The following is a 72,089-nucleotide window of genomic DNA, read 5'->3' as shown; positions in this document are numbered from 1 at the left end:
TTATAATCCGTGGTCGAAGACGGGACTATTTCTTACAAGGCGTAATAATATGTGCAAGGGGAGTGGTGTGGTTCTGGTCACGTGGACCAATCGCGTAGCCGCTTTATTCCCTTGAGTATGCGCGTGACGTCATCGTATGCGGAAGAACTTTTTGTTGTCCATAGCAACCTAGCAACTCACTGTTGCGACGCTGTTTTCATTGACTCTAAACTGGGAAAATGGGAAAGAGCTGTTGTGCGATTGACTGTACAAACAGATTAAAAAATAACTCTGAGCTATCCTTTTACAGACTGCCGAAATAAAAAAAAGTAAAAAAGAAGTCAATGGATCGCTGCACTTCGCCGATGTAGTCATGTTTCAGGGCTACTGGAATCCATGGATGTGCGGGTGCCACTTTCACTTTGTGTCAGGTATGTTGCTTTTTTGTAAAACCATACGTTCAATGTAAAAGGGCCTTTTCACACAATGTCCCGTTTTAAACGAACCTAACGGAGTTCACTTCTTGTGGACCAAGTCACCAAGACATAGTCCGTTCCCCTGAAAGAGATCTTGTCAGGAGTAATTACTCATCAACATGTTACGTGAGTCCGTGGAAAGACTTGATGTTAATGTTCTTATTGATCAACACACCCAGTTACTGAATGTTAAGTCTCCATGGTTTTCCTCAGAATATCATATGACACTGATTTATATGACACATTAAGAGTCCACTGATAACCACTACCGTGGTTTAATATCAAACTTTTTTTTTTCTTTTTCAAGGACCCACATAACTTTTGATTGTTATTGCACAAATGGATCCTTAAGGTCTGCAACTTACTCTGAGAGTGTACAAATGGAACCAAATGGACCCATAGTGTCAGAGTTACAGACCTGCATGTGTCCATTTGTACACTCAGGCTGTAAGGGTCCATTTGGTTCCATCTCTCAGAGTTACAGACCTGTAAGGTCCATTTGGTTCCACTCTCACAGACCTGTAGGCTTAAGGCCTAAGAAGGGTCCATTTGGGGTCCAATGGGGTCCATTGGTTCCATCTGTACACTCAGTTACAGACATGCAGGCTAATCCTCTCTCAATGCCAGACTGGCATTAGAGTGAGACACTGGCATTGCCAGCAGTGACGTAGAGTCTGTGGGGGCCGGAGGGCCAGGGCCCCCATGAGGATTTTCGGGGAATTGCACCCAACCGCACTGAAGACAGTCAAGACACTGTCCAACACCGCCCTCCCCTGGCTAAACCAGGCATGGGCCCCCATGAGGATTATGAAAACTATTAGTTTCTGATTGCCAGTGGTCACCCTTGGCCCCGTGGTTAAAGCTGCCTACCCCTGCTCTACAATAAAACGTATTTGCCAAAATAGCCGGTCTACAAGAATGTTGTGAGCTTGTAGATCTGCTATTTTCTGCAAATGTTCCCTCCAGAATAGGGATGCTATTGTTCCAGTGGTTATTGTAAAAAAATAATCTCACAATGATTTGGCAGCCCCGTCCCGGATGAGTTTGTTTTGAGGCTGATGTCTGAAACAGGACATATGTGAAAACACCCCATATATGTAAACAAATTAATATCATATTTCTAGTAAATGTTTTTGTTGTTTTTGTTTAAGGGAAAAAGAGTGATGATCCTCTACATCCTGACTACGTGTCAAGGTTATTTGGTTTCACCTCCATCACTGATCGAAGTACAGCAGAGGTACAGACTGTTGTTGAAGTCCCAGGCATTGGGGTCCAGACAGAGGAAACACAAAATGACATTGCCTCATTACATTAAATCTTTAAATGCTGAATGTCAATCACTTAGGGATAAAGTCAACAAATTAGAAAGTGAGTTGAAACATCGTACTCTTGATCCTTCAGAATTCGATGACAGCAAAATGAAATTCTTCACAGGACTACAAAATGTAGAGACTTTCATGTTGTTGTTCAATTTTGTGTCACCAAGTTTACCACCTCCTGCAAAACAGTCACTTAGTGATACTCAGAGACTTCTCCGAACTGGTTTTTGTTGAAACATTATTAGCAGATACACTGTTAGACAGGCTACCTCATCCATCAGACATGACAACAACTGAGTCAACCAAGGTAAGCCAAGCAGGTTCATCTTGGCAGCAGTTTTAACCTTGACCAGTCAACTTTCAACGCAAATATGTGTGCCACCTGTATGGCCAATCATCTGCCAAAAACGTGAATGATGCAAGGTACAACTCATTCTGTACGGCATCATCAGCTTTGCCAGAACTGTCCATTCCCCCAACAAGTGATGCTCTCCACCAACATTGCAAAAGGGCAAACTACCAAGCAGCAGTGATGAGACGTTCTCTGACTAGTAGGATGTGTGCTCCTTCACCCATTGGCAGTGGATGGGGCATGGAGGATGGGGAGTTAACAGTAACATGGATGACTAGAAATCCTGCCCCTGATGTGTTGCAGGTAGTCCACTCTAATTGTAAAAAAAAAAAAAAAAATGTGAGACTGAAAGATGTTCATGTATGTCTGCAGAACTGTCTTGCACTGATTTATGTCACTTCCAGGACTGTGAAAATGTGTCAAAGGAAACAGAAGAAAGAGGTACATTGGATGATGACTCTGATGAAAGTGATAGGGATGAGTAACCCAACATGTTACCATGTAGGCCTACTACTTGTTTTGTTCAAGAATTAGTAAGATGCTAAAGAATTGCCACACTGCCTACATCCATTTAAATGCAAACAGCACAGACTACTTACACAGCCAACAGAAGGTTTTATTGTGATGCATTTGTATACTATTTTGTATTTTCATATATTTCCTTGGGGGGGGGGGGGGGGGGGGGGGGGTTGGATGTACAAATGACAGATGCTGTGACACTTTGCGGAACTTGTAAATAAATAAATGTTTCATACCATATGTTGTAATAATTCTGAGTACTTTAATTTTTAGTTTTCTTTGCATTATTCCAAATTAGGGGGCGTGGTAACATTTGGATAGATTTTCTGCCATTTTGGTCCAAGGTGCCCTGATTTTCTTTTCTACCTTTCATTACACAGTAGGTTGATACATTTTCTATGTATGAAACATAAGCTTTACTACTGTGTAGGATTCATTGTACTGTGTGGCAAACACTTAAGTTGAAGCATATTCTTTAACAAATATGCTACATTTCATAATCTAAATTCACATATGAGTAAACTAAAGGCACCAATACTTGTTTCAGATGTTAATTATATCCATTTGACATTTGAGAAAGACTTTGTGTTGTGCCAAAAACACATTTTACAAGCAAAAACAGCAGCCCAAGATTTTCATTTTTTGGTTATACACTGTTTTTACATTTATGGCTTGTGACAAAAAACTGCAGGATATTATGAGTAACTTTTAACCCAAAGTCTAGAAGGGTATTATCTATGAAAAATGCATTGAATGAGTAGTTCGCATGACATGGGAACGAAACTCATTTTCTAAGCACTTTTTCATGGGTCCCAACACGGCCTATACTGGGTTTGGTAATTACTGGGAATAGATTATTGCTGTACATAGTATCAATGAAATCATTTGTTTTACTGTGTCCATACCACACATACCATACCTGTCACCACAGGTTATGTGTACCTTGGTGGACCTAATGCTGCCAAACATACTGTCGAGTGTGACATTGAAAGTGTTAATGAGTGTTTCCAGGATTTAGAGATAGGTCTGTCTTGCTTGTCAACTCCCTTGTGTAATGGGGTTATATGTGCGCTTTTCCAAATATGAGGGAAACAAAATGTGAGTGATCTGCTCTAATTTTAAGAAATAGGCTATGGGTCTAATACCGCTACGGTCTTTTTACCGCTTTCCTCGCAACAACAAAGCTGCGCTGCTCTCCCAAATCTGACCATTTTATTTTATTGTGTCAAATAAATCCTCATAATGCAAACTAGATTCAACATACTCAAGCCTGCACACATTCTAAATATACCCCAGAAATATTTTACCGATCAAATGGACTGTTGCCACCTTCAATAATAATGATAATAATAGTCTTTATTGTCTCCACATCATATATTTTTGTTGTCATGGACACTTGTACAAAACATTAATAATTCCACTCGAGTTGGAAGCATTAAGACCCATTTTAACCCTCAATGGCTTCCTTTCTGAAAAATAACGTCACTGTAAAAAGATTCACGCGTTTAGATATTCAATTTACAATGAGATACGGGAGCTGGTGCCACTTGGACCCGGACGTAACGTAGCACTACAAAATGACGTCGGACTTATATACTGAATAGATACATCCTGTCTTGACTCACCCATACTGTGTCTCGTTAACACTGTTCACCCACCTGTTCTGTTTGTGATTCAGCCAGTCCTGTGTGTGCTGTTGGCGATTCAGCCAATCCTGTGTGTGCTGTATTGGTGCTTCAGCCAATCCTGTGCTAATTATCCATGGTGTTCAGCTGTGTGCTGTTAGCCCTGAGTCTATATATACAGCACAGTTCTTCTCATTCACTTTTGTTTGTTCTACTTTTTCTCTTCTGGGTCCTGATTGCTGGTGACATTTCTGACAGAAATCTCTCCTGTCCATATTATTTTAACTTTCTGTGGTTTTGTGTCACACTGAAGTAGCAGATGCACAAGCTCAAAACGCATTATGTGATGTGGTTTGAAGAACTTGTAAATCTGCTAGGGTCACACTAGTAGTCAAAACTAGGCAGATCCACAAGCTCAAAATGTGTGATGTGTTTTGAGCTTGTTTGAAAAGTACCATGTTAATGACGTTTAGAAGCTTTAGAACACTTTCCTGGGGGTCTTTGTGTGTGTAATATGTGGTTTTTTTAGATATTTTAGGTCATGGACACTGCAGGGCTCACTTCCTCCCTGGACTACACTTCCCACAATTCTTTGTGCACTGCTCCTCCTTGTGGATAGGGGGAGGGCTCTCTAAGGGCCGATTCATACTCCTATTTTACAGCTGTTTCGGCGCTGTAGTGCCGAAATTATTTTGGCTCGTCATAACGTTTCAGTAGCACCGAAGAGCCGACTTTAGGACGGTACCCGCCCCCCCCCCCCGAACCTCAAATGACGACACATTGTAGGCTCTACAGCGCCGAACCGACTTTTGTAGAGTTTTTATTTGATTATATTTTTGGTTAAAGAATAGTTTTGTTCAGTAACAAGAGGTCTCCCCATCTCTGTGGCGCTTTAATAATCAGAAAATACATCTTCAATTTGATTCAATCAAATTTTTGTAAAGTCAAAAATATATCAGCTTGTAGCGGTTTGTCGGGGCGAGCTCGCGTCGGGGTGCCAGTCAGAGACCCAGTCTGACAAAAGAGGTAAAATAATAACAGCCCCAACCACCGTACAAGGGATAGATAAATAAATATATCAACCCCTGGAACAAACAGTAGACACACAATAATACCATACAGAATCAAAAAGGAAACACACACAGAGCAGAGGACTTCATTTAAGTGTGCAGTGTATTGTATATTCAACAGTGAACCCAAACCCCAAATAAAATAATAAATGTTCAATGTTCAGTTCCCACGTCACGTCACGTGTGAATCAATATGACGCACAAACAATGTTCAGGCACGCAGCACCAGTATCCGACAGTTTATTCATTGAGTGTTCCCCCAAACAAATAAAATAACTAAACAAAGTCAGTCCGAACGTCAGAGAGTCCTGGTCAGAGCGCTGTGTATTAAATCCCTTACTGACAGTTGATGACGCGGTTAGTGTTTCCTCATCTTACAATCCGGGGTGATCCACACAGTGTTATTATGCTGCTGGCATAGTGACAGAGGAACTCAAACTCAGAGTTCAAAGGTGGAGTTCTTGGTGAAATAGGGCAAACCAAAGAGCCAGTGCAACAAGAACAAGCTTGCAAGCTAGGACAACAAATAAAAAAGGCCTAGGGAAGATGGTGCTCACCCAAAGATTTGAGAGAGGAACAACTAATTAAAACAGCAAGCAAACAAATATATGCATGTCATACATTTCTGAATCTACGCCACAGAAAGCTATCTGCCTAAAAATGACAACTAGCTGTTGCAGGTATAAAAATACAGATTCCGTCACATTCGTCGGCTGCTGGATTGATCAGTTCAATCAGTCCAGACGAGCCTCTTCAAGCTTGAGGTGGTCAACTAGGACTTGATACTTGAACCGTTGATGGCAGCAGGTTTGAGTGATAATTTGAGGCGGGAAAACTCACTCGGGTCTCTGTTGGTGAAGTCGGGGATGGTAGGTCGTGGCCCCCTGCTGCTCCACTGTGTTATCTGGTGGGGGGTACAAGGGCTGGTGTTCTGACCATGGCAGATACTGGTAGTTCAGGGGCAGAGCTGGTTGCCGAGCTGGAATGGGGTCTGGGTAAGAGTACAGACTGGTGTTCTGACCTCACTGGGGTACTGGTGACTCAGGGGCAGAGCTGGTTTGCGAGCTGGAAGGGGATCTTATGGGGAGTACATGGAGTACACCAGCTGATGTCCTGGGCTCACTGACTCCAGGGCCGGCTGCAGGATGAAATGACTTAAGGGCGCAGATGGAAATTGTTAGGGTGCACAGGAAATAGTGTTATTTCATTTCAACATACAGCTATAGCGTTGTTAAATCAAACGGGGTGATTGTTGGGGAATAATTGAAATATAAGAGACCCCCTGGTGTGATCTATGGGTATTAGCCTATATCATGATGGGCCCTATACACTGTAATACCCAATGTATATCTAATGTTCTATACTGTATACCTAATGTTCCATGGACTTACAGTAGTACTGCTGTACTGTTAGGCCTTTATGCACAAGCTAAATCAAGGCCTCTCTCTTCATCTAAAGGCCTCTCTCTTCATCTGACCTCTCTCCCGGGGAGAGAGCTGCTGTCGTGGCAGAGAGCACCTCTGTCAACCAGATGTTGTTGTGCAGAAAAAGGAATGTATTATTGCGGGAAGCGGAGGGGTGAGGTAGCGATCAAAAAGTCCATCACCCGGGGAAATTGGCTAAGAGCACCCGCAGTTTAGGCCGGCCAAGGGAAACTTCTACGTATGGTGGTCATCAGGATCGGTTGATTAATGGTTGTTATTGAACGGTTGACGACGGTTATGACGACTGTTATTGAACAGAGTGTAACCGTGGTCAAATCAGAACGGGGTGTTGGCGACTCTTCCCGTGCGGTCATCCGGAGATGTTTGGCCCAATACTGCCTAATAAGGAATCGAACCAGAGAGAGGAGGTCCTTGATTTGTGCATAAATACGGTGGATCTTACCATTACCAGTCAGTTCTGCCTGGCTGGCTGCAGAGCTCACGGCGCGCCGAACTTGCTATGAGACCTTTGAACTTTGTGAGATGACATCTCTCGTCTAACAACTACTTCTATGGATTAATAAACCTTTCTTTGATTGCACCGTCGACTCCGGTCTGTCCATTTCGTCTACACTTGGAATTCTTCCACAATAACTGTACAAGTGCTTCTGCCTCCAGAGGGCGCTGTGGACTGTAGGGGTTTGGAGAAGTGGTTGCAGCTCCTCTGTATCAGTTTGTAACCTTTCCATGTTGATGGAGCAGGTGACATTGGTTGGCAGTGTAGAAATTCACCATAATATTTAGGCATGATTAAGCTTTAACTTATCCAGAGTGACTAACAAGTTACAATAAGCAGGTAAACATGCATCAAATGCAGAGAGACAAATGTTGCCTCAGTAAACCAGGATTACAAATAATTTACACATTGAAACTATAGGATAGTATATACATAATGAACCTAGTATCTAAATAGCATTCCATCTCAATTGAATTGGAATCTTTGCAGAAGTATGTATGGTCATCCAGACTAGGCCAAGAGCAACAAGACAGGTCATCTTTTCTTTTCTCCCACGATTTTGTAACACATTTTACACCCAGTGCCAATTTCTTAAAATGTAATCCTGGGAGCTACTCACCCTCTGCCAACCTGGAGAGAGCCCCAAACTGAACTCATCCTTCAATGCATGAGGAGTGAGCAGTGTTTTTAAACAATAAATAAATAAATAAAATAAAAATGATGGCTGGCCAACAGAACAGTGGATCGAGGGAGATGCAGTGATTAATGTGCAGGGAACGCAGGCTGGGCAAAAGATACTGCTCATCCTCATGGTTGATAATGCCTACGCACAATTGATGGTACCATAAGGAACAAGATGAGCATTGGATCTGAAAGAACATGAATACATTGTTATTCATGTATTTAGATAAAGTTCACTCAGTTAGGTTTTTGTATTGAGTTGTGCTTGAAATGTACTGTAATTCTGCAAACTGTTAACGAATACTTCAATCAATCAAATTAAAGAAAGCATGTGCTCTCCATGTAAAGAACTTTAAAGGTTTCCTACCCAGTCATCCACAGCAGCTGACTTTCCTGCCTTCCCTGTGGTGACCTCCCCACAAAAGGTCATCTATGAAAATATATTATTCAGTTAAGTGAAGTCAAATGTTTTGCAAATATATGAAGCCTGCCAGAGTCCTCCATTAACTCAATGCCAATGTTGGCCCTTGTGATATTTATGTCAGACTCGTTGTACAGTCCCTTGGTCCCCATGAGCAGCTGCTCTGCAATCTTAAAATACAGGTTAGTTTTAGCTGTGTTCTTTTAGAATGTATGAAATTGTTACTAGGATATAAATGATAGTCTATATAATTACTTTACTTACAAGCACCCCACGTTGCATCCCTTTGGCGAGGATGAGAGACTGTCTCACACTGCCACCGTGAAATGGTGCCACCGCCTCTCATCCTTCGCATATAAGCTCTGACGAATAAACAAAACTGTTTGTTACGTGCACGTCAGAAACCATTGAACATATTTACAATGAAGCACAATAAATGTTGGATTTACTTGCCTTGTTGCATTTTCACATTGCTTCACCTTTTGGGGTGTAGCCTAGCTACCATTGGGTCCACAAAAATACATTTGTTCTCCCTGGGATAAATTACCTTCAGCAGATAGGATACATTATTAAATAAATAGACGCGGAAGGAAACTTTTGTTGTTAAACAAGATTCTGTACTTTTTTTAAAATGTTTAAACACTTTACACACACACACAAATCAAAAATACAGATATACAATACAAATTAGAATACTAGCTCGTAGCCTCGTAATTGAATTAAAAAAAAACAACTTGAGAAACTTCGAAAATGTCACTGCGGGCCCGGACAATTGGCCGCTCTGTGGCCAGGTTTGGCGCAGTACAGACACAGTCCATTTGTCATGCGTCTGTTCCTCTCCAGGTTTGGCGCAGTACAGACACAGTCCATTTGTCATGCGTCTGTTCCTCTCCAGGTTTGGCGCAGTACAGACACAGTCCATTTGTCATGCGTCTGTTCCTCTCCAGGTTTGGCGCAGTACAGACACAGTCCATTTGTCATGCGTCTGTTCCTCTCCAGGTTTGGCGCAGTACAGACACAGTCCATTTGTCATGCGTCTGTTCCTCTCCAGCTGCCCCAGGGCAGGCTGCCATGGCAGGTTGGCCGTGCAGGCGACGTCGTCGACGCCCGTGGCCGGCTGCCTGGTCGGTCTGTGTAGCCTGGCCCTGCACAACATCCGTGGCTTTCGGCTCCAGCTCCAGCTTAAGACTCGCGAGCATTTTGCTGCATTTCAGCCATCTGCTGGGCCGACTTCAGCGCAATGCTGAGAAGGAAGTCCATGTCCACTCTTAAACTCTGCAGTTCTTTGTCCCTCTTCTCACGTCTGTTCTCCATGTTGCGTAGTGCGTACGTATCGAATGATTTGAGATGAATGAAGCAAGCGCAACAATGATCTTGCCTATATAGGCTTAATTATAATTAGTTGCAGCTGGTTCCACAGGTGAAGCAATTTACGTGTGTGTGTGTGTGTGTGTGTGTGTGTGTGTGTTAGCTTACGCATGTTTCATGATAAATGCTTTTATGTGATGTATTCCCATGCTTTTGTTCTTGCTTAAATGTAAGTCGCTCTGAATTAAGAGCGTCTACTAAATGCCTAAATTGTAAATTGTAAATTGTGTGTGTGTGACTGGACTTTTTTTTCCCCCTTTTTCCTTTTAAAAGAACGACACCGTTCACAAACAAAACAACGATAGTTTATTTAGGAGATTAATTAATTATTATTATTATCATATATTTCCTCAAAATATTAGTTGTAAATATAGCTGCATAATTTGCATACATTAAAGTTCACTTACTACTAGTGTGTGTAGTGGCCGTCTTTGCACACTGCCCCCATGATGATATCCCATGCCAGGGGATCAATCTGCAATCGATCATTTAATTTGTGAACATGGTGTGATTGTAACACTGTAACACTTTTTACCCATAATGACCGGGCACCCATTTTGGTGTCAGCATCATGTTATGCTTTAGCTATTGAAAAATAGCAGTTCTACAAGCTCATATCGCGCCACCGAGTGGCGCGATACGAGCTTGTAGGTCTGCTATTTTTGAAAAATCGAAGAGCGACTGACATTTTTAGAATCTGATCTCAGGTGAGAATGGGTTCGTTAGACCAGTGTGTGTCCAGTGGAAACCTCGTATGAATCTGATCTCAGGTCAGAATGGGTTAAAAGCAAACCTTCTCCTTACTTTTTTCACGCCCCTGGATTTCAATTCCCATATAGGGTCATCTCCAACACTGGGATGACTTTGATGGCCCTTTTGGGCCACCAATGCCAGGTATGCATTTATTTATTTATTTTTTATTTATTTTTGCAATATCATAGACCTTTTTTTGTGAAAAAGTACAATACCCCATCCTTAAAATTAAGCCTAAGAAAAAACTTTAACTGAGAAGGAGCATTGTAAGATCAAGAGAATGCTTTGTTGAAAAAGTGATCTATACAGTTAGAATGTTTACGCACCATATATCAGTGGTCTTCATCTGGTTTCATATTAACATATTCCATGTGATCTAACACCAACGATTCAGACAAAGCCAAAATGTTGAGATACATCAACAAAATAATGAGGTGAAAACCTTGTGTACACCTTTTAAGCTTTTAAGCTGCCTTCTTGGGTGTGGGCTCACTGGGTTCTGCAGCCAACAGCTCCTTCTCTGCACCACAAGCTGTAAATAAATAAATAAATGGGTATACATTAGCATTTACAACACACACACTATTAAGCATATTAATTAAGCATCAAAGGAACAAGCATAAAAAGAACAAAGAATAATAGAATAGTGGGATTACATTTGAACTGGAACACAACAGAATGTTGATATCCCTCAACAGGTTTACAATTTTTTTTTTTTTAACATGCCTGATTTAGCCTCTTTGTGGTGAGGATGGGAAAAGGTCAGAGGTCTTAAGCATTGGCATCCTCCACGACGTCTTCGATCACGCCGATGTGACGCACCTTGTTTCTGACACACAGACGCGCGCGCGCACACACACACACACACACACACACAGATCAGCTATTTTAGAAAGGAATCTTACTAGGCTTTTTAGCTGCCTTCTCCGTGGATGAAGAGGCTGTGGGCTCACTGGGTTCTGCTGCCTTCTCCTTGGATGAAGAGGCACTGGGTTCTGCTGCATTTAGAAACGGCTCCTTAATACAGCATATTAACTCACCCAAACAAGACCGCCCCTTCTCCCGGGTTTCGGCACCACTTATGACGTCTCCGATCTGAAGAATAACCAGCCGTGAGCGTACAGGAACAAAGAGGAGACGCACCAGGAAGATGGAATAGCTTCAAATTATCTCCGTCTTTATTTTCATTAAAAGTCAGAGTCCACACGATCGTTACAGCAAGAACAAAGGAACCAAAAAAAGACCTTTGCAATGATCTGGTTTAAAAACACTGCGCTCGAAAGCCAATCGTGACCACCGGAACCAGAACCCCCTTCTCCTCTGCAACTTGATTTTAAATACCCTAACTGAGTCCCTCCTCTCACCGGGCAGTGACCTTCTCTCTGAGCTCCCGGACCTTCTCCTCCAGGTCAAGGTTCCTCTTCTCTGAGCACCTGAGCTGACTCTGCAGGTTTTTGATGAGGGCCTTCTCCTCGATCTCTGCAGTGATCACTTTACACCAGGTCCCATTAGCATTTCTGGCTTGTTGTAAGGCTTTTTGCTTCCTTCGGGCCGACGGCATGGAACAAGCTCCCACTGTACTGTCAGGCAGCGTGTGTCCATTTTGGTGTGTAATGGCGTTACCGATGCACGCCGTTTACGCGTACCACAACTTTTTAGTGACATATCCCTTTAAAATAAGTCAAGCCCCCCCCCCCCCCCCCCCCCCAAAAAAAAACTCCCTAACATTTGGATCTATATGGATCTGCTCCAGGTTTTTGCCCTGGTAATCTCCAACCCGCCCCTGCTCCATCTCAGTGTCCTTCAGTTTCAATACAGTGGACAATGTTGCCAACTGCTTCCTGAGTTTTGTACCGGTCATTGACTTTGGATTCTTGAGATCACTACACGCTATGACCATCTCTGAGAGCATCTGACCCTCGATAATACGTGGGTTTGTAGGGTATAGCAAACATAGATGGATTATCTTCGAGGATGCCACATTTTGATCTGCCTGCACAGAGCTGCTCCAGTGATGCTACCATTGGTGGGCTTAGGAGGATGGGCACCTTCTGGGTATTCTATCCTCTCACTTCGACTCTGGAGAAGTGTCGGCACAGATTCTTCTCAATGTCAGAGAGAGCATAGTTTATGTCTTCGTGACTTTCCGTTTGAACTCGGTCCTGGAATGCAGATAGGGGCATTTTTGATAACTCCCCTTGTCTGCGCCTGTTGAACAGGAGAATCTGAGTTAGAGTTACCTTTCACAGCTTCCTCCAGTTCGTCGTTGTCTGTGCACACTTCAGGTCCTCAACATCCTGCTGCTGCTGCTCATTCAGGAAATCATGCAGTCGTTTGACATATTTTGTCAGGAGCAGGAGCAAAGGGGTATTATAGTTTGCCTCATCCAGTTCCCTCCTACATTTCCCTGCCATTTCCCTGCCATTCCACCTCATTCCACTTTGCTTCATATATTCTTCCGAAGGTCCTTGCCTCTTCTGCTGCTGCTTTGTCCCCACTGATGAGTGCACTACTCTCCAGGATTATAGAGATTCTCTGCAGGTATTGTCCAAGCCGTACTGGAAGTGATAGAGCTTCTGTTTTTCTTGTTTTGGTTACTGCTGTCTGTAACACTGCCTTGACTGTGTCTTCAAAGTTCTGTGGCATGATATATTCCTTGATAGTTTTTAAATGAGTTACCTCACTGCCATAAAAAACAAGTCGACCCAGCGTCCTCATGCTTTGGCGGATGTATTCATGTTTTGTAGTATCGGATCCGTTGTACTGATACTCTCCATACCTCAAAATGCACAAGTCTGATCTCACTGTATTTGCAATCTCATCCTGGTTCATCTTAGATAACACTTTCCAGAGTCCTTCGGGCACCGTGCTGGGGTGGGGTAAGGCATAGGCACCCAGGGATTGAACACAACCTCTACCTGGTTGGGCTTTCTCATCGGCTGGTTTTGCAATGCATTTACGCATGTGTCTCCACAGTGCATGTCTGCGGTGCAGTCCTTGGCAGTGCACACAGGGCAGGTAGCCATTCCCTTATACTTATTTTTGTGGCTGCTTCCGCACGACCAATGTACCAGCACCCACTTCAAAAACTTGGACATTATGTGCGTAATTTCCTTTGTTACGAAGTAATTCTAAATGATTTTGCCTTTCTCTAGCAATTCATTGCTAATGCTACTTCTCTCTCCTTTTTGTGAACATTCTTCAAATGCCTTGCAATTTTGATGACAGGTACCTCACAAAACAAACAGTACTGTTTCTTGGTGTACGTACGAGATCCGTCACATTTCTTCTCTACGGCAGGAATGGACACGGAGGCTCTTTGATGGGAACCAAGAGTACTTCTGTTGCTTCTTCACTACCGTGACGTTCCTGCCTCTTTGCCGTGTCTTCCGAGAGGTGTTTGTTGCCGTCTCTGACCACATTGTCCTCCTATAACTCTAACTCTATGTAATCTGACATTTCCTCACCCAGGTCAGACTCCTCTGAATCAACCTCTTCGTTGTGTGGTGGAGAATATGTTTTGTCATCTAGGTCATCAGACACTGAAGACACGTCATGCTCGCATGATGCATCACCCAGGTCAGACACATATGAATCGAGATATTCATCGTGTGATCGAACATATGGTTTGTCATTCAGGTAAGACACGTCATCCAGGCATGTTTGGAGACTCTGGTCAGGAGCACCTGAATAACAGCAAGAACAAAGGAACCAAAAAAAGACCTTTGCAATGATCTGGTTTAAAAACACAGCGCTCGAAAGCCAATCGTGACCACCGGAACCAGAACCCCCTTCTCCTCTGCAACTTGATCTTAAATAGTCCCTCCTCTCACCGGACATGGGCGCTTGAGATCTAGCTGCTTCCGGTTAGAGAGAGGCGGGACTCGGCTGGATCAGCTGCGCCGCTGGCGGCCGGAACCGAGTTTTTTTGACAGATCTACCTAAGTACTGTTAGTTAGATCTGCCATTTTTTTAAAGATTAGTACTTGAGAATAGTATTTCAATCATAGATGTTTTTTTGTTTTTTTTTATAATGTTTTATTGGGTTTTTTCAAAAAAAATTAAATACAAGACATACAAGGAACATAGTGCACAAAAACAAAACAGAACAAAACAAAACAAAAACAACAAAAACAACACCATCCAAGACAAAACAAAACTGACAATAACACATACCCACCCACCCACCCGCTAGCCCTGAGGGGAGAATAGACTTATAGATAAATGTACGATACTAAACAATACTTACAAAAAAAAAGAAAAAGATTGGGAAAGAAACTTGTAGGCAAGAGATGACCATAATAGAAGCTAAGGAAGAGAGGGAAATTAATCAATTGCAGTTAAAGAATTAATATGTACAAGAAAAGGGTCCCAGGTTCTAGATAAGTTATTCAATGAGCCTCTAGTTGAGAATTTAATTTTTTCTAGGTGAATAAAGGATGCCAGGTCTTTTAGCCAGGATGTCGTGGCAGGGGGGTTAGGATTTTTCCAGTGAAGCAGAATGCGGCGCCTCGCTATAAGGGAGGTGAAGGCAACTGAATCTGCCTGAAACCTACTGAATCTGCCCTCCACAGGAGACACACCGAAAATAGCAACTAGAGGACACGGAGGAACAGGAAAGCCAAAGATTGCGGAGAGAGTATAAAAAAAGTGTTTCCAAAAATGAACAAGTTTTGGGCAGAGGTAAAAAGTGTGTGTATAGGGTTAGGGTTAGTATAGGGTTAGGGTTATAGGGTAGTATAGTGTGTATAGGGTTAGGGTCTGCAGGTGAGTGAAGACACCTGGTGCAGGAGTCATTGGTGTTTGGAAACATTCTGTTCAACCTGGCTTTAGTGTAGTGTGTCCTATGAACCACTTTGAATTGGATAAGACACATACGGGCGCATAGACAAGACGAGTTTATTTTAGATAGCACTACCTTCCAAAAATCCTCTGGTAGCTCCGTCGCAAGTTCCCTCTCCCAGAGAGTGTGGTTAATTTAGAAGAGATAAGAGCGTGGTAGATGGAGGAGATGTTATTCAGGGAGTCTGAGGGTGACATTATAGATTCCAATATAGTTTTTTCAGGTAACCTGGGGAAGGGTATAAAATGAGTGGATGCAAAGTTGCGTAATTGAAAGACTCTAAAAAAGCTAAGATTTTGTAGATTATACGTGGAGGCGATGTCTCCTAAAGATCTGAACAGTCCATCAGTAGACCTATATAAGTTGCTGAAGGACACTAGGCCCTTCTCCATCCATTTAGTGTAGGTCCTGTCAGATGCGGAGGGTAGAAACAGATGATTATTACAAATAGGGGTGAGGACTGATGGTGATTTCAACTGGAAATGTTGTCTAAACTGGTTCCAAATTTTAAGAGAAGATAAGACTACAGGGTTATTGGTATACTGAGAGTAGCGTGTTGGTAGAGGAGCAAACAGTAAGGCAGGAAGAGAGGATAAAGTGCAAGAGTTTGCCTCCATACTGCGCCAAATAATGTTGGGGGAGTGGCACCACTTTTTGACCATTTGGAGGTTTGCAGCCCAATAGTAAAATAGCATATTGGGTGATGCAAAGCCGCCGTCTTGCTTAGGTCTCTGAAGAGTTGATATTGGGATCCTAGGTGACTTACCAGCCCAGATGAAGGATAATAAAATAGTATCTAGGGACTTAAAAAAATATTTGGGCAAAAAAAGAGGGAGGGTCTGAAAAAGAAAAAGAAAACGTGGTAGAATGTTCATTTTGACTGTTTCGATGCGACCCACCAGTGAAAGGGGCAGCTTATTCCATTTCTGAACATCAGTTTTAATTTTATCCAGAAGATTCCCGTAGTTATCCTTGTGGATAGAGCCAAAGGAGGAGGAAATAACAACGCCTAGATATCTAAAACTCTGGGAGAGTTGGAACGGTAGTGCACCAGGGGGGATGGATTTGGCCAGACTATTGACAGGGAAACATACACTTTTTGGAATGTTCAATTTGTAACCGGAAAGTCCAAGAAATAAATTTCTGACCGAAGCCGAATCTCTGTAGGACTGAAAATAGGTACTGCCATTCGACATGGTCAAACGCTTTTTCGGCGTCGAGTGATATAATTATCTCTGGTACTTGGTACGACTGAGGGAGACAGGACAACATTCAGGAGCCTGCGAACACTAGATGACAGCTGTCAGCCTGAGACAAATCCTGTTTGGTCCTGAGAAATAATACCAGGAAGACATGAGTCGAGTCGGCTTGACAGCACCTTTGCTAATAAGTTGGTGGTAAGGCACCCAGTTCTAATGAATGGTTAAAGACATCTAAAAGTAAAGGGGCAAGTTGTGAAATAAACTTTTTATAGAAAGCAGCAGGGAAGCCATCGGGGCCTGGAGCCTTGTTGCTCTGCATCTGAAGAATGCAAGAAGTGATTTCAGGTAGGGACAATGGCATATCTAGCCGCTGGGCTAAGGCTACAGTTATAGTTGGTATGTTCAGATTGTTTAAAAATGAGTTCATAGCCTCAGAATCAGGAGGGGGTTGTGACTTGTAGAGATCAGAGTAATACGAGGAGAATTCAGAATTAATTTTAGCAGGGTCAGTAGTCAGCGTATTGGATGAGTCACAGATTTGTGAAATTAACTGCGAGGCTTGTTGATGTTTAAGCTGGGAGGATAAAAGACGGCTCGACCTGTCCCCGTGTTCATAGTAAGTAGCTCTGGACTGCTGTATCTGATGTTCTGCTTTGCTTGTAGTTAATAGATCAAATTCGGTTTGTAACTGTAAACGTTTAACTGCAAGGACTGGGGTTGGTGAGACAGCCAGCTGTCTATCAACATCTAGAATAGCATCGAGAAGCTGTTGCTGTCTTTCTCTGCTGCTTTTGGCCAAGTGTGCATTAAAAGAGATAATACGTCCACGGATGAATGCTTTAAATGTTTCCCAAAGAAGGGAAGGTGATATCTGGTCACATCTGTTAGTTTCCAAAAAAAAGTTAATGTTTTCAGAGACATAGTCATAGATGTTTACATGGTGGCATTTTACTCAAGTTCAAAAATAATAATCTGACTACTTCTTCCATCACTGACCTGCAGAGATCTTCGTCCTTGGTGCTGCCAAGTTTACAGACTTGGCTGCCACCCTCTTTGGGACTTCCTTCCTCCCCAACATGTCCCTCTTTGCCTCGATGTTTTCAAAGGCGGTATTTCGCATAGGCGTGTAGGAGGTTTTGGACCTACCATTGGTCGAGGAGGGTGTCCTGCTCTCTGGTCTAGCTGATGCCATTGGTTCAGTGATCCACTTGAGTGGAGCTGCATTCAATGGCAGCATTATATTAAGCACATAGGCTACTCCAGCTCTTGACTAGAAGATGAATAAAAAAATTAAAAAAGGACTAGTGGGAGGGAAGGAGTCATCCTAATCCTCCATTCTAGTTTAGCTCATGCTAAAACTAGCCACTGCCCATTATTTTTCTTTTGTTAGTATATTAAGTTATTGTTTGAAGCATTACCATTTTTTAGGCCCCTCTCTATTTGTGTTTCTTTCCTTATTTAAGTTTACAGTTTTGGCGGATATCCTTCAGTAAACGCTCCAAGGGACCATACTTGTGCCTCCTGCCTAGCCAATGTGTCCATTCTATGAAGGCCAAATGCTCCTTTAACAGAGGCACATTTCTGTTTCCTCTCTGTCGCCACAGTTGACTTTTGTAGACACCCCATGCTCTTTCGATATTTTGTGTATTGTATGTGCTCCACTGTCCGGGTCAACAAAGCTCCTACTGTGGTAAACAGTGTAATGGTTGTACCCTGCAGCAGAAAGTGCACCTACATAAGCTCTCCATTGATCGCTGAGTATTGATGATCCTGGACGTACATGCCTGGTGATGATTGGTAGTAGATGCCACCTTGATGATTGGTAGTAGATGCCACCTTGAACGTTTCTTCACCAGTCTAAGAACTGGCAGACGTCTCTCCCTTTTCATGCCCAGCATACCAAACACCCATTTGCGTCTCCTCCATGTACTGCCAAATCGCCCTCGTCCGTGTCCGTACTGTTTACAATTTAAACAATAAGAGTATGTCAAAACATAGTACAGGCACTAATTCTGTACATTGTCACCAGTCATTTACTGCTCATCAATAAAAATAATGGGTATTGCCGTAATTTGAAGAGAGCTGTGCCTGTCGGCCACTTGGGAATGATGCAAATTGGGAACCCAATATCTGATCTGTGTCCCTTTTGGAGATCTCTGTATTTGTCTGTCTGCTAGCCTGACTGTGTCCAAAGAGTGCAAAATCACTGAAAAGTGGACTGGTTAAGCAGGGACAAATTAGCCATTGGGCCAGTGGGGCCGTGGCCCAGGGGCCCTTGGCTCTCAGGGGCCCTTCTGGGAAATTGGACCGCGCAGTACTAGGTTTGACACCCTGAAAAGGGCTCCTGGGGCCCTTCATTGTTACTATTGTTTAATTGCTTGTCATTCTTTTTTTATCCCTTAAACCGGGAATTGTACCTTAAATGTTCAGACTACTTTAATAATGAAACATGGTTCTATATCAACACCATGAGTTTTTAATTATAACCTAATGCCTTGATGCTTGTACTACAAGCATCAAGTTATAATTAGGTTATAATTAAAAACAGTTTTTGTCCTTTCCATTTTTATTCACCACCTTTCTCTCTATGCTGCACTGTTTCTCTCCATCTCCTTGCTATGTCTTCTCTCTCCCTCTTTTTCTCTTACCTTCCCCAGTTATTCTACTATCTCGGTCTAATAATGGCATGTAGCTTTGAAAGTCAGTTTGCTGTTTCCTTATCTTGGCACTGGGATATCTGTGCGTGGACTAGCTGCCTTCTTTGCACATGAAGTGTATTATCTGCATGTACCCATCCTAACTACAAACCTTGTTTCTCAGACGGCATATTTACTCATTCAGTTATGGCCCCATTACACATTTATATATATATATTTACTATTTAATTTTGATCATTCCAAATGGAGGCACATTGGTCACTGTGTCAATTATATTCGACCCTAATACTGGCACTACTTCTAATATGACAGCACAGTGATCGCTTGTACCTTAGATCTTACATTAATATTATATGAATTATGCTGGGATATTAATGTGAATAAATTAACTACGACCCCAAAACTTTTGTTTTATATTTAATGATAGTGAAACATTTTTTTTTAAACTATATACAATATGTGACCCAGGCCAACAGAATGTGCCTCATGTCGGCAGAATGAAATGGTCGAAATGGTCGAAATAAAACCTTTTATTTTTATTTATGTGATTTTCGTTAATTTCATATTAACACAGTTTGAATGTTGAAGAAGGTTTTCGTTCCAACAGATTATTCATTTGGGCAAATGAAATGTATACATTTATCAGTCAAACTGTGCTTGTTTTATTTGTGAAAACTAACGCAGTTTGGGGGGCGGAGAAGTGCTCTCCCAAGATTTGCATGTCTGTTCCGATTGGTCTCAGGAATGTCTTTGTCTCAGGTTTCACGGTCTGGGCGTCGCCCATAAGTACAGCTGTGACAGTAACTGTCAATGTGTTTGTATTGTAAACAGTGTCAGTTATTATTCAACTCGAGATGGCTAGTAACTCTTCTGCAGCGCGTCTGGTCCTGGCATTGAATGGAGGAGCAGATGATGGCGTTTTGAATGATTTCATTATGGCTTTTATACACGGCCCTGAGTGTCGGTCAGACTCAGAGGATGAATCTGATGGAGATGACGACGACGATGACACAGTTTTTGATCGAGTCAACACCAGCGTGTGTTCTGACAACAACGAGGATGACCAGGACAAGGAGACGGGTGGAAACGCTGCTCCAGGAGGGGTGCATGTAGGCATTGCATCGCTGTTACAGTTACCAGAAGTTGAGAATGTTGCAGTGGACACCGATCGACCAGTAGAACTTGAGAAAATACGAAACTTTAATTGCCGATGCCAAGAAAGAAGAAAGGAGAATTCAGAGCATGAGCCTTTGTCTTGCAGTCAAAAACTTGACCCAGAAATGATTTGCGATACACGGATGGAAATGGCAGCCTTGTCGAAGGATCAGAAAGACATGTTTCTCATGGGAATTATAAAGACGTGCACGAATGACTCCGAATTGACACAACGCACAAAGCAATGCAACGGGAAGCGAATGATCACCCGATCCACGTACATGGTTAACACCGTCGTGGTTTGCCGTGCTACATTTCTCTTTCTCTATGGGTGAGTTACAGTCTAATCTATGCTATTGATACTTATGTATTGTTACTGTAACATTGTGTGTGTGTGTGTGTGTGTGTGTGTGTGTGTGAATAACGCCAGTATGTATGTATGGATCACTATGTGGCAGTAGGCGCTGCTCAACTCTGTGCGGACGGAGGATCACTATTTTGCCCTGTTAAATAATACTGATGTTAGCCCGTAGTAGTAAAACATCCGGTATGGAGAGGATACGGAAGCAGTTTGTGTGCCTGTATGTATGCGTGGAAATTATTAGCGGATACAATGGGCGGGCTTTAGAACGGATGTAGCCTTGCACAGTAAATAGAAACCAGGCTTTACACTGTACTATAGGCATTTGCGTATTGCCTACAATTATTTTGTTGGGTTAGTTTGTAACAAAGTGTTTATGTCGTTTTGTCCAGGATCAGCAAAACCCTTCTCCAAGCCCTTGTGAAACACTACAAGGAGAATGGTATATCTTCACGCCAGAAGAAGAAAGGTCCCAGGACACACAAGAAGTTTCTGTCTAGTGATGACATAAAACGGATCTTGACATTCATCACAAACTATGCAGAAATCCATGCCATCTCTCTGCCTGGACGACACCCTGGACACAAAGACTACAGTTTGAAGTTGCTTTCAAGTGATGTAACCAAAGCCTCAGTGTGGCGTCTCTACAAGGCTGCCATGGAAGATGGTATGTAATTGTTTTATTTGTTTTATTCGCATTACAACACTTACAACAAATGCTTGTTACATTTTGTCATTGTAGCTTGTAGTTCAGCTATTTTTTTAATCATGATTTGTAAATGTATGCTAAAAAATCACACCCGTGTGAAGTGAGTACCGTACCAAATGCCACCCTACAATCTTGTAGATCTGCTATTTTTGAAAAATCATTAAAAATGTTTGTGTCTTTACTCTTGTCTTTGCAGGGCAACGTGTTGTTGGTTTGAGCTGCTTCAGGAGGCTGTGGAAAGCGGTCCTCCCTCAGATAACAAGCATCAAACCCAGGACAGATTTGTGTTGGCAATGCCACAAAAACAACTTCCAGCTGCGACGTGTAAACCTCGACGACGCACAGACAGCAGAAAAACATCAAGAGCAACTCGACCACCTGGCACTTGTTTGGAAAGAGCGTGCGTTGTACCAGGAGATGACAGCTGCCTGTAAGAAAGTCTGTGAGGAAGAAGAGCTGTCTCTGGGCCCCGCCATACCTGCAAGCAAGGAGATCACGATACACTACAGCTTTGACTTTGCACAACAGGTTAGCATAATTCTATCCCATTTTCACATGCGATTTGTTTTTACATTGTTGATTTCCTACTGTGTTAAGCAAAAGTTAAGATGTCAATATTAATGTCATTTCTTTTTTTCTTCTTTTTCAGGTGCACTACCCATCTTCGGCTCTTCAGGTCAGCCAACTGTTTTTTCTCACTGCACGGAAGTGTGGTCTTTTCGGTGTCCACTGTGAAGGGTTGATAAAGCAAGTGAACTACCTGATTGATGAAGGGATGGCATCGTCGAAAGGGAGCAACGCAGTCATCAGCTACCTGCATCATTTTTTCAACAACTATGGAGTTGGAGAACAGATCGTTGACCTTCATTGTGACAATTGTTCTGGACAAAACAAAAACAACTTCATGCTCTGGTATTGTGCATGGCGGACGATTCACAAGCAGCACTTGAAGCTGGGCCTTCATCTTCTGATTGCTGGCCACACGAAGTTCGGTCCTGACTGGTGTTTTGGACGTTTCAAGCAAGTCTTCAGGAAGAGCAGAGTGGACACTTTGGCAGACATTGTGAAGGTTATGGATAAAAGCTCTGAGGAGAAGGCGGTGAACCTCTCCCAGCTTGTCGGACATGAAGATGGCACAGTGCTTGTTGAAGGCTTCGACTGGCAGACCCACCTGACTCCCTACTTCCGGAGGCCAAAGAAGAAGAAATTCCGGTGTTAGTTGACACATGCAAAGACAAAGACACTTTATTTTTTTGTGTTGCGCTGTGACTGAACAAAGACACTTTATTTTTTGTTGTTGAAAATAGTGCTGCTTGTGAATAGTTTCCACACTTGACACATGCAAAGACAATATGAGACACTTTATTTTTTTGTGTTGCACTGTGACTGAACAAAGACACTTTATTTTTTGTTGTTGAAAATATTCAACAAAATACCAGCCACTTTATTTTATATAGGCCTATTATTATGTTATTGAAAATAGTGCAACTTTATTGTGCATACTTTTACTGTACCTTTTATTACCATTATTATGGCCACTTTATTGTGCATGTTGTATTTTCAAAGTTTGGACAAATAAAAGTTTTTGTTTATGAAAGCCTAAGGTGTAATATCTCATTCTTCTGCCCTTTGTTTCATGTAACAGCATTGGTGTAAAACTACATAGCCTATATCCATTGAAAACTCTGTTAGCCTACTAGTTACTTTTTAGATTGTATTATTACAAAACATACACTAAACAACTTCAGTCCTATATTTCTTTACTTTAACTCAAGTACTCATGTACTTGAGTGTCCACTCAACTGTCATTGACAGCTAACCTAGTGGGGGAGTGGTTAGTGGATGGGGGAGTGATTATGCAAGACATTAGGGGTGTAGCCAAGGATCTATTGTTCCCCCATTTCCAGAGGTGCAAAATGTCAGGATACTTTGAAAGGCTTATTCTCTGCTTTGGGGTATTTGTTTAAACAAGTTTTAGATGGTCATATCTCCTTCAATTATTATCCAATTTCATTGAATGATACATCATATGAAAGCTTACATTCTGTACTTTAATAATCTGTAAAAATCTGTAATCTGTAAAAATCGACTTGAGGCATTTTTTGCTGGAGTTGGTCACATATATACAAATGATTACACAATGATTCACATAACCTTTGAAATAAATAATTGAGAATTGAAATACATTGATACATACATACAATTCATGGTTGTGAGCGTGCGTGAACTGGATGCAATCCCGTCTTCGACTTGTCGCAGCCTCAGCCCCTGGGCAAACCTGCACGTCTCTCACACACACACACACACACACACACACACACACACACACACAGCAATATGCATTACTTCATTATTAGCCAACATAAATAATTCAAACTTTAAAGTTATTTATCAGCCCATTATTTTACTTAGAGCATGGCAAATGCCAAATGCATTCAACTGTACATACCAAATGTACATGAACTTCAACCAGGACTTTAAGGGTTGTCCTGATCCCTGAAAAGATCTGATGGACTTGTGTGTGTTATGTCCTCTGCGTCTGCAAACCCTAAAAAAGAGACTCACATTTAGTAATTTGTTTGGGTTACATTATTGGTTGCATAAATTAAGTCATTAATTCATTTAATTAATTATGCATTCACAATGACTTAACCACGTTAACATTTCATTACATAATAACTATTGGAACTAAACTCATTACTTTGCCAATAGCACGGAATACACGGAATGACATTTTACAGAATGCAAATGCACAAAACTATGGTAGATTTATTTTGTGGGTGTGGTGTGGAGGATGACTTTGGTGCTGCACTGCTGTGAGGTGGTGAGGCGTGAGACCACGGCGTGTGGCGCGCTGTGCAAGCCCGGCAGTTCATTATAGAGATAATTGATTGAGCCACATGCACAAAGAATAAGAACAGTCTGTTGAATGTAATCCACTAAATTATCCGTTCAGTGATGTCCCGTGTCGGAATGGCGGGATGTCCCGTGTCGGAATGGCGGGACCCTTGACAAAATTAAAAGTACCGCCTTTCCGACAATTAGAAATCAATGTCGGAGTGGCGGGATGTCGAAATGGAAGGCTGATCCCCCACTCATGTTGGCCACTCTACCCCACACCATCTCCATGCTGAGCCGTTCGGGCAAAGAACCCTCAATTCCTAATAATGGACAACATAAACCAAGGCTTAACAAATCTAAAAGACACAAACCACTATAGATGTAAATTGCATCATTCTGTAATCAAATTGTTACCACCATACTATGTACCAACCAGTTACAGTAGGTAGCCATTCATTCTGTCTGAAATCCTCTTTAAACCCTTTTACTTTTGCGAATATTGGAAAATGTAGTACTGAAATCAACCAGCAGGTGGAGCGGTTGAGTATGTTTTTTATAATTGGCCTGAACCCTGCACTAATGGATTGCATGTGCTAATAAAAAGTATTTATGCTCACATTTTTAAATGATATAGTTATATAAGTTGTATAGCCTATAAAAGCATTGTGTAGCATTTTGTTGCCAAGTATGAAGTACTTGTGGTGGTTGCCTTGCCAAAAGGACACAAGGTCATGTTTCCAGAACTGCAGTAACCCTGGGCCATCACCCTCTCTGACACAGTCCTGCCTATAGCCATGTGACAAAGGCCTCTCCACATGAGTGCCTTGGTGTAGTTCAGGACCCTGTCCTGACTCTTATCCTGACGGCACTCTGGTGAGCAGTACCATTCACCTTTTAGTGGAAATGCAAAAGATTACTCTTTAGTAAGACACATGACATGATGCGATCATAATGTCATTAAATGAGACACATGACATGATGCGATCATAATGTCATTAAATGTGGTCTAATTGATTATTAACTTCTATAGAGGTCAAGCAATAGACGCGCAGTAAATTATACCTCGAGTTTTCTTTACGCTCCACAGGCCTCAAACATTGGATGTGGTACCACTCATTGTGGAGGCATCGAGCTTTAAGATGACACTGCACCATTTTGCCTCCTTTTTTTGTGCAATAAATGTAGCTACAACTGTCCTCACAGATGGGACTACAGTACCAATCCCCTTTTAGCGCAGATGGAAGCTCGGTACAGGCCAAGTGGGTCCAAATCTGAGGACATTCGTAGTTGGAGCACAGTAGCATTTCTCCACCTTTTTCTGTTGAGGAAACATAACAGGCTTGGTGAATCACAAACAACTTCTGTTGCAGTCTTTAGTATACTATTTATTATTAGCCTTTATCTTCACCATGTGTGAGCTATGTCCATGTAGTGCAACTACTACTTCAACAACAATGTAAAAGAGCCTCCAAATGGTACACTGTGCAGTTTATTGAACAATGACCCACAATTACACTTTCTTTACCTTCCTTGCAATGACAGGGATATTTACTTTGGCTGCCATCATCATGTTGGGCAATTGTGGCCACCATGTCGATCTCCTCCTGTTTAGGAGCCAACCAAGAGAATTCAACGACTCTCTCTGCCAGGTCATAGAGCCACTGCAGTTTGTCAGCAGCCAGGTTAAATCCTGGGACATCATCATCTGCCCGTGCAATGCCCAGGAAGTCTGCAGCATGTTGGAAGTTCTCTTCACCTCCTTTTCCAGGGACCTGTGGCCAAACGCAATCTTAATCTGGCCAAGAGTGCCACGTGCTGCCATGCTTTTCTCATGGTAGAGAAGATTAAAGTCATCCTGTAGTGTAGAACATAGAAGCATAGTATACATGTGAATGTGATGAAGATTAAAGTCATCCTGTAGTGTAGAACATAGAAGCATAGTATACATGTGATGCAAACCAGATGCGATAACAAGGATTGTATACAAATTGTATGCCAAATTGCATTTGGTATACCTGCAGAAGGATCATCTCTTTATGAAAGTCTTGAGGAGCTTCGACAAGCCCCTCAAGTCTCTCTTCTGGGGTGTCATGGGTGACCCTTGTGTGGTGGGCGTCTGTCATTCTCTCAATACTCAAGCCATCCCCACAACACAGGACAGGGAATGGCTTGCCATCCACAATGCTTGTGCAAGGCATCCATGATTTCAATGACACCAGAAAGAGAACTGGGGTTTGTTTCAATGACACCCAAGTTCACCTAGGTGGAATTTATGGAACAACATTTCAACAAATATTATTCAAAGAATGGTCTTTTACCTTCCAAATTATAGTGAATAATGTGAGTTACGTTGCTTACTATTTCACTTTTTTGGGACATCTCATCATGATACAGATGGTCAATATGACGGATAACTGTTTTTGACAGGTTGCAAGGCTGTCAAGTTGTCTGCCAGGCACCTGCATGACAAAAATAGTCATCCGATGCTTGATGGCACTGTAAAGGCTCATTCATAGTCTGGATTTTCGGTGGGGTGACCACCGAACTACAACATGACGTCACTGAGGTGACCACCAAACTACAACATGACGTCACTGAGGTGACCACCGAACTACAACATGACGTCCACCGCTCCAGCCCTTCTCTGTTTTTACTCACCACCGCTCAACGTTATTTCAGCTCCGTTGGTCAGCTCACCACCGGAGCGGTGGTCACCTCACCACCGAAAGTCCAGACTATGAATAGGCCTTAATCCTACAAGAAACAGAATATCAGCAGACTCAAATTCACATGAGATAGTAACAATGGAATGGTTTAGATTTGTATTCAACATATGTTCCTGTTAAAATATATTACTTATTCCTAGAACTGTAACAGGCTATCTACCTCTGTGGATGGTAAGATGTTGTAAGATGTGCCTTCATTCCAGATCCAGTGAGGTGGCTTAAGGACACCTTATTGAGGTGGGCGAAGGAAAGTGCCCATAGCATGACTTTATTGCCTGGGCTGTTCCTTGCATGATGCTTTTCTTGCACATATATCTGAAATGAATTCTATTATTATAGTAATTTCTTGGTGGATATTAACCCATTGACGCCTGGTGCAACGTATACGTTGTTCTACCCTTGATGCCGGCGCGCTATCTGTGTCTCATCAGCTATTGCTATACATGTAGCAACATAACTATTTAAAAAAAAATCATCAGAATTTGAAGGTTTTCAGAAACCTTAGGTCAGGCCCTAGAAGGCGTTCCCAGGTTCGGCCTCAGGCATCAATGGGTTAATATTGTCTTATGATACAGCACTATTATACCTAATGAAGAATAATGCTTTTCATGAGAACAGGATGAAATCGTTGGTAGTCATAGTGTAACTCTGTATATTGGGGCAGGAAGTTTGACACCAACCATCAAACTCATAATTTAATTTACAATCTCATATGACCGAGAAAACTATAATTCACCTGAACATTGTCCCAAGTCAAAGAAAATGTCATCTCCTTTCCAGGCGATGGTCTGAAAGTGGAAATATAGTTCCAAACCTGAACATGGTGCAATCAACTCTCTCGCCCCAGTTTAGAAACTAATATACTGTATTGTTCTGCTATTGATCTTCATAATGTAGAAGCACTATGGAATAACTTAATAATATAACTACAGTTTGCTATTAATACTATGGTTACTACCCCATTATCAGTGCCATATTCAACTTTAGAGTACCGTAAGCCTCTCACCTCTATTTTGTCCTTCCAGATATTCAATGTTTTTTCCAGTCCCTTTCTCATCTCAATGAGGTGCCTGGATGTTACTTTGGACTGACAGACACCCAGGGAGTTGAGCGTTTGGAAAATGTTGCCTGGGCAGTGTGGGCACCCTTGTTTCCACATGGAGATGGCTATGCAACCCTGAATAAAATGCACTTTGGCTGTGGATGCTGTGTTTTGCATGATTGCAATTGTCATGCCTTTTCTTTTGTTCATATGTTCCTCAGCTTCTTCCTCTGTTTGAATCATAGACTGTACAAAATATGGACAAAGCGTTCTCCGGGTCTAACATGAACGTAAAATTAAGCCTGTCAGTCCTTGTATTGTAAGTCGCCATCTTTCTAGATCCGTTTTAGCAGAGCTGGCCATTGGCTGGCCCAGACAACGAGGCGGGACTTCCCCCCTTCTTTGTTGGTTTTTATTTTGACTCGAGTGGGTGGGGAATCCCGATCATAGACTGTAACGGTAGCCACGCCCCTCAGAACATACGCGACTTTATGGGCATTCTTTTAATTAATGGGACCATAATTTTCCAAAAAGAATATTATGAAATTATAAATGAGACTTTAAACTAGTGACTGGAAGCAGAAAGTATTCATGACCATGTTTATTAAGGTAATACAGTCTAGGTGAAGTTGTGCCCAAATACATGGACTTCTATGGGGCTATGGGTTTTTCTGGGTCCAATGACAGCGCCACAACAGGCCATTATATGAACTTTCAGGAAATCCCGATTTCCTCAGTGGCTTCACAAAATATGTCTGACTGCCCCCCTGGTTTGAATACTGAAAGAATTGAAATGTCTGAAATTAAAGGGATGCTTCAGATTTTGTTTCAACCTAAGCACATTCTCAACATCAGTGGAAAAGTCGGAAATAGCACAGGGGTTCTACATTTTGGAAATTTTGATTAAAATTATTATGTGGCTACATGTATAATATGTTGTATACCGTCTACATCTAAGACGTCCAACAGATCTGTGGGTTCTGATGCTTTCCGGGGAAGGAAACAGACTTTAGGCAACAGTCTGTGACAGGTGCCTTAGGCAACAGTCTGTGACAGGTGCCTTTATGGCAAGCCATTCCATAGTCTCTCCCCAGGAAAACATTTGAATGTTCTCCAGTGTTTTTCTTTTTTAGCAGGGGACTATTCTTGTGTGTGTGTACACTTGTGTATATATATGTGTGTGTGTATATATATATATATATATATATATATATATATATATATATATATATATATATATATATATAGGGTTAGTTACCTCTTGGGTGAGTGCCTTGCAAACAACCTCCAACATGGGCTTCCTGCAGGCCTTGTCTGTGCTAAAAAGAACCCTCACAGCTTTCATATACTGACCATTCTTTAAATGTCTTATTGCTTCGTCAATGGGAGATGGTTTTATTGTCCTCAACTTTGCCGCTCTCCGCTGCTTAAGGGCACTGGCAGAGGTCTCAGAGGATGGAAAAGTTATTTTTAACCCTTGGAACCGTTTTGCTCCTCAGCACACACACACACACACACACACACACACACACACACAAGAATACCAAATAAAGGTGTGGCTCTCTGGTTCCAGGTCTGGGAATGTGAGCCCTACAGTCCAGGTCTGGGAATGTGAGCCCTACAGTCCAGGTCTGGGAATGTGAGCCCTACAGTCCAGGTCTGGGAATGTGAGCCCTACAGTCCTTGGACTGGCAAGCAATTCTAAATCAGTCCTTTTGTAAGCCTTGCTTTTCTTTTGAAATGGTTGGTTGCAATTGCAACAGGCAGGTGCATTCCGATTCATTTTAAATAAAGCTACTGTAGTCTATACACCTTGTGTATAACACAGGTGTACACGCACCTCCATTACTGGAGGTGAAAAGTAGCCTAATTGGCCTAAAGCACACAGAAAATATAATACTAATAATAAGGGTAATAATAATAATATATTGTTCGTTCTTTCAATCTAATATAGTAAGTTTCAAATCTAATCTGTAAACTCGATCAAACCTTCTCGTTTTCAAAGATGCCAAAGTCAGTTTGGGGTGTGGGAAGAGGCTGTAATTTAGAGGCTAATACAATGAATACATTTGAACAATTTTTTTAACCCATTCTGACCTGAGATCAGATTCTAAAAATGTATTCTACATCCTGACAGTTTTCATTCTGACCTGAGATCAGATTCTAAAAATGTCAGTCACTCTTCGATTTTTCAAAAATAGCAGACCTACAAGCTCGTAGCGCGCCACTCGGTGGCACGCTATGAGCTTGTAGATCTGCCTCGTCCTGCAGTCATAACAGAACCATCTAAACACTACAGCATGCAGAGGAGAAGTCATAACAGAACCATCTAAACACTACAGCATGCAGAGGAGAAGTCATAACAGAACCATCTAAACACTACAGCATGCAGAGGAGAAGTCATAACAGAACCATCTAAACACTACAGCATGCAGAGGAGAAGTCATAACAGAACCATCTAAATACTACAGCATGCAGAGGAGAAGTCATAACAGAACCATCTAAACACTACAGCATGCAGAGGAGAAGTAATAACAGAACCATCTAAACACTACAACATGCAGTCATAACAGAACCATCTAAAGTTTAGATGGTTCTGTTATGACTGCATGTTGTAGTGTTTAGATGGTTCTGTTATTACTTCTCCTCTGCATGCTGTAGTGTTTAGATTCTAAACACTACAGCATGCAGAGGAGAAGTCATAACAGAACCATCTAAACACTACAACATGCAGAGGAGAAGTCATAACAGAACCATCTAAACACTACAACATGCAGAGGAGAAGTCATAACAGAACCATCTAAACACTACAGCATGCAGAGGAGAAGTCATAACAGAACCATCTAAACACTACAGCATGCAGAGGAGAAGTCATTACAGAACCATCTAAACACTACAGCATGCAGAGGAGAAGTCATAACAGAACCATCTAAACACTACAACATGCAGAGGAGAAGTCATAACAGAACCATCTAAACACTACAACATGCAGAGGAGAAGTCATAACAGAACCATCTAAACACTACAACATGCAGAGGAGAAGTCATAACAGAACCATATGTCCCAAACCGCCCCCTAAGGTCTTCCACCGCCGGCCTGCTCGCTTTGCCCAAAAAAATGGCAACTAAAAAATACGGGGAAGCAGCTTTTTGCTTCTACGGGCCGTCGGCATGGAACAAGCTCCCACTGTACCTTCGTCAGGCAGCCTCTGTAGACATTTTTAAAACTCAGCTCAAGACCCACTTCTACAACATTGCCTTTAATTGATCTTTTATTTTTTATGTTTCATGTCCTCACTGTACTGCATTACTGCTTGTTTTTTAATGTCGTTGCCTTGCTTTTCTTTTATTCTCCATTGTTCTGTAAAGCACTTTGAGCTGCATTTCATGTCATGAAAGGTGCTATACAAATAAAGTTTTATTAGTATTATTATTATCTAAATACTACAGCATGCAGAGGAGAAGTCATAACAGAACCATCTAAACACTACAACATGCAGTCATAACAGAACCATCTAAACACTACAACATGCAGTCATAACAGAACCATCTAAACACTACAACATGCAGTCATAACAGAACCATCTAAATACTACAGCATGCAGAGGAGAAGTCATAACAGAACCATCTAAACACTACAACATGCAGAGGAGAAGTCATAACAGAACCATCTAAACACTACAGCATGCAGAGGAGAAGTCATAACAGAACCATCTAAACACTACAACATGCAGAGGAGAAGTCATAACAGAACCATCTAAACACTACAACATGCAGAGGAGAAGTCATAACAGAACCATCTAAACACTACAACATGCAGAGGAGAAGTCATAACAGAACCATATGTCCCAAACCGCCCCCTAAGGTCTTCCACCGCCGGCCTGCTCGCTTTGCCCAAAAAAATGGCAACTAAAAACTACGGGGAAGCAGCTTTTTGCTTCTACGGGCCGTCGGCATGGAACAAGCTCCCACTGTACCTTCGTCAGGCAGCCTCTGTAGACATTTTTAAAGCTCAGCTCAAGACCCACTTCTACAACATTGCCTTTAATTGATCTTTTATTTTTTATGTTTCATGTCCTCACTGTACTGCATTACTGCTTGTTTTTTAATGTCGTTGCCTTGCTTTTCTTTTATTCTCCATTGTTCTGTAAAGCACTTTGAGCTGCATTTCATGTCATGAAAGGTGCTATACAAATAAAGTTTTATTAGTATTATTATTCAGACAATTGGACTCGAGTCATAGTGACTCGACTCGAGTCTGACTCGAGTCGCATATTTGATGACTTGCGACTTGACTCGGACTTTGAATGTAAAGACTTGCGACTCGACTCGGACTTGGAAGGTAAAAGACCAACGAGACTTGAGACTCGACTCCGACTTGCTAGCCAATGACTCCCGACTCGACTCGACTCGAGACAAGATGACTCGTGACTTGTTTTTGTTTTTTTCACTGTGAATGATCTGTGCAAATGCAACCGCCACCCCCAGCAGGGTCATTTTGATTCTACGACGGCTGCCGTCCAGTTATCATGAGTGCCAGTGTTGCCAGATTTTCTGTGAGGAAAAACAAGCAACCAGGTCTAGGAAAACCAGCCCAAAAGAAGCGAGTCAAGCAAGCGACTATAGGCCACATGAGCACTCCAACATATACATCAGCTATTTGAAAATAGCAGTTCTACAAGCTCACAACGCGTCGCGATGCGACGCCTTGTGAGCAGCTTGTAGATCGGCTATTTTCAAATAAAATCTTTCAGTAAAATCTTTCGGCGAAATTATAATAAGCAGATCTGGCATGCCCGATCACTGCAATCAGTGCATGCAGAACAGCTGGGGCACTGCGCCTGGTGCGCCAAAGCAGCAGAAAAACAACGATGGCAACAGCAACAGAAGTCCCCAATCTGCCCAAAGTAATCAAATTTGCTTTTAAAAACTACAGTAGTGACAGTACGAGAAGAACGGCACAATGCACGACATGCAAGGCTACTATAAAGGACAAACCGGGCACCACATCAAACTTTGTCCGGCACTTGAAGAGCCATGAAGTCAAGTAAGTGAAACCAACGTAAATGCCCGAACTGTGGCCAAAGTAGCTAAAAAGCTAACATTAGTAGAAGACTAGAAGTGTGTGTGCATGTGTGTTGGAAATGAATAATACTACTAGTAGACGTAGTCGTTGGTGTTTTGTTTATGACCCCAGATAGCTAACGCCAAGCTATAATCAACAACAACAGTAGCACCAGCCAGCGAGATATACGTACTTGTAAACATGAAAGTCACTCACCACTGTCGAATTAGGATCACACCGATCATGATGTACTGTAGTGAAGTGACAGGATACTTTATCCATGGTAACAGCAATAAAGTCTCTGCGTAATCCATCACTTTCTCACGTTGCCACTTTTCCATTCATCCGCAGGTTTAATAACTTTTAACTTCACTAAATCACTCCCACCAAACTTGAATTCCTTCCTTCCTTATTCCTTCCTTTTTTTCCACCATTAGTTTCTCTCTGCTATATATAAGCTTAAAGAGATGCCTTTATTTCACTGTTTTGTAGCCTCTTCTCTTTTTCTTTTTTTTTACCAAGGACCCCTTTGCAAAAACAACACTGCATGTGTACTGTAGTAGATGGCTAAACTGTGCCTGATGGAAAATGACGTAATATTAAAATACTACAAAACAAACAGACACGTCAAGATTATAGGCCTATAGATAAATGCCATTAATGTATTTCCTTATCCAATATTCATTAATAATTAATATAATTATAGGCTTTGTCTTTGATTGACCCAACTGCACCCAAACAAAAAAATGTACTGTCAGTAAATTATAATTAATGGGGTGTGTGTGTGTGCGCATGCAGTTTTATGTCTGCTACACAGAAATGTCACACCAATAACCTTTCTTGTTTTCTTCTGTTTCACAGATATGAAGAGTACAAGAGGTGGAGGAATCAGCCAGTGCCTGGTCCCAGGCAGTCAGGGATTGGACAATTCTCTCTTCCTCTTGGTCAGCCCCTAGAGGTATATAGCCAGACACACCCCAAACAGAGGGCCATCACCAACGCCATCGTTGAAGACCTAATAGTGCGGTGTAACCTTCCCCTAACTATAATGGAAAACGAAAACTTCCGTCACTTTCTCTCCGTAGTAGACCCCAAGTACACGGCCACCACTTATCGCTCTGTAATGAAGCAAGTACAAGGCTCTGTAGCAGAGACCCGCACAAAGCTCAAAGGGATCATCGCAGAAGCAGAAGATCTTTCAGTGACTGTAGACATATGGTCAGATCGTAGGATGCGGGGCTTTTTGGGTATCACTGCCCATGTCCTCACTACAGACAAAGGGCTGCGACTGAATTCCCACTTGCTGGCCTGCAGTAGGTTCCGAGGATCACATACAGGAGAGAGGATCTCTGAAGCGTTTGAAGCCATCTGTGATGAATATGACATCAAACACAAATTAAACTTCATAATCTGTGACAACGCAGCTAACATGAAAAAGGCCTTCTCGATCTGCTTCCCACCCCAAGAGGAAGAAGACCAAGATGATGATGATGAGAGCCTAGACGACTCAGAGATATGGGAAGATCTATATGCGACTGATAAAGACATTGTTGAACAGGTGAATAGACACAGTTAAACATATTTGCCTATGATGGTTATTGTAGTAGTTATTACATTTTCTGTTTTGTAATTTACAGGTCAGCCTTGTTTTGTTTACTCATTGTACTATTTATTTTCTGTCTTGTGCTCTCTGACAATACTGTTTATGTGAAGAAAACCAACTGAATGTAATTGTTTGAATTCAACAGGCACTAACCAAAGGAAGCCCCACACGCCTACAGTGCTTTGCTCATACGCTACAGTTGGTTGTAGGTGATGGCCTTAAGGAATCAAAGGCCGTAAGAGGTGCCACGGCAAAGTGCTCCAAACTCAGCTCTGTTCTGCACACATCTAGCTCCTTCCATGACAAGTTTGAAGAAGCGTTTGGCGATCGAGGGATTCCTGCTGCTGTGACCACACGATGGAGTTCAACCTACCGCCAACTGAAAGCACTGCTCTCGTTTGACCAGCAGGAACTGAGTGATGTTGTACAGGATGCAGGTTAGTGCTCCTGCTGCTCTGTCTGCTGTGTACTGTAGGTGGCCAGATCATGGCTTTAGCTCAGGAGAATGGGTTTTCTAATCAAAGGGTCCCATCCCGACTTTAGAATACCAATACCGTGACTTATCTCTCTCCTCTCTCTCTCTCTCTCTAGGTAAACAGGAGCTGGACCTCTCAATGAGAGAGTGGAATCAACTCAAAGAACTGCGAGATATCCTCAAGCCCTTCGCCGAGGCCACTGATCTCACACAGGGCGAGATGTGCGTGACTGTCAGCGCCGTTCTCCCCTGTGTGTTGTCCCTAAACAACCACCTAGAGAAACAAAAGCAGGTTGGTTATAGTTTCATTTTAAAACATTTGAACTACAGCTTCTTTCTCTCACACACACACACACACCCCCCTAATTCATTCATTTGTTCAGGCTCGCTTCCTGGGAAGTATGGTCAGGTCCCTTCAGACCTCCCTCAAAAGAAGATTCCGTGGCATCCTGGTCAATGTGAAAATGGAAACGGCAGCACCAGACGATCCACAGCCTCTGCCTTTTGCGGACCCCCTGTATATCCGAGCAGCTGTCCTGGACCCAGCATACGCAATGATGTGGCTGGAACATGATGTCCTTGTCAACGATGACGTCAAGAGGGAGGTGTCTGACATGGTGGCAGGTCAGTGAATGTACATTCTTTGTACATCTAATATAATGTGCTCGAATGCACTCAGGAAGACACCACAAGTGTAGTGTATGATGAAACTCTCACACACACACCACTCATTCACTTTGCATACTTACTTAGTTCCCTTTATTATAGTTGTCTGTGTCATGGTGATCAAATTATGATGATCACAAAACTACCAATATATCAATTAACTGTTCACAATATTTCATGCTATATTAAGTGATAATAATTTGTTTTCCATTAGATCTGATCCTACGGGAAGTGCCAGCTGACCAGACACCCCAGAATCCAGAGAGAGAGGAGGAGGAGGAGGAGCTGTTGGAGGAGGATGGCTCTGAGTCTGGACTCTTCGCAGGATATCGGAAGCGCCGCAAGCAGCAAGACAGAACAAGGCCAGAAACTCAGCTGACCAATTACCTTGCCCTTGAGACTAATCAGAGTTGTCTCACATTTTGGGAGGCAAATAGAACGTCCCTCCCTGCACTTTATCCAATTGCCATTAGAGCACTTGCAGTGCCCGCAACTAGTGCGCCAGTCGAGAGAGTGTTCAGCCACGGTGGCATTATTTTGAGACCACACCGTTCGCGGATGAAGGGTGACACCCTCTCAAATCTTGTGTTTCTCAAGTGCAACAACAAGCTCTGAATGTACTGTATTTAATACAGGTATACTTGCACTACTTGTTACATATAGTGTTAGATAGAACTTAGGTTTAACCCTACAGTATGTAAAGGTTATCTTGGAAAAGTTGAATTTCCCAAGGTCTTATTTTCTTTTAGAACTCTTATCTTTAAAATATTTTGCTCTCTTTAAAATTTATTTATTTTAAGTTAAATGTTGTTTTTATATAAGCACTTGCTTATAGTTCAGTTGTATCAGCTTCAGGTCTAAATGAATGCGTTTAATGTATATTTCTCTTCGTTCTACTCAAACCAAACGCCTCAAGAGGCCATACACTGGCAGCCTATTTGGCAACAGGCCTTTGGTTTCTCTACTGTTTGAATATTGAATATTCACTTGCATTTAGTGCATTAATAGTTATAGCAAAAGTAATGTCCTTGAAGTTTGTTGTTTGTTACCTTTGACTTGGCTTTGTTTAATGTTTACATGAGCACTTTGTTCACTTGCTCTAACTTTGTTTACAAAAAATACACTTGAAAACTACTCAGAAAGTCAGTGCCAGTTTCAGTTTGAGGCTGCCAGCCTGGTGCAAAAATAAAAAAATTGTATCAAACATGCCATTTCTTTAGTGTAATTTAGCCTTTCCCTAGTTCTAACTAAATGATCAGACATGTAATGTTGTAATGGATTAATGAACAGCTTTATGCTGGTTTAATTCTTGACTTTAAGATACGGTTTCTCTCTTCAAGATATAAACCTGAGTGCTTTGTAGGTGGGCTGGGGAACAATAGTAGTGAGGGACTTGACACAACCTTGTGACTCGACTTGTGACTCGGCTTGACTTGCCCACAACAGAAAGACTTGTGACTCGACTTGGACTTGGGACCAAACGACTTGGGACTCGACTTGGACTTGGGACCAAATGACTTGGGACTCGACTTGGGACTCGGACCTAAGGGTTGGATTGACTTGGGACTCGACTTGGACTTGGGACCAAATGACTTGGGACTCGACTTGGGACTCGGACCTGAGGGTTGGATTGACTTGGGGACTCGACTTGGACTTGGGAACAGATGACTTGGGACTCGACTTGGACTCGGACCGGAGCGACTTGAACAATTGTCTGTTATTATTATCTAAATACTACAGCATGCAGAGGAGAAGTCATAACAGAACCATCTAAACACTACAGCATGCAGAGGAGAAGTCATAACAGAACCATCTAAACACTACAGCATGCAGAGGAGAAGTCATAACAGAACCATCTAAACACTACAGCATGCAGAGGAGAAGTCATAACAGAACCATCTAAACACTACAGCATGCAGAGGAGAAGTCATAACAGAACCATCTAAACACTACAGCATGCAGAGGAGAAGTCATAACAGAACCATCTAAACACTACAGCATGCAGAGGAGAAGTCATAACAGAACCATCTAAACACTACAACATGCAGAGGAGAAGTCATAACAGAACCATCTAAACACTACAGCATGCAGAGGAGAAGTCATAACAGAACCATCTAAATACTACAACATGCAGAGGAGAAGTCATAACAGAACCATCTAAACACTACAGCATGCAGAGGAGAAGTCATAACAGAACCATCTAAACACTACAGCATGCAGAGGAGAAGTCATAACAGAACCATCTAAACACTACAGCATGCAGAGGAGAAGTCATAACAGAACCATCTAAATACTACAACATAAAGAGGAGAAGTCATAACAGAACCATCTAAACACTAGAGGAGAAGTCATAACAGAACCATCTAAATACTACAACATACAGAGGAGAAGTCATAACAGTCCTTTAAGTAAATATATCAATACTGCAAATTGTTATGGTCAGCCATAATTAGGATTTTGTACTTTTTATTTGGTATTATCTGTTGTTTCCTGTGTTCTGAGGTGGAGAGTTGATGAGAGGAGGAGGAGGAGACCTGTGCCATCATGAGGAGTGCCTGTTGGCTGCTGTGGGGAATTGCTCCTCTCCACGGATTGGCCGGCTCTGACGAGCCCCTATATGACACCAGCAGTTGATTGGTTGGTGGCCACACCCGTTCTACTATAAAGCTCAGTCACAAACACAACTCTGTTCAGAACTTCAGACAGAGGACTGTGAGCTCCATGATGAGCAGCAGGGAGTCTGTCCCCCTGTCCTCCTGTCCTCTCACTACAACATGTGACCAGCCTGTCCACTTCAGGGCAGCAGGGAATCTGTCCCCCTGTCCTCTCACTACAACCTGTGACCAGCCTGTATACAGTTCTTTATTTGGGACACGTTTTTGAGTTCTTGGGCTGTAAATAAATAAACATTCAGTTTTATTGTGAAAGAAATACCTCAATGTTTGGTAACTACTGTACTACTGCTTATCACCACTGGTGTGTCGTAAACGCATTCTCAGTCCTTTACAGCTTGATCACTTAATTAAACCCTATTGACCCATTCTGACCTGAGATCAGATTCATACGAGGTTTCCACTGGGGACATACTGGTCTGATGAACCCATTCTGACCTGAGATCAGATTCTAAAAATGTCAGTCGTTCTTAGATTTTCTTCAAAAATAGCAGACCTACAAGCTCGTAGCGCGCCACTCGGTGGCGCGCTATGAGCTTGTAGATCTGCTATTTTTCAATAGCTAAAGCATAACATGATGCTAACACCAAAATGGGTGCCCGGTCAGAATGGGTTAAAGTAGATGTATAAAAATGTATATATATAACAAAAAAAACAACTAATTTTCTTGCATTTTAATTTAAATAAAAATGTGGGGTGGGGGGGGGGGGGGGGATATTTTTTTGGGAAAACAATTTGACAAAAATGTAGGAAATAAATAAAGCAAAATAAAAACTGTGTTTACTCGCGTTTACTTTTTGCAACTTCAGTGACTGTGACAACGCTTGTGTACTGGTGTGCCAATTAATAATCATGATAGTCTTGTGTAATATTTCTATCCCCCCCCCCCCCCCCCTCTGCCACCCAGGTGGAAGAGCGCATCACTGCATGCCTGGCTGACATCTCTCACAGTGGAGACTACACTACACTACCCAGAATGCACCACTTCTCTTCACCGCATGCCTGGCTGACATCTCTCACAGTGGAGACTACACTACACTACCCAGAATGCACCACTTCTCTTCACCGCATGCCTGGCTGACATCTCTCACAGTGGAGACTACACTACACTACCCAGAATGCACCACTTCTCTTCACCGCATGCCTGGCTGGCATCTCACAGTGGAGACTACACTACACTACCCAGAATGCACCACTTCTCTTCACTGCATGCCTGGCTGACTGTCATCTCACAGCAGACGTTCTCCAACCACCTCAAGCTGAACCCAGACAAGACTGAGCTTTTCCTCTTCCCAGCTAAGTCCTGCCCTATGTTATGTATAGACTGAGCTTCTGGTTCTTCCCAGCTAAGTCCTGCCCTATGTTATGTATAGACTGAGCTTCTCCTCTTCCCAGCTAAGTCCTGCCCTATGGTATGTATAGACTGAGCTTCTCCTCTTCCCAGCTAAGTCCTGCCCTATGTTTATGTATTGAGGGAAAAGGAAGGAACCTTCCTTTTCCCTCAATAAAGTTGCCGCCTGTTGTTCCTGCCTGTCGACTATACAAAACAATAACTACAACATGACGTAACGATATCATCCGCTCCCGACAGGATCATAATTATACCCTAAATGAAATGGTGCCCAGGCTACTGTTTTACTAGTTGAATCGCTGCACCTGTTAAACACTTGAGCTATATAGACACGTCAATATGATTGGTTGTGTTTGCACGCCCACACGGTGATAGACAGACGGTCCCATCCAATCATCTACCAAGTATCTTGAAAAAAAGGAACAGCCCCGTCATCGAATTTGCTTCCGCGATCCCAGATCCCAATAAGCTGTGAAAGAAAATTGTGTAGCAAACTTCTTGGATCTGGCAGCATCAGGTTACACTTCCATGGGGGTCTTTATGTGTGTAATATGTGGTTTGAGATATTTTAGATTTTAGCAGTGTGTGTCTCTGATGTCATGGACACTGGGCTCACTTCCTTCCTGGACTACATGTTGTCTCAGTAAGACAGCTCTCCCCCCTATCCACAATGAGGAGCAGTGCACCAAAGAATTATGGGAATAGTAGTCCAGGAAGGTAGTGAGACCAGTGTCCATGACATCAGAGACACTGTGCTCACTGCTACAATCTAAAATAGCTAAAACCACATATTACACACATAAAGACCCCCAGGAATGTGTTCTAAAGCTTCTAAATGTCATTAACATATATTTTTTTGCAAAAAGGGTGGAGTGTCCCTTTAAAGAATGACGTATATTTCCGCTCCCCACTAATAGTTCTCAGGTCTGGTGTTTGGCTAGGCGGTCGTTTGGCCTCGCCTTATTGTAGATACATACGCAATGTATCATTTATAATTATACTAAAATATTGAATTGTTCGATTTGAGCAATAGTAATTTGTAATAGTAATATTAATATATTACTCTTTCTCGGACAGTAAAGTGTAATACAATATATTACTTGATAAATTAAGGTAATAAGTAATAAGAAATGTATTCCAAATATAAAGTAATATACCCAACACTGGTGACATCATCCTGTGGTCCGGCCGGGGTCCTTCGTTTGAGATGTTCTCATTGCACCGTCCTTAACCCATTCTGACCTGAGATCAGATTATATAAATGTCTTCTACATCCTGACAGTTTTCCATTCTGACCTGAGATCAGATTCTAAAAAGGTCTTCTACATCCTGACAGTTTTCCATTCTGACCTGAGATCAGATTCTAAAAAGGTCTTCTACATCCTGACAGTTTTCCATTCTGACCTGAGATCAGATTCTAAAAATGTCTTCTACATCCTGACAGTTTTCCATTCTGACCTGAGATCAGATTCTAAAAAGGTCTTCTACATCCTGACAGTTTTCCATTCTGACCTGAGATCAGATTCTAAAAAGGTCTTCTACATCCTGACAGTTTTCCATTCTGGCCTGAGATCAGATTCCAAAAAGGTCTTCTACATCCTGACAGTTTTCCATTCTGACCTGAGATCAGATTCTAAAAAGGTCTTCTACATCCTGACAGTTTTCCATTCTGACCTGAGATCAGATTCTAAAAAGGTCTTCTACATCCTGACAGTTTTCCATTCTGACCTGAGATCAGATTCTAAAAAGGTCTTCTACATCCTGACAGTTTTCTGATAAAGCTATGTTTCTATGTCAGTCGTTCTTCGATTTTTCAAAAAAATAGCAGACCTACAAGCTCATAGCGCGCCACTCTGTGGCGCGCTATGAGCTTGTAGATCTGCTATTTTTCTAATAGCTAAAGCATAACATAATGCTAACACCAAAATGGGTTAATAATGGACCCAGGGCTATATTTATAAGAGGTTACCAGATCCACTGTCTGGCGATTCATGACACTATATACTCTGAGGAGCTGGTGGACGTATCGCCTGAAATCAATCTTTAGTCTGTGTGACATTAAGTTGTAGATAATAGACATGTCTGATTGATAAGAGCGCCCCTCACTTCACACGAGTGTGATTTTTTTTTGGATGTAAATGCTGGCTTGAAACATCTCAAACAACTCATCTTCTTTAAAGGACCACTTCACCACTTTTCAACCTATCTTCATATAATTGGTCCTTGCTAATAATCATGAAAAAATGGTGCGATTTGTTTCTACTCGGTCTGTGTCTCATAGGAGGGCTGTGGGCAGTTCAGAAACCGTCCTCGATGGGGAATACAAGCTAATAGAAACTGCAGGCTTTCTAGTCCTGAAAAGTTGCAATGCGAAAATGGAAGCCATCGTTCTCACGATGATGAAAATCTAAACATTGTTGTAAAAAAATCTTGTTTAAAAAAGAATCTGCCTAATGATGATGTCACTGGAAGACGGTTTATAAACTGCCCACAGCCCTCCTATGAGACACAGACTGAGTAGGAAAAAAATCGTGCCATTTTATCATGATTATTAGTGAGGACCTATTATATGAAGATAGGTTGTACAGTGGTGAAGTGGTCCTTTAAAGCAATGTACACAATTTAAGGAAATGTTGTCCTTGGAATACGAGTCAATCAATAAATAGTGAATAAATACATAAGCTTAAGCAACAAAATATAGTTTATTGTTTTATCAAGGTGGTACTGAACAGATCAGTGCAATTTTGTAGCAACAATTATAGGAATATATTCAGGATAGGTAGCCTATAAAAGACCTTCTGTATAAAAAAAACCAATACTTACAAACGGCACAATACTTCAGAACAGTGAAATGCACATTGTGGTGCGCGATTAAAATGTGTACATTTGCGTTATTTTTTTTCTATAATTAATGAATTTGAAATGAATCAGTAAAAGTCCCTGCGCTAAATTTAAATATATTTTTTAGGGGTGAACTATCCCTTTAAGATATTTCAACCTGCTCTGCTAGCTGAATATCTGAACAGCATTATTCATGCATATTCATACATTTAAAACACATTCATGAATATTCATACACTAAACACATTCTCCAGATTTTTTTTTTTTTTTCAAAAAGATCAAAAATAGCATATGTACAAACTCAAAACACGCTCTCTGAGCTTAGAGCGGCTATTTTATAGGGACTCAAGTAGTTAAAGGACAACTTCATTTTTTTCAACCAAGGTTCATGTTTTAGGTTGTCATTAGAGAAAGTAAAAGATGAGTGTTCATTTTTTTTTGTGAGGGCTTGAATATCTTCTATTTTTGAACGCTTGAATCTAAAATGACACATGCTTTCCTGGTGTTAATGCGTTAAAGTGGTTAAGGCTACAACAGTTTGTACTCAGTGGTGTAAAGTCATTGAGACTTAAAATTAACCCATTTTGACCTGAGATCAGATTCTAAACATGTCTTCTACATCCTGACAGTTTTCTGAAAAAGCTATGTTTCTATGTCAGTCGTTCTTCGATTTTTCAAAAATAGCAGACCTACAAGCTCGTAGCGCGCCGGTCTGCTATTTTTCAATAGCTGAAGCATAACATAATGCTAACACCAAAAGGGTTTCCCGCCCAAAATGGGCGTATTTGTATTTGTACTTTACTGAGTATTTTCAATTCAACTACTAAGTATTTCTACTCCACTACATCTCAGATCCTAATATTGTACTTTTACTCCATAATTTTTTTTTGAAAACTTTAGTTACTTTGCACATTTGTATTATTATTACAGTAACAAGTAACTTCAGCCCAATATACATTTCGATCATTTGATCTTATTAGCTAACATTATTGTGACTCTGACGCATTGAGAGCTTGTAGATCTGCTATTTTCAAAAAGATTTTTAGACATTTGAAAACTTGATAAAAATGATAGACATTCTACATAATGAGTACTTTTACTTTTGGTACTTTTAAGTAAATCTTAATGCCAGAACTTTTGTAGGCCTACTTTTGAATTCCGGTCTTTTACTTGCAACATATAGTATTTTTAATTCTGCAGTATTGATAATTTTACTTAGATTTTAGTAGAAAGTACTTTTCCCACCACTGTTTGTACTTACATGTTTGGGTTTATATGATCTTCACTACTGATTACTACTGGAGCAGAAACACTGAGCTGCAGTTTGATCAATGAAGTGAAAACCATCACTTCTCACAGATTGAGGCCCCTGGAGATGAACATAACCAATTATACCATGCTCCAGGGTCAGTCCTGTGACCATACGCTGCACAGTCTCCACGGTCAGCGGGATGTCCACTTCTCCAGTACCTGCACAATAAACACACTGTATTGAACCACATGGACTCATTCACTCACATACAGTACCAGTACCTGCACAATAAACACACTGTATTGAACCACATGGACTCATTCACTCACATACAGTACCAGTACCTGCACAATAAACACACTGTATTGAACCACATGGACTCATTCACTCACATACAGTACCAGTACCTGCACAATAAACACACTGTATTTTACAGTGACTTTGATAGAATTACAATATAAAACATGTTAAATGTCTCACGTTGTTGTCAGTGGTGTTCCATCCACCCACGTCGTCCAGCTGCCCCCAGTCCTGGTCAGACCAATCCATGAACCACCACCACCAGGTCTCAATCCATGGATGAATACCTGATTATTTGTACATGATTGAATCATCATTAATTGTATCCAATACATTCACTTCTTCACTATAATCATGGAATTAGGTCACATGCAACTATATGGACAATCTGAGAACCCATCGTCAAAAAATAAAGGAAAAATATTTCCTTGAGTCGTATCTGGATGATGGACACACGGACACGGTCACACTCACACACACACACACACACACACACACACACACACACACACACACACACACACGGACACAACTAACCTGTTCTTCTCCACTGTTAATGACCACCAGATCAGCTCCCAGACTCTGACATTCGTCTCTACCTCCCTGCCATGTTTTCCCTCCAGTAGTTAAGTAGTAACAGCTGCGTCCAAACTTCTCCCATCCATCGGGACACGACTTGTCTAAAAACATCAAACAGGAGATTTACTGATGGATTTTCAATGCCTACCAATGACATCATCAAGGGGGGACTAAATCTGTCTTTGTAGTGGAGTAAAAACTACAATATTTGTAGTAGTAGGAAGTAGAGTTCTCATCGGGCCCGGAAATTAAGGCCCGGCCCTAACTGGGCCTTAACTGATCAGGCCCTAGGCCCGGCCCGGCCCGACTAATTAGCATAGATTTTAGGCCCGACCCGACCCTAAAACGTTGTGTTGGGTCGGGCCTGGTCGGGTTTGTTCTGTCTGTTTGTGTATTTATCTATTATGAAGATGGTGCTGACTGGCGTTTCACTTTTACTCTGTGTAGAGTTCTCAAATTCTGCACAAACCCGACCAAACACAACGTTTTAGGGTCGGGTCGGGCCTAAAATCTATGCTAATTAGTCGGGCCGGGCCGGGCCGGGCCTAGGGCCTGATCAGTTAAGGCCCAGTTAGGGCCGGGCCTTAATTTCCGGGCCCGATGAGAACTCTACTTCCTACTACTACAAATATTGTAGTTTTTACTCCACTACAAAGACAGATTTAGTCCCCCCTTGATGTCATTGGTAGGCAGGTTTCTGAACTGTCCACATAGACAAATTATGCCATGTTATGAATAATGAGCATTAGTGACGCCGATTATAAAGATGAGCTTGAAAACGGGTGACGTGCATCTGACCTGAGCTCAGATTCATACGAGGTTTCCACTGGACACACACTGGTCTGATTAACCCATTCTGACCTGAGATCAGATTCTAAAAATGTCAGTCGTTCTTCGATTTTTCAAGTTATGCTAAAGCATAACATGATGCTAACACCAAAATGGGTTCCTGTTCAGAATGGGTTAAGAATAATGATTGTTCTATGATAGTTGTCATACACCGGCAGTGATGAGCTTACTCCGAATCTCTACCTCTATATTCCAGATAATAATTAAAATATCAATGATATAATTTAAGTTATTTTGTATCTTCTCTCACCTGCTGTCTGTGTCTTCAGCTGGTTTACTTCACTTTGAAGCTGTTCCCTCTCCTGCGTCAGTTTGGTATTCTCCAAGCTCAGAGTATGATCTGCGAAGGACAGAAATGGACGATAAAGAGAGTTTTCTAAAACGGGTAGTCCCAATACTTCATTCTGATTGGCTGGTTAGCGTCACGTGACCGGTGTAAATTTCACCGATAACCCACTCCTTCAATCACTTTGTATGATCCTGCTAGCCTGGTTAATAAACCAGACTAATATCGCACGGATCCGCGGGATATTAGTCTGGGGAGGCTCAGCTTGGATTTCATTTCCAGGGAAACATTTTCTCTTTGACGCAATTGGTCAGAGCTACTGTCAGTCAAAGGTCTCAAGCATTGAACGTCACTGTACCAAAGCCCGCCCATATTGCATACCGTGTCCCTATTGGGCGCACACGTTTTCGTGTGTAGAAAATGGGCGTACAATTGAGCCTCTCCAGACCGAAATCCGCCGGTAGGCAATTTCTTTTTGCCAACGGCTGATTCGGTCTGGTTTATTAACCAGGCTATGATCCTGCAGCCTTGTAGCTCAACTGGGGAAGGGGAGCGCTTGATTGCTTTACAAACACATGCCGTGCGGGGCATCTTAAGCACCGCCCGGCTCATATGACTGTGAATGTGTGGCTCCAGGCAGCCCCGTATATACATCAAGCGCTATTCTCCCGTCATATAGGCTACTTGCCGAGCAAAACAAGGAAGTGTTGTGGCTCGCTCGCTCTGGTGGCGCAAAGCGTAGAATACTTTTGTGAATGTAATAGTTTTATTAGGTTAATATTGCTATATGTTTGTAACCGTTTTAGAAAAGCAATAAGCCACTGGAGGCCCCAGCTTAGCGGGTATTTTACACTGTCTGGGAGGTAGAAGACCCTCCGCTGCGCGTGGGGTCTGCCTACGCCCCCAGCCAGTGTAAAATACCCGGTAACCTGAGACCTCTCGTGGCTTATTGCTTAAACCGCTACTGTGGCGCTGAATATGGACTCAGCGTTGGATTCCTATTAATAAGATGTGCATTGCAAAATGTACCAATACATACTAATAAATATTCTGCTGGTTGGGTTTGTGGGCTGTGAGCTGACCACCCAAGTATCCCCGGTCAGAGAGAGTATGTGACACCAAGGTATATTATTAACAAGGTCAGGTTTATTATCTCCTTAATCCATGGTTTCTACAAACAAACAAAGGAATACATTAGCACCTAGTGCAATGGCAAAGTACTCAGAATACAGCATATTATCTCAACATTATGGCAAAGTGAGCAATAACCGATCAACATGTTGTACAAATAATATATTAAAGTCAATACAGTATAGGGAACAAAGGCTTACTTTGGTCAAGTACGCATGGCTGGAGTAGTGGGTAGACTCAGTGAGGTCTGTAGGTGCTGCATGTTGCCTGTGTGAAGGCTGGAGACTGAGTGAGGTGTGTGGGGTGAGTTGCTGGTTATATGTGGCACACCTAGACTGTGATTGGCTAATGAGTTGAGTGGTGTGATGGCAAACACATGTGTGATTGTGGATGCAGGGAATGGGGAGTGTCCAACAGAGGCTGCCAGTCAGACATCATGCAGATAATTCACAACACATACTGTCACTTGTGATCCTTATCCCAGAGCCCTGACTTGCTGGGTTAACATAGAGGTGTGAAGTGTAGGCACTTCTCTCTCTCAAAGGGAAGACAGTATACCAACTGTCAGTACATCAACTGTTTCTACTACTAACAAGTTGTAATAATCCGTAATCATTGTAAAGCAGTAATGTCATGTGTTGAACTGCTTATAATAGTGAAGTGTAGTCATACAAAGACTAGAGGTTAAAATGTCCTGTCCCAACCCTCGCAGCAGGGAATCTGATAGGGATACCAGCCATAAATACCAGCTCTCTCACAGGCCAACTGACACAGCAGGAGGGGATCTGATAAGGGCACATCTTCACTATCTCCACATAGCCACAGCACATGAAGGCACATGTGCTGGATTCACTTCCTGGGTCCACAGACCAACTGCCACAGCGGGGGTGCCGTGGACACATCTCCAGTCCACTGTCCCTAGAGCAGGATGGGCACACACTCAGCACATGGGGAAAGCTTTAAGCTGACCAATGACTGAGGGCCTGACACAAACGGCCAATCACAGGAATGCTCAGAGTAGAACAGAGCTTCATATAATCTAGCATGGGTTATCTTGATTCAGTTCCTAAAGCAAAGAGGGAGCCATGCCTCATGTACATTGTGCATGATGAACCAAACCTGTGTATCAACAACGCACAGCAACTAAGCAGCCTCACATTGACCAATGGTAAATATGAATTCATGCAATACTAATGAATAATGCTATCTGTGTGTTATGCTGTAAACCTGTAATGTACAATGACGAATGTATTATGTGTATTTGTCTCATATACAGGTTTTTTACCTAATCTAATCTAATCTAATCTAATTAAAGGCCTGAACAAGGGCTATAATCACTAACCCGATCTAAAGAGCTAAGCTCGTTGTGTCAAATGTATGCTTATGAAATCATATAATAAATATATATAAAATACAAATGAGTTATGTTATTTAGGTTGCGAATGGCCTGAGATTTGAGTAAATACATTTGACCCTATGTGAAGCTGTAATCCTTTCAGAGGGGCTAGATAGCACGGTTGATGTTAAAACTAACAAAGAAATCGTAGCAAACTATAAATCTGAACAGTAAAAAACCATGGAGTGTAGTTATTAATAACTATGGTTCATGTTAAAACTCCATAACAGTAAGAAAACCATAGATAGTAATTATTATCATAATTACGGTTGACTGTAACAAAACTCCATACGAGTAAAAAACCAGCGGTGTAATTATTATCATAATTACGGTCGACTGTAACAAAACTCCATAGGAGTAAAGAACCACGGAGTGTAGTTATTATCATAACTACGGTTCATTTTAAAACTCCATAACAGTAGAAAACCATAGATAGTAATTATTATCATAATTACGGTTGACTGTAAACAAACAAAAAGTTATAACGTAGAAATATCACAGCTAGACGCAAAGTCTCAAAGCATAGTTGGTAAATTGGCCTTGAGCTAAATCTACAGATAGGACTAAACAGCAAAAACAGTACAGCTAGAAATCTAATGTTTCGCACAGAGCTCCAGACAGAGAGCCAGCAAACTTAGATAGGGCGTTAAAGAACTGAGCTGAAAGTCATTATAACTAAAAAACTGGCGGACTAGTGATTTCGGTGCTCTTGGTTCCGATAACTACTCCAAACTCAAAGACTTATTAGCCTCTGGTTCAAAGCAAGCTAACAGTCATTGATCTGGGGTGGGTTGCTGTAACTAGGAACAAAGTAGTCATCAGGTCTATCTAAATTCTTGCTTTCAACAAGGATAAAGATGGCCGCCAAAGCTAACTGCTAAAACTAGCAGCCCATTGTCCTCAGAGCCTCCAACATTGGGACACCATACCCAGCTATAAGCGGGGGATGGGCAGTGATGGTTAACAGGCACTCCCAAGCTGAACACAGCAGAGGGAGGGGTCGGCAATAAAATACCCCAAGTATGTTAATTGCAGGCCCAAGGGGAACATGCATGTAAACCACAGGGGGTCCAGCACACAGGACTAGATTAAATGCTAAACACGAATTGATTGTAACAAATAAGAGAGCGGGTATTTAATCAATAGTTAGGAAACTATAAATACTTAAAGCTATCTCAATCTGGGACCGTTAAACAGACGCCATCCGGGTTAAACTCTTTGTCAAAGGGAGCGGGTATTTAATCAATAGTTAGGAAACTATAAATACTTAAAGCTATCTCAATCTGGGACCGTCAAACAGACGCCATCCGGGTTAAACTCTTTGTCAAAGGGAGCGGGTATTAATCAATAGTTAGGAAACTATAAATACTTAAAGCTATCTCAATCTGGGACCGTTAAACAAACGCCATCCGGGTTAAACCTTGTCAAAGGGAGCGGGTATTAATCAATAGTTAGGAAACTATAAATACTTAAAGCTATCTCAATCTGGGACCGTTAAACAGACGCCATCCGGGTTAAACTCTTTGTCAAAGCTAAAAAACTATAAAACCGTGGTGATAAACCCATTACTAAAATCCCAAAAATTCAGGCCAATCCTGATAGGTGAAGTAAAATGGCTGATTTATTAATCGACGAGTTAAAAGTTAAAAGCGAATTAGACCAATCAATATTCGATGGATTAGCTTCTAAGTGTCTAGTGCTGGATACAAACGCCGAAGAGGCGTCCGCATTTGTGAACCTCAAAATAGCTTATGAAAACGTGGTGGATAGCTCCACTGATTATTCGGAAGGATTAATCGAAGCTAAATTGACACAAATCGCTGGAGAAGTGGAAGATCAAATTAAAATCTACACTAACAAATACCAAAATATGAGACAGTTTGTAAAGGCTGCGTTTTGGATAAAACTAGAGCCAAAGTGGACTGAGCTATCTGACAAATTACACAGATTAATTTGTACAGGGTCGATGGCGATAAAAGAGCTAGAGAAAACTCTTAAAGTCTTACATTTATTAATGGAAGAAAATAAAACTCTCATAAGTCCGGAAAAAGCTATAAAAATGCTTGCCGACTACAAAATGTTCGTAAAAGAATTAAACAAATTCAAATTACTAACGAAAGACCACCAACTGGGATCAGTGGAGATCGGGGGTCCACCGACACCGACAGCTGAGTCAGCGGGAGTCAGACACCACCAGCCAGTGGAGAACGGGGGACCGTCAGCTGGGGTGGGGGTCAAAGAGGAGGGACCGGAAGCTGCTGATGAGAGCGCCATCGGTGCCAGGCAGTTCGGCAACCTTCTCACACAAGATGAGTCTCTGCGTGTGGCTAGCACGGAGAACATCAACGAAGCCTGCCACAGAGCCCAGCAGAGTCCCAACACGGAGCCAGGAAGCCCGGAGGACGCCAGGACAGCAGTGCTAAACCCAGAGGAGCAATATGTATCCTGCGCGGACCACGCAGAAGAATCAGCGCCCTCAACAGCCGTACAGGAAACAGTCGCCAGGAAGCGGCTGATCACGGCGCCACAAAGCCCAGCGGAGCCTACGTCCGACGTGGGGTACCACAGGACGTCAACCGCCACGGAGCAGTGGCAAAACCCGCAACGGGACCGGCATCACCCCGCTGCGTCGAGGCAAAAATCCTTGAATTCCACCGGGGCGGAATCTGTGATGCCGGCCCTGCGATGTCCCCCAGTAACCACCACTACCCAAAGTGGCGGACTGGGGGTTTTAACAGACATTAGCCCAACCTTCACCCCGTCGAGGAAACCATCGAAGTTCACCGGGGCGGAGATCGTCATGTTGGAATTGCTATGTCTACACACTCCTCAACAGCTCAAACCAAGCGGGAGTTGGAAAAAGATCTGCAGAGCTCTATCGATCAGCCCTGCCGGTGAAAACATCACACCGGGGACGGACGTTCAGAGCAGAAAAGGAAAGGTCAAAATGAAGCCATGCAGTGACTGCGGAATCCGTCATGAATAAGTAAAACTACATGACGCGCACACACACACATGACCCCCCCCCCCCTGCATTGATCCAACGGAGCCAAAAGATGGCTGCTGAAGTCGCGCACACGCGCGCACACACGCACACACACACACAGCCCCCCTCCCCTGGAACAGGGAGAGGTTACCGAGGGTTACAGAGACGTCGCAGTGCAGCTGTCATAGAACAGTGAGAGACAGTGCGATTAATTTGTGTAGTGTTTTAAAACAGTTGTATGGTGTAATTGTGTAAGTTGTGTAAACATTTAAAATTGTTCAATTGATGTGTCAAAACCTCTTCCTCCCGATACAGCATGGTGGGAGGAGAACGAGGGAACGATTTTGAATCCCATAAAGTTGAGAAGTAAAAAATCCAGGGGCCTTTTACATCAGTAAAAGTTAACCAAAAACCCCTTGTGATTATCTTATCTCCAATCAGCAAACAGGAAAAAGAGCTTAACCAACCTCTTATCACTGTTTAGAACACTGAGTTGTGTAGTGCTTCTCTTCTCTAAATAAAACCTTAAACAAATTAACTTTATTTAACAATATGGGATGTTAAATAAACTTAAAAAGGTTAAAATAGGGTTCCACCAAACGAAGAACAATGTTATAATTCCGCTAATGGTCAGTTCAAGGCTCATTGGGTGGTAAATAATTATAATGTTTATTTGGAAACCTCACTTTGCACAGATAATCGTGTATTGATGTAAACTGAACCTTTATAACGTTATGAGAGAAAACCTCTCCATAAGTTTATGAATAGGTTTTGGTGGGAGGTGTGGCGCTGAATATGGACTCAGCGTTGGATTCCTATTAATAAGATGTGCATTGCAAAATGTACCAATACATACTGTCACTTGTGATCCTTATCCCAGAGCCCTGACTTGCTGGGTTAACATAGAGGTGTGAAGTGTAGGCACTTCTCTCTCTCAAAGGGAAGACAGTATACCAACTGTCAGTACATCAACTGTTTCTACTACTAACAAGTTGTAATAATCCGTAATCATTGTAAAGCAGTAATGTCATGTGTTGAACTGCTTATAATAGTGAAGTGTAGTCATACAAAGACTAGAGGTTAAAATGTCCTGTCCCAACCCTCGCAGCAGGGAATCTGATAGGGATACCAGCCATAAATACCAGCTCTCTCACAGGCCAACTGACACAGCAGGAGGGGATCTGATAAGGGCACATCTTCACTATCTCCACATAGCCACAGCACATGAAGGCACATGTGCTGGATTCACTTCCTGGGTCCACAGACCAACTGCCACAGCGGGGGTGCCGTGGACACATCTCCAGTCCACTGTCCCTAGAGCAGGATGGGCACACACTCAGCACATGGGGAAAGCTTTAAGCTGACCAATGACTGAGGGCCTGACACAAACGGCCAATCACAGGAATGCTCAGAGTAGAACAGAGCTTCATATAATCTAGCATGGGTTATCTTGATTCAGTTCCTAAAGCAAAGAGGGAGCCATGCCTCATGTACATTGTGCATGATGAACCAAACCTGTGTATCAACAACGCACAGCAACTAAGCAGCCTCACATTGACCAATGGTAAATATGAATTCATGCAATACTAATGAATAATGCTATCTGTGTGTTATGCTGTAAACCTGTAATGTACAATGACGAATGTATTATGTGTATTTGTCTCATATACAGGTTTTTTACCTAATCTAATCTAATCTAATCTAATTAAAGGCCTGAACAAGGGCTATAATCACTAACCCGATCTAAAGAGCTAAGCTCGTTGTGTCAAATGTATGCTTATGAAATCATATAATAAATATATATAAAATACAAATGAGTTATGTTATTTAGGTTGCGAATGGCCTAAGATTTGAGTAAATACATGTGACCCTATGTGAAGCTGTAATCCTTTCAGAGGGGCTAGATAGCACGGTTGATGTTAAAACTAACAAAGAAATCGTAGCAAACTATAAATCTGAACAGCTACTGTTCATGATGAGGTCAAGCATCTGCGGTGGAACACTTTATTTGAGAAAGAAAATCTCAACGTTGTTAATTATCCTTTTTTTCATGTGCATTGTCACTTGTCAACACTACTTTATCCCATTCTGAACGGGAACCCATTTTGGTGTTAGCATCATGTTATGCTTTAGCTATTGAAAAATAGCAGATCTACAAGCTCATAGCGCGCCACCGAGTGGCGCGCTACGAGCTTGTAGGTCTGCTATTTTTGAAAAATGGAAGAACGACTGACAATTTTTTTAAAACTGATCTCAGGTCAGAATGGGTTAATCAGGACCAGTGTGTGTCCAGTGGAAACCTCGTATGAATCTTATCTCAGGTCAGAATGGGGTTAATCAGACCAGTGTGTGTCCAGTGGAAACCTCGTATGAATCTGATCTCAGGTCAGAATGGGTTATTCATCATACTTTTCAGGTGGATATCATGCAATGCAATGATACAAAAATAAACGATTAATTTGATTACAAAAATAAATAAATAATAATAATAATAAGTCAACATTTTGGGTTAAAGCCGTGGTGGCCTTAATAGTTTCCTGTATGCATCTACCTTTTGTCCAGCGCCAGCGAGGAACTGGATGTGCGCAAGACTTCTGCTTTTTAAACAAGGCCTTAATAGTTGTCACAGCTAGAACATGTCAGGCAACAAAACTCCATGCAATACTCACATTTCACGCCCAGGCCTGTATTCACACCCGTCAGTGTAAGACACAGCATCCCCAGACACACAGCAACACCCAGAACAACTCTGAAAGGCCTTCTCCCTGTTAAGACAAAAACAAGATAAGAGTGTAAATGCCGTTAGCTAAACCCAACTGGACCAAAGTACTTTGAAATGACCTCTAAAATACTTTTACACATAAGGTGAATCACTTCTATAACTGTCCTCGGCCTCAAATCTCCTCTCCTCTGTCTCACATTCTTTGTCAAGACTGAAAAAGCATAAATATATGTAGACGGCTTTAAAGGATGAGAGGCTTGAACTATTGACAAGTTAACAAATGGTAACTATCTTGATTATTACTCTTAGAGTCCTTGAATTGGTTTAATGAAAATGGTCGGGGCGCCTGATGGAGGGGAAAGGAACTGGTCTCTATACTGGCTTCCCATAAAATCCCGCATTGACTATAAGATCCTTCTCCATACTTTCAAGGCCATCCATAACCTCGCCCCCCCATACCTGTCTGACCTTGTCCACGTCAACGTCCCCACCCGGTCTCTCAGGTCTGCCTCCTCCCTCACCCTGAAAGTCCTCCCAGCCCGTCTGTCCACCATGGGGTCAAGAGCCTTCAGCCGCTCTGCCCCTCACCTCTGGAACTCTCTCCCCCCTGACATCAGAAACATGGACTCTATCACCATTTTCCAAACTCACCTCAAAACCCACCTGTTTAGGCAGGCCTATGACTCTGTGTGACCTCTAGTGTCTAGTGTGTTTTGTTCTGCTTTTAACTGTGTTTTTGTACTGTTTTAAACCTGTACGGCGACCTTGAGTGCCCTGAAAGGCGCCTTATAAATAAAATGTATTATTATTATTATTATTATTATTACTGCCTCCCCCTGGCCAGCCGGGGCGCCTGATGGAGGGGAAAGGAACTGGTTGGAATAACGTGTTCCTTCCACGCGCTACGTCCAACCAGGGAAACTCCCCCCTGTCAGGTGTAAAGGAGCAACTTGGACACTCAGGCATGAAGGAAGCATGAGTTCAAGTCCGTTGGTCTCCCCTTGTCCCCCATATATGGGGACTAGGTTGGTGGAGGGTGTGTAGAGCCCAGGATCACATTAGATGATTGACACAGGGGTGAAAAATGGGTTACAAAATTGTGGGATAAAAAAAGAAAATGGCACTTATCATGATTTTTTGGTAAATGATGTACTTAGTTAATTCAGTCAGAGAACTCACAGATAGACATAAGATGTAATGCGAGCGTGAATGCTCTTTTATCTTGGCATTCAGGGCTTTGCTACAGTTTATCTCTCTCTCTCTCTCTCTCTCTCTCTCTCTCTCTCTCTCTCTCTCTCTCTCGCACACACACACACACACAACACACATGCACACACACAAACATATACATACTGTGGGATAAGGAGGGAGGGAGATCATTTAAAATCGTTGAACCCTATGGTTGCTTTATAGCAACAAGTTATATTTTAATGAATTACTTAATTATTATAATTTTTTTCTGTTCTTTTTTCACCTAAACGTCATCAGTGATGTTCATTGCAATGCCATTTCAATGCCATTGGTCATGATATTTGCATATAAATACCCCCCACAGAGGCTGAAATTCACACAAATAAAAAATGTCTGGACTCTGTGCAATTTTGAACATTTTTTAACCTATGACTTTTGACCTTTAACCCTAATAAAAGTAAGTAAAATAATTGTAATATATGTTTTTTGTGATCATTAGAATGTCTAGAACATGTTTTATTCATTATTGTGAAAGATATCCCCCAAATGTAAATTATTAATTTATTATATTATTATATAATTATTATACATTTTTCATCAAACTTTATTTTTTTATATTTTTTAACATATTTTTTAGTCTTAGTCCTAGTAGTACAAAGTAGTAGTAAGGTTGAAATATTTTTTTTGCAAGTAGAAATGAATGCGGGTCTTAGAGGGTTAAAAGGTTTCAATGTGTTTGTATTGGTGATTTTTAGTCTTAGTAATATATCTTACCAGACTTCTTCTTCTTGGTGCGTAGATCTCCATAGTCGGCGTCGCCTATCTTCTTCAGATCAAGACTCTCATAATGTCCTTCTCCGGTAGTTCTTCTTGCAGTGACGGTGGTGTCATTCTCGTAGTCTGGATCATCTTGGACCTCGATGTTTTCAGAATGCCTCGCTACAGCCATCTTTACCGTTATGACTTCATATTCTTCCTGCAGGTTTTTGACCTCTTCACGACACACTGAGTTCCTATATATATATACTATCTTCACTTCCCTAAACGATGACAGCGCCGCTGTTATTTTGACAGCTTACACTGTATGCACACACACACCCACCCACACGCACATGCACGCACACACACACACACACACACACACACACACACACACACACACACACACACACACACACACACACGCACACACCCACCCACACACACGCACACGCTGCTCACCCACCCACACTCTATTTTGTGCAATAGATGGTTTTGGGAGCATATGTGTCCTCACTCCTTCCTGCTGTGACGACATCCACCTTGCGTTTGCTTCCACCTCTCTCTCGTGCTTGAAGCCAGACATGTCATTGGTCCGATATCTCAAACCCTCACCCTCACCCTAACCTCCCACGGGGCAGCAGCACACCTAAACCCAACCTTAAAGTACAAATACCTCAAAATTGTACTTAAGTACACTATTTGAGTAAATGCCCTTAGTTACTTTCCACCACTGGGTTAACGGCAGGAGGATGAGTTAACAAAACGTCAACAAAGTATCTGACCAAGCTGTCCGTCTGACGACAACAAAGATTACCAAAGAAAGGAGAGTGAAGGGAAGTGGTCAACGTTATCCTCAGCTTCATATTGACATTGTTGTCCAGATCATATCTCACAGCAGGCAGTGTTGTTTTTGGCAGCAAATTTCTATTTTAGTTTAGTCATAGTCTTTGGACTGAAACTTCATTTAGTTTTAGTCACATTTTAGTCCACTGGAAATGTCTTAGTGTTAGTCTAGTTTTAGTCGACTAAATGTCATAAGATTTTAGTCGACTAAATCTACAGCTTAGTTTTCATTTAGTTTCCATTTAGTTTTCGTCAGTGAAAAAAGGTAGTCGACGAACATTTTTCGTCTTAGTTTTAGTCGACGCAAACAACACTGACACCAGGGCTGCAGGGCTGAATCATTCAGGGCGCGGTAGTCAGGTCACACACCCAGCCAGGCCACGCTATCCATTATACCCACACGCGTGTACTACGTATATACGATATTACCGCTAAAAAAATAATATTCTACATTTTAATTGTTGCAACACTTATACATACACACACTCACACACGCGTGTGGGGATTGAAAAACCATAAAACCTGGGTGATCTACTGTATGCTATCAAATTGTATGTTTATTCACGCAGCGTAGTACTGTACAGTATATGAATGATACATTCTTTGGCTGATTTTAGTTTCTAAGGACCAGCTGAGACCCCAACTTTGAGAACCAATGGTGTAGTGACGGGCGGGAACCCCTTTTGGTGTTTTAATAATTATGTCACGCTTTAGCTATTGAAAAATAGCAGATCTACAAGCTCATAGCGCGGCACTCGGTGCCGCGCTATGAGCTTGTAGGTCTGCTTTTTTTTTTTTTTTTTTTTTGAAAATGTGGTGCAAATCTTTGAATATATATTCTGTCAGAGCGATCGTTTTTAACTCAATCTTTGCTTCATGAGGAGTCCCTGGAACAACATATTTTCAGATGGGGGGGTCGGCGGCCAATTACATATATTTTTGCGGGTCCTTGACATGAAAAACTTGAACAATAGAAACATAGGCTTTTCAGAAAACTGTCAGGATTTAGAAGACATTTGCAGAAATGTCTTCAGGTCTAAAGGGGTTAAGAGCGTACCGGACCGCTTGCATCTCCATGATATGATCTACCGCACCACGGATATGTCGACATGAGTCTAGTTCTCTCTTTTTCTATCCTTTTGCCATCAGTTTCCTCCTTTAAGTGAAAGAAAAGTAGTGTTGAAATATCTTTCGTATATTCGGTTTCAAAACAGGCTGTATGTTACATGTTACACAATAGTAGCTTTCCGTGACCTTTACTTTAGAATCATAATTATGATAGACTGACTGATCTTCTATTCATTTATATAATATGCAATAATACGTAAACATCATGACTGGTTTGTTGACCCAAAGTTGCTCATTATCAACAAAGTCTCTGAGAGAGTGAAATGGACCATTACAGGTCTGTACCTCAGAGTGTACACATGGAACCAAATGGACCCAAATGGACCATTACAGGTCTGTAACTCAGAGTGTACACATGGAACCAAATGGACCATTACAGGTCTGTAACTCAGAGTGTACACATGGAACCAAATGGACCATTTCAGGTCTGTAACTCAGAGTGTACACTGTAACGAATAGGATGTAGAAATTACAGTTAGTTAATGGCAAAAAAGTTGCCAATAAAGTAGTGTAGAATTACTTATAGTTACTGTAAAAAACAATTACAGTAAAGTACTGTATACATGTTTACAGGTTTTAACTGTAAAAACATATTACAGTAAACTACTGTATACCCTTTTTACAGTTTGTTACTGTATATGCATTACTTTTGGTTATTGTAAAACAACAGCAATTAATTGTAAACCAATTTACAACATTATATTGTATTCTTTGAAATTACAGCTATTTACTGGCAACATTTTCCAATAAATAATTGTAAACCAATTTACAACATTATATTGTATTTTTTTAAATTACAGCTATTTACTGGCAACTTTTGTTGCCAATAAATAACTGTAAATACTTGAACACAGTATGTTGCTGTAGGAAGTTTTTTACAGGTTATTTTACATACAATTAGTGTTTGATCCAATTTATCAACATTGCATTAAATTCTCTTCAACCATTACATAAAACCCAGAGTCTGATATGCAATAAAACATTTATTAAAACTTTACATTACAACAAGGTCACATCTCCCATTTTTTCCATCCCCTAAAACAAACAATATTAAGACTCTCCAGAGAAAAGTGCAAAACATTTAAAAACAGCGATTCTGAACCTTTGGGCCTGGTCCCACTGATGGGCGGTTACTGATGTTTTGCCAATTACCGGTACGTGGCCACGTACCGGTAATTGGCAAAACACTAGGATTGTATTGATAATAATTTGAAAAATCTTAACAAATTTGAGGGGGCCCTGACCCAGAAAGGTTTGAGAACCACTTATATTTAAAGGTTTAAAACATGAAAAAAAAAAGTGTCAGAACACAGTGCAAAGCCAATTTGATCTGACTAAATATAATCCAACATTAAAGTCTCTGCAGAGGTCAAAGTGCAAACCTGACAAAAATAAACAGAAATTCAAATCCCTGCAGAGATAAAAGTGCAAACCTTCAATGTCCTAAAAGGGGAAACAGGCCTGGAAAATGCGTGGAACCAAACAAATCGAGGTAGACTCATTAAAAACTCACAAGGGCAAGGCAAACATCACAAGGTCATACCTCCCAATTTTTTTTATCCCCTAAAACAAACAATATTAAGAAGCGCATACTTGAAAAACAGCGATTCTGAACCTTTGGGCCTGGTCCCACTGATGGGCGGTCAGGCCACGTACCGGTAATTGGCAAAACACTAGGATTTTATTGATAATTTGAAAAATCTTAACAAATTTGAGGGGGCCCTGACCCAGAAAGGTTTGAGAACCACTTATATTTAAAGGTTTAAAACATGAAAAAAATAATAATCTTGTTCCCCGACAAGATGATAACGTACATAATAATGTACGATAATGTACTTTTTTTTTTAATGTTGTTTTACATCCATGATGTACCTCCAAACAATATGTAATTTGTCATCTTTTCCAATTCAGTGTTGCATCTCAGTCTAGTTTCCCTGTTCTACCAGAGGTGAATGAACAAAGAAGCTTGGCTAAACAAAAATGCCACTGCTGTGATCAGTGTGGTAAACTTCCCTACAATGTCTAGACTTAAAACACACCAGAGAATTCACACTGGCGAGAAACCCTATGGATGTGATCAGTGGACAACACTTCTCTCAAATGTCAATCCTTAAATGCCTCACCGATTTAAAACTTGAACCGTCAGAGCCAATAATCAAGCCAGCAGCAGCTGATCTAGATCCAGACACAGCATTGACAGTGCCGTTAGCCACTGCCACTGCTTGTGGACTGGCACCCACAATCTAGGTCACCCACTACTAGCCAGACTAGCTGAAAAACATTTAATAAAAATAAAAATAAAACATGTTGTTCCCTGACAAGAAGAAAATGTACAACATTGTAGAACCATGTAAGTGTCAGAACACCGTGCAAAGCCAATTTGATCTGACTAAATATAATTCAACATTAAAGTCTCTGCAGAGGTCAAAGTGCAAACCTGACAAAAATAAACAGAGAAATTCAAATCCCTGCAGAGATAAAAGTGCAAAAAAGTCCAAAAAGGGGAAACAGGCCTGGAAAACGAAAAATGCCTGGAAAAGGCGTGGAACCAAACAAATCGAGGTAGACTCTTTAAAAACTCACAAGGGCAAGGCAAACAAGTCCGTTAAGGAGATGGCAGATGTCAAGTCAAATCAGGCAGGAGGTCAAAACCAGCAGGTATCCATGGAACTCATCGTTGGAACTCAACAACATCTAACAGGGCAAGGGAAAAAAAGAACAATATAAGTATTTGCTACATCTCAGGTATCTACAGGGCTGAGGTTTGTGGACAGTTGTGTGAATTGGTGGGGCAGGTGAAAATGAAACGTGTGGACAGAAGATGACAGGTGTGGAGAGGTGAGGGGCAATAAAATGGCCTTGGGAGTAGTGACATCCAGAAACTGCCCTGTGATCCTTAGTTGACTTTCCCTTTTCTGCACAATGCCCAAGGTTTTGCACACGGTCTACTTAAAAAGGACATACAGTTGGCACAAGAGATGACATCCAAAGAAGAAAATAAGTGGTCCTGGCTGCACACCCTATTAACTTACTAACAGTGTTAGGCAATATTATACTTGGAATCAAGTAATATCTTATATTACTTTTGTCCCCCCCACCCCCAAAAAAGGGATCGTACAACAAAGCAGCAATCTCTCTTGACCTTTTAACACTAGGAAGGCTGAAAAAAAATCACTCCTACTCAGTCTGACTATATCGGCCCATTCGACCGCTCTCCCCCTTTATCCCCCCACCCCCGCACCACTCGTTCACACCTCTTCAGCTGGAGAAGTCATTGTTGCCTACACGCACTCACTTTTATTTATTTTTTCTTCCCTCTCTTATGAATACATTATTATACACCCAATGAAAATGTACACTTCACGGATTATATAGGCCATTTGGAATTAGAACAATCGGTAGAAAATTGGCCGAGAATAGCACAATAGCACATTAATTATTGCCTAAATGTAGGCTACGGACTTTTCTGAAAATGGTTCATCTGCAAGCTGCCCGACATTTCAACTTGATATGTTTCGTAGAGAGGGCATAGGCCTACACAAGCCAGAATTCCGTAGTTTACATGGTATTTTGAATTTTTTAAAATGAGCAAAAAATAAGCGAGTTATGTAAAGAGGGGTGGAGGGGAAAAGGCGATTATTTGGCACAATCAATCAAATATATATTAATTACATCGCGTAGCCTATAATGTTTCCCCCTCTATATAAAAACTTATCGAACGGGAGTCGTGTTAATATTTATTTACTCGTCATTGTCATGTTCACTCCAAATAAGCAAGTATTATGTAATAAATAAATTAATTTCGTGGCTTTTTGTTCTCTTTTCTCCAGGCGCATACCCGCATCGAGATGAGCTCTGCGACAGCCGTGCTGTGCTGTTTTCAATTAAATTACTTGCAGTATAATATTAATAAATACTACATCCTATATACATTGCTTGTCTGTCTAATCATTCAAATGTTTTTCTATATGCATATTGCATAGTTTATGTAAGCCTGAATTAAAGTCTGATTACTGAGGCTTTTTCCCCCGTCTCTCTCACAAACAACGAAGCCTATAAATATTGTCACCTTTATGCAAGTTCGTTTGATATTGTTTAATTCGATAACGATAGCGAATATGCAGCTATCCGTATAGGTGCCCTTTGTGTCAGTGTGCGCCTGCCCAACCCCTGGCCTCTGTAGAACCTGAATCCCCCCCCCCACCTCATTTCCCCTCACTGTATTTTACATTCCTGCTGTTGTCACCACGCGGTAAATAATGAATACTTTGTGTTAATTCAACCATGTTTATTTTTTCTTATTGTTCACAATATCAGAAAGCATGAAAGAAAGTAAATATAAAGCGAAATAAAATCAGGGAAAACACAAATCCAGTTTCTGTTGCTATACTTAGAGACACTTGACACATGTCATTGTAATTGTTCCCGTACATGTGCCACATGCCCGTTTGCCACATTTGTGGCAGCTGGATAGCGTCTTGTTTCCACATCTGTCAAGCTGACACTGCCGTCGCTTCTTGGGCGTGTCTGGTGTCTGTGGACCATCCTGTCTCCTCTTGGCAGTTTGCTGGTTCTGTGGTGTGGTAGGCAGCGGCTGCAGTGCGCTGCGCTGCTGGCGCCGAGGGGTGCGTGGTGGCATGACTGAGTCCTTTTCACCCATGTGTTCCTCGCGGAGCTGTAGTGCCAAGTCCTGTAGGAACTCTCTCCTGGTGAGCTGCGGTTTGTTCAAGCACTGTTTGTACAACACATAGGCATTGATGGCAGCCAGGTCCAGAATGTTGTAAAAGACAGCCATTGGCCAACGCCTGGTGCCAAGTCTGACGCTGTAGTTTCGTGCCATCTGATCCAAAATGTCCACTCCCCATTTCGTGTCATTATAGTCCGTTACAGACTCTGGTTTCGCTTTGGGGTCTTTACCAATCACGATCGAACGGTGCATGGTGCTTAGAATGCAAACGTTTTTGTTTGCTTTGCTTTGGTAAATCGTCAGTGTGGCACCATCACTTGTCATCAGTTGTGTGTGGAACAGCTGTTCTTTTCCACGTGCGGATGGAGGCAACTCTCGCCTCTGTCTGTTCACAGTTCCAAGTATCGTTGTGTTGTTTGCTAGGAGAGACTGCCCCAACTTCATCGAAGTGAAAAAGTTATCCATTGTGATGTTTCGGCCTCTGTCGAGGAATGGTGCTACCAGCCTCTGGACCACGTCTTGAGAGAGCGGCACGCCATCACTATATATACAAATGACAGGGAGAAGGTGTAATGGTTATTACAACGCAAAAATATATACATAATAGGCTTTGATGTAAAGACATTTTAAATGATTATTGATTATTAGAAAAGGAAAATAAATCACCTGCTGCGGTACTGGCCCTTTCCAAGGTATGGAAATCCATTCAGGAAGTATTTGCTGTCCAGGTCGGCAGCAATCCAGAACTTAATTCCAAACTTGTCTGGTTTATTGGCCATGTATTGCGTAAATCCACATCTTGCCTTGGATGGGAAGAGTTGCTCATCGACCGTGATGTTTCCTCCAGGCACATAGCAAGATATGCAGTTATCTGTGAACTGATTCCAAATGTCCGTTATTGCAGCAAACTTGTCTGTTTCTTTGCGTGCTTCTCTGGTGTCCTTGTCGTCAAATCGCAGGTATCGCATTATGGATTTGAAACGGTCACGAGACATTGTTTCGCTCACCGTCTCATTCCCCCATGCCCCTTTCGCCCACAGTTGATTCAATGGATAACCAGATGTCGACATCGCACGAATGAAAAACACGCTGATGAATGCTTTCAGTTCAGTAACAGACAGATCCCATTCTTGATTCTGTCCATCACTGCGGGCAAACTTCACTGTGCAGTCTTTGACGTTTTCCAACATGTCGGGGTCAAACATACACAAAAAACTGCTCAACTCGTCGTGGATTCTGACCTTGGCAAAGGCAGTAGGACCTGGCCTGGCTGTGAAGATATTACGCTTTGGCAGTCTGCCGCGGCCAGCACCGGGTTGCATCGAAGACCATATTGTTCCATCTTTACTTGTCTCAGTAGTAGTCTCGGGCTGGGATGTTTGAGGTAAATCCTCTGTGTCATCTGCCTCGCTAGATTCGCTATCTGATGAATCTGAAGCTGGCGGGTAGTACTCTTCAGCCTGTTCCTCTCCTCCGACATTGTCATCTTCGCTGTCTATGTCGCCAAAAGCCGTCTGCCCGAGCAGAATGCTGGCTGCCTCCTCTGCTGTGTAGCGTCTTTCCCTCGGCTTATTTCTTCGAATCATGATCGTGAAATGACCTGTCCACACATTGCATGTGCCTTTATACACATTTTTTGCATCGAAGTTGTATAGGCTAATTTAAATGTCAATTGATTTTGATTGGGCTATATGACGACAGAATTCCAATGCATTGATAGAGGGCGTGGTGACAACAGCATGCAGGATGCATACTTCTCAACTTCTCAATATTTGCCTATATTTTACAGAACATAACTTAACATTAAATGCAGTCTATTAGTATTGACTATGCATAGTATATAACTTATAACGTAAGCCTAAAACGAAAAATAAAACCTGCACTCTCAAAGGGAACTATTTGGTCACATTCGATCATAAAAACATTTAGGCCTACATGGGACGAATATTTGGGCCTAAGCAGTTTTGTGTGTGTGTGTGTGTGTGTGTGTGTGCACCTGCACCTACAGTATATATATATATATATATATATACAAATAGACACTTCTATGTTGCTAAAGAACAGAACAGGAATTCATCATATAGGAAGCAAAAAGGGATAGTGTTAAAACTACACTTTTGGGGTGGAATTAACTCTAGGCTGAGTTTGGTAACACTGGCGTGATCAACTCTTTCAAATGACTCCAACACTGAACCCAATTTAAATCTGAAGGTGTTAAAATGACACTTTGGGAGTTGAAATCAACTCTGCAATGTTTAACCCTGGAATTTTAACTCATGTTCTGTTCTTTAGCCACATAGAAGTGTCTATTTGTATGTCTCTAAATGTTGTGATGAATTGAACAATGTGGACCCTGTTGTAAACAAGTGTAATGCTTAATTGGGTTAATATAGTATGTTTTTGAACGAATATTTGGGCCTACAGTTTTGTGTGTGTGTGTGTTTCTGGCCAGTGTTGCCACATCTGCTGTTTATAAGCGATTTTGGGATTATCTTTGTAGATTGAGTTTGAGTGGGCTATATTACTACAGAATTCCAATGCATTGACAGAGAGGGCGTGGTGATTGCGCGGTAATTGCTGTTGTCACCACGCCCTCTCTGTCAATGCATTGGAATTCTGTATATAGCCCACTCACAATGTGACACATTGTGACAACAGTCACAACAATCCCAAAATCGCTTATAAACAGCAGATGTGGCAACACTGGCCAGAAACCCCATTTCCCCTCACTGTATTTTTTTTAACGTTTGTCTATTGGTATGTCTCTAAATGTTTTGATGAATTGAACAATGTGGACCCTGTTGTAAACAAGTGTAATGCTTCATTGGGTTAATATAGTATGTTTTTGAACGAATATTTGGGCCTAAGCAGTTTTTTGTGTGTGTGTGTGACCAGTGTTAGTCGACTCGGAATTGCAGCCATCCGTAGGTGCCCTTTGTGTCAGTGTGCGCCTGCCCAACCCCCCCAACCCCTGATGTGTGGCACCTATACGGATGGCTGCAATTCGAAGTGGCCTCTGTAAAACCTGAATCCCCCCCCCCCACCCCATTTCCCGAGTCGACGAGCAACACTGGTCACACACACACACAAAAAACTGCTTAGGCCCAAATATTCGTTCAAAAACATACTATATTAACCCAATGAAGCATTACACTTGTTTACAACAGGGTCCACATTGTTCAATTCATCAAAACATTTAGAGACATACCAATAGACAAATAGGGAAATATATATATATATATATATATATATATATAGCTTGTCCCATGTAGGCCTAAATGTAGGCCCCCCCCCACCCCATTTCCCCTCACTGTATATGTATCTTTTCCCTTTTTGAATCCACGACGAGTTGAGCAGTTTTTTGTGTATGTTTGACCCCGACATGTTGGAAAACGTCAAAGACTGCACAGTGAAGTTTGCTGCAATAACGGACATTTGGAATCAGTTCACAGATAACTGCATATCTTGCTACCGCGTGGTGACAACAGCAGGAATGTGTGGTGCATATATATGTGCATGACACCAATTCTCAACTTCTCAGACAATATTTATGTTTAAATGTAGGCCCCCCCCCCACCCCATTTCCCCTCACTGTATATGTATCTTTTCCCTTTTTGCTTCCTGAATGGATTTCCATACCTTGGAAAGGGCCAGTACCGCAGCAGGTGATTTATTTTCCTTTTCTAATAATCAATAATCATTTAAAATGTCTTTACATCAAAGCCTATTATGTATATATTTTTGCGTTGTAATAACCATTACACCTTCTCCCTGTCATTTGTATATATAGTGATGGCGTGCCGCTCTCTCAAGACGTGGTCCAGAGGCTGGTAGCACCATTCCTCGACAGAGGCCGAAACATCACAATGGATAACTTTTTCACTTCGATGAAGTTGGGGCAGTCTCTCCTAGCAAACAACACAACGATACTTGGAACTGTGAACAGACAGAGGCGAGAGTTGCCTCCATCCGCACGTGGAAAAGAACAGCTGTTCCACACACAACTGATGACAAGTGATGGTGCCACACTGACGATTTACCAAAGCAAAGCAAACAAAAACGTTTGCATTCTAAGCACCATGCACCGTTCGATCGTGATTGGTAAAGACCCCAAAGCGAAACCAGAGTCTGTAACGGACTATAATGACACGAAATGGGGAGTGGACATTTTGGATCAGATGGCACGAAACTACAGCGTCAGACTTGGCACCAGGCGTTGGCCAATGGCTGTCTTTTACAACATTCTGGACCTGGCTGCCATCAATGCCTATGTGTTGTACAAACAGTGCTTGAACAAACCGCAGCTCACCAGGAGAGAGTTCCTACAGGACTTGGCACTACAGCTCCGCGAGGAACACATGGGTGAAAAGGACTCAGTCATGCCACCACGCACCCCTCGGCGCCAGCAGCGCAGCGCACTGCAGCCGCTGCCTACCACACCACAGAACCAGCAAACTGCCAAGAGGAGACAGGATGGTCCACAGACACCAGACACGCCCAAGAAGCGACGGCAGTGTCAGCTTGACAGATGTGGAAACAAGACGCTATCCAGCTGCCACAAATGTGGCAAACGGGCATGTGGCACATGTACGGGAACAATTACAATGACATGTGTCAAGTGTCTCTAAGTATAGCAACAGAAACTGGATTTGTGTTTTCCCTGATTTTATTTCGCTTTATATTTACTTTCTTTCATGCTTTCTGATATTGTGAACAATAAGAAAAAATAAACATGGTTGAATTAACACAAAGTATTCATTATTTACCGCGTGGTGACAACAGCAGGAATGTAAAATACAGTGAGGGGAAATGAGGTGGGGGGGGGGATTCAGGTTCTACAGAGGCCAGGGGTTGGGCAGGCGCACACTGACACAAAGGGCACCTATACGGATAGCTGCATATTCGCTATCGTTATCGAATTAAACAATATCAAACGAACTTGCATAAAGGTGACAATATTTATAGGCTTCGTTGTTTGTGAGAGAGACGGGGGAAAAAGCCTCAGTAATCAGACTTTAATTCAGGCTTACATAAACTATGCAATATGCATATAGAAAAACATTTGAATGATTAGACAGACAAGCAATGTATATAGGATGTAGTATTTATTAATATTATACTGCAAGTAATTTAATTGAAAACAGCACAGCACGGCTGTCGCAGAGCTCATCTCGATGCGGGTATGCGCCTGGAGAAAAGAGAACAAAAAGCCACGAAATTAATTTATTTATTACATAATACTTGCTTATTTGGAGTGAACATGACAATGACGAGTAAATAAATATTAACACGACTCCCGTTCGATAAGTTTTTATATAGAGGGGGAAACATTATAGGCTACGCGATGTAATTAATATATATTTGATTGATTGTGCCAAATAATCGCCTTTTCCCCTCCACCCCTCTTTACATAACTCGCTTATTTTTTGCTCATTTTAAAAAATTCAAAATACCATGTAAACTACGGAATTCTGGCTTGTGTAGGCCTATGCCCTCTCTACGAAACATATCAAGTTGAAATGTCGGGCAGCTTGCAGATGAACCATTTTCAGAAAAGTCCGTAGCCTACATTTAGGCAATAATTAATGTGCTATTGTGCTATTCTCGGCCAATTTTCTACCGATTGTTCTAATTCCAAATGGCCTATATAATCCGTGAAGTGTACATTTTCATTGGGTGTATAATAATGTATTCATAAGAGAGGGAAGAAAAAATAAATAAAAGTGAGTGCGTGTAGGCAACAATGACTTCTCCAGCTGAAGAGGTGTGAACGAGTGGTGCGGGGGTGGGGGGATAAAGGGGGAGAGCGGTCGAATGGGCCGATATAGTCAGACTGAGTAAGAGATATATGCCTAAAATCATATTTAGAAAAAGTTTCAAATGGGGAAAAAAACAGAGATGATTTCAATCGAATATTTAGACAAAGTCATGAAAGGGGAACTTTCTCTGGACTCCATGGGCTGAGAAAATAAACATTGAAATCTCAAATTCGGTCAGAACGGCTGCTCAGACTTCCTAGTGTTAAATGAAATGTTTTCAAACGGTAAGGCCAACAAATCCTCCAGAGTAATATGTGCCATTGTTTTCAAAGTAATAATGGTATATTATTGTTTTGGCAGAATAATAAAGTACTCATTACTGCATGGGTAAAGTGATAATATTACAGTAATATATTAGTAACTTGTTACTGCCCAACACTGCTTACTAAAGAAGTATTTTAAGAAAAATGTTTCGGTTGACTATGAAGGTCAGCTAATCAAAATGTTCTTAAAAACATTCTGGACGACTTTTTTCCCCCCACTTCTGAACTCATAAAATCAGAGCCTGGGATAGAGATCTAAAAACAAATAATACAACTCTACTGCTTTATATGTATAAAATATGACATAAGATAGCAAAGCAACATATTAAGATTCATATAGTTGGGAGAGAATGGTCCATATTCTTTGCACATGACTTACACTTAAAGCCAAGTGAAGTCCTGCAATCGCTTCAGGAGGGAGGAGACAGGAGGACAGACAGAATTGTTCCTCTTCTTCCTCACCTTCCCACTTTTCTGGCTGAGCAGCTTCGTTGTTTTGGTGCCACTGCCAATGGTTGGGTTGATCCCAACGAAACACCTGCAATTACAAATCACACACACACTTTATGAAAAATGTGCACTCAGAGCTCTACAAGAGAGCACATCTTTCGAGTTACACAAGATAGTTCTACTTCAAGCTGAAAGTTACCTTTGGATGAATTCCAGGGTGTAACAGGCGTGCTCTTGGTACACCAGGTTGAAATTGTAATAAGCAGAAAATAAAGTTGCAATTCCAGCCAGGAAGTTCGTTTGTGGAGCCACAACGACCCGACCCTCCATGCTCAGCATCCATTGGGTAGTTGTAAGAACTTCACCTAAACATAGACACATGGTTTGCATTTTAACAGTTTTTCTGCTGCTTTCCACATACAATTAGACTGTAAAACATGACCTCCATATTTATCTGCAATGCTTTTAAAAGTGTATACACTATACCTAAGATAATTAGACGTGGTGTGTCGGGAAGCTTCAATGTCCTTTCCACATCTGCTGCTGTTGCCAACACCTAAACGACAGAAACACAAATTACAAATATTTAGTCATTGCACCCGATCTCAACAGTTGAGGAGTACAGTTTACAGGTGTACAAGAGTGATATCATCTTTTTTACAACCAACCCACACATTTAGCATAAAATGGTATGAAGAGTAAGAAAAGAAACAACTACTAAAAGTACAAATGAAAGTAAAATGAATACCAAAACAATAATAATATTGGGGTCCCGATTTTGATGGAGCACTAGTCATGTCTATGGATATTTAATGATGAAAAAAAACAAAACTCAAAATCATGTGGCAGCCAAGTTGTGATATGTTTGTGCTATGTGCTACAGCTATAAATACTAAACTAGACCACACTTACAAACATTTCCAGATCTTAGATAGATGAATGTATGACCTGTATGATCTACCAGTCCAAATAAAGTGACTTTGAGAGAACCCAAGTTTCTTCATTGATAGAGAGAAACATTACATGGTACCAGGAGTGGTCATGAGTCGTCATGATGGAAAGTGTGAAGCTGCTAGACGCAGTGAATTGGACTGGTAATGTGGATTATGAGTGGCGTACCTTCAAACAGCATCTGATACACGGAGGATTGCACTGCTTCTGAGTTCTGACCGGTTTATACTTAGTTGCATGTCAGTATCGTGCACTGAAAATAGCAGATCTACAAGCTCCAAGCTACAAGCTCTCACAATGCTACATTTTAGCTATTTTCAGCCTACAATACTGACATGAAACTAAGTACAAGTAAGACGAACGCAGCTCGTAATAACAACAACAATTAGAATAAATTACGAATTATTGAGAAGTGTGTGGTACTGTAAAATTAGTGAAAACAGGGCCGCCACGAGTAGGCTCAGCACCGCTAGCCCCCTATTTTTTTCTATTTTTTATTTTCTATTTTTTTTTGTCTTTTTTCTATTTTTCTTCAGAATGGGCTGATTGTTGTAAAATACATTTTCAAAAACTTGTCATACTCACATCTGCCTGCAAAATCAGTCCCTCTAGGTCTTCCTTGAAGTGTGCCATCAGTGTTAGGATTACACATGGTGATGGGTCGTGGTTTTCTTCTTGCTCATATTTCGACAGGATGCGCTTGACCTCATGAGCATTAGACTTCTGCTGGAAAAACCGAAGGATCAGCATCTGTTTTTCGTGCATAGACTGCTCCATTTTTCCCAGGATGTCAATGTCTGTGAGTAATTGGAAATGGCTGTACAGGAACTTTGGTGTAAACAGATATGGCCACTCATTTTTCAGCTCAGAAATCGAAGGAGATGGGTTGGCATTGATGACTTTTCTTTGTAGGTAGTAGGTTTCTTGCATTAACCGAGTCAAATGTCCTCTCTCTGCACCAGTTGGCCCCTCAGTGCGGTACAGGTCTTTCATTTCCCTCTGCTTCTCTTCGAGATTCTCTTCAGTTTCATCTGGTGGACAGTCAGGCTGCCATCTCACACAGCCATATTGGTCAGCTGGTCCTCTCGCTATGTCTGCAGGCGCAGGTAAATCTGAGCTCTTCCTTTTCGGTGCCCTTCGCCTGGACAGAGTATTTCCACGATTAAGATGAGCGGCTCTTACAGCTAGTTGAGATGCTAGGATTTCATAGCCATTACCAAATGTTTGGTTCTCTCCTGGTAGGAGATCAGCAAAGCTGCTGCAATGTTGCTTTACAATGCTCTTGGCCACTATATCACAATGAGATTTTTTGGGATTCTCAGTCAGCCTCATCTCATCAACGATAATTCGTACCATTGCCTTTCTGTCTTTATCGGATGCACGACATCCGTTTGCAATGGCAGTTGTGATACCAATAGGCATTCTGTGCCAAGGAACACAGAAGTTCTCAATCCAGTCATCTAAATGGACAGTCACTCTGGAGCTATTGCCATTGGCCCGACATGGCGTGCTCGTGCTGGAGGGTGAAAACGTAGCGGTACTGTCCGAGCTGGGTTCTACAGGAAACAGTGTCATTGTCACTCGCTCTAAAAAAAAAAAGGGGGGGGGGGGGGGGGGATGGAACAGCTCAATAACTGCAAATAATAAAATCCAACCTGTTCAGTAAATTTAGCAACAAATGTGCATTAATTAATAACATATATACATTATGTATCATACATAGCTTTACATTTTATGAAATTAGCATTTTTTGTTTGTTTCATAAACAAGACTAAGACATAC

This window comes from Protomyctophum parallelum, assembly GCF_964188405.1.
Source record: "Protomyctophum parallelum genome assembly, chromosome: 12".
Classification (NCBI taxonomy): domain Eukaryota; kingdom Metazoa; phylum Chordata; class Actinopteri; order Myctophiformes; family Myctophidae; genus Protomyctophum; species Protomyctophum parallelum.
Note: the sequence above shows the minus strand (reverse complement) of the source record.